At 46.4% G+C, this 53,367-nt stretch overlaps 2 protein-coding genes across 3 annotated transcripts; both read right to left on the minus strand.

Moving 5' to 3' along the window:
* Positions 1-381: 381 nt before the first annotated feature.
* Positions 382-32,778, minus strand: TADA2A (transcriptional adaptor 2A). 2 transcript variants are annotated; one of them, XM_035139679.3, is made up of 16 exons: positions 32,545-32,778; positions 29,846-29,949; positions 28,105-28,211; positions 27,242-27,301; positions 25,157-25,248; positions 24,872-25,029; positions 24,111-24,199; positions 22,268-22,340; positions 20,832-20,895; positions 15,924-15,967; positions 13,361-13,471; positions 9,251-9,322; positions 7,688-7,820; positions 6,316-6,359; positions 3,933-4,006; positions 382-814 (listed from the first exon to the last, which is right to left on the minus strand). In XM_035139679.3, the coding sequence occupies exons 2-16, from the start codon at positions 29,868-29,870 to the stop codon at positions 629-631; spliced, it is 1,332 nt and encodes a 443-aa protein (XP_034995570.2). In that variant the 5' UTR covers positions 29,871-29,949; positions 32,545-32,778; the 3' UTR covers positions 382-628. The 2 variants fall into 2 exon arrangements, with proteins under 2 accessions (XP_034995570.2, XP_088513716.1); XM_088657590.1 differs by having other exon boundaries at positions 28,105-28,219; positions 29,845-29,949.
* Positions 32,779-34,937: 2,159 nt separating this feature from the next.
* C14H17orf78 (chromosome 14 C17orf78 homolog) lies at positions 34,938-42,798 on the minus strand. The gene is made up of 7 exons (XM_088658204.1): positions 42,744-42,798; positions 41,855-41,938; positions 39,624-39,890; positions 38,122-38,235; positions 36,737-36,858; positions 35,389-35,503; positions 34,938-34,945 (listed from the first exon to the last, which is right to left on the minus strand). Exons 1-7 carry the CDS (start codon positions 42,796-42,798, stop codon positions 34,938-34,940), a joined length of 765 nt encoding a protein of 254 aa, XP_088514330.1.
* Between the last annotated feature and the right edge of the window lie 10,569 nt (positions 42,799-53,367).

A 53,367-nucleotide genomic window follows, 5' to 3' on the forward strand; every position in this document is an offset into this window, starting at 1 on the left:
ATTTTTGCACGCAAAACAAATCTGAATTCTTGATGCAGAATTTAGACACTTTCAAAACAGATGATGAATAACTCTTATTATGTTCCAAATGCCTTCCTAAATTGACATGCCTCCCTCTCCCTTTCTGAATGGTGTAATTTTAGAACGGTGCAACTTGGGCATGTGATGCAGCTTTTAGCTCCTCCGGCACGTGCCGAGCCTCTTGAAGCAAACAAGTTTTAAAAGGCAGGAGCCTTCGAGCTGGAAGGGGAGAGGCGAGCGGAGCTTCTCCCTTGCTTGGCTCTCCCACACAAAAGCTGAGCACAAGATGCGTTTGGGAGCCTCCGCTCAGTGCTTAAGCTCTTCCTGAGTGCCAAGGCAAAAACAACAAAGAACAACCCCTGCGCTTCCATCCTTTTTTTAATCACTGCAAGAGGTGTGAAGGCCCACTCCATACTTTAATAATAGCTTACACGTCCCACAGCTCTTCCCAAAAGTTCATCGCTGCAGAATGCCAACAAAACATTACATAGTACAGTTTAAAACAGGATGGAGAAGCCAGCCTCCGTAGAGAGCTCTTCACCATCCTATCCACCATTCAGCAAAACGGAGGGTCTTTGAGTCCCAGCAAAGGCTCCCGCTTCCCCCTTCAAGCTTTGGAGATGTATCCTTCCCGGATAAGGAAGTCGTAGATCTTTCTGGTTTTGTTCACGTCGATCTTGATGAGGGCTCGTGCCTGGGCAAGCCTCAGGCCCCCTTGCTTCTGGCACTCGTTGACTAAGGCCGCTTTGTACTCCAGGTAGGCTCCGGGGACCAAGCGAACTACCTGGCAGAGCTGGGAGAGAAGGTCAGAGGTCACACACACCCCCGTCAAACATTTCCCCACCCTGCCCATCAGCTTCCTCAAGGCTGCACTATCTCGGTAACCCTTCCAGGTAATAAAAATCCAGGGGGGGGGGGGAAGCAGCCACCCAAAAATAACATGTAGATTGATTCCAGCTGCAGAATGGGGAAATGGAGTGTGGGGAGATAGAACACTGGTAAGGGCCAAGGGCAAAAGGGCACAGAGCAATGAATGCGGATGTTGTATTTTGTGCAGCAGGCTTGTTTCTATGCACCTCTTGCCCACCCTCCATCCAGATAAGCAGAAAGCATTATTAGAATCCCTCATCCTGCTTCAGCCAGGCACAAACGCTCCACGGGGTTGCAAAGCAAAACCCGCAAGGGGTGGAGTCTGGGCTTGGAGGGTGTGGTTGATAAAGGGGAGTTGGGCTGTCTTTGGCCTCTGGGCTGTGGCTCCCTAATCCTCAACTACAGCGTTCTAGACACACCTTCCCAAGGCAGGTGCCTTTCAGCGAGTCATTACAAACGGAGCGCTCCCAAAGGCTTGATAGAAACCACACATGCCCTCCAATAATCCAAAAAGGCAACATGTTTATCATCCGCCGAAGGTGGGCAAAACCCAGCCTTCTACATCTCTGCCTGCGTTTGTGTGCATTGGCAGGGAGGGAGAAGAGCTTGCTCCTTCGCAGCACTAGGAAATATAACCAACCTGGGGCGAGGGGGCTAGCAGTGACTGACGGAGCCTGATGGGAGACATGCCAATAAGGACAGCTGTCTCTTAATCCCCCGCAGTCAGGCCAAGCCTGCTCCCTTTGATATCTTTTCACAAAATTGGCACTCGGCTCTGCCCAGCGGTAACAGAACCAGAAAAGTTATGCAGAGCAAGGCTCTGCATGCGGGAGTTCTTAAATCCTGGAAATTTATTACCAAGGCAAACCCCCAGCCTCTCCCGGAGACTGAAATGGGGCTTCTACAAAAGGCCCGCAGTCCAATTTAGCAAGGTGGCAACAGCAGCAGCAGCAGCTGGTCCCCCAAATCCAGCTCGCCTCTGATGTTCCCAGTGCTATATAATGACACCATTGGAGACACCAGCTGCTTATTTCCCCCGCTCCTCCTTCCTTTTAATAAGGAAACACTCTGCCAAAACCTCCGGCAGGAACGAGACGGCAAGAGCAGAATGTCTCGGGGAAACGCAGCTCCTTCTCGGTGCCGCAGACAAGGCGGCTTCACCTGTAACACAGGAAGGCACCCGAAATGCCAATTTAGTAGCTAACTGGTGGTCTGTTTTGTCGGGCTGGGAAAGCTTATGGGAAAAGGCTGCACACCTAAGATTTGCCTAGGAGGAGCAGAGCCCCAAAGGGAATTGGTGTTATCAAGTGGCCCCAGAGAAGGGCTGGAGAAGTATTGTTAAAGTCTCCTTAAAATAAATCCTGGCCCTTTTCTTCTGAACTTACCCTCAACTCTTCTTTTTGCACACACAACCCCCCCCCCCCACACACACACATGTAAGGCAACACAGACACATAGATTCACACTTGGGTACACAAGTCTTTTTTCAATTATTAGACTAGCTGAGCTGTGGTGGAGGTATTCAGACCCTGTTTGCAGATGCTGGAACAGAAAAAGGTGCCTTCCACAGAGTCAGGCCATTGGTCTGTTTAGCTCAGTGTTGTCTACGTTGAGTGACTGCCAGGGTTTCAGGAGCAGGGGTTTCTCCCCCTGACCTGCCTGGAGATGCTCGGACACTTGAACCTGGGACCTTCTGAGTGCAAATTAGACGCCCTGCCACTGAGCTAGAGCGCTTCCTTAAAGGGCTCTGGTAACTTACGAATGCAGCCCTCCTGGCTGAGATCGGACAGGCCCTGCCCCTGTTGAACTGCTGGTGGTGATGACTTAAGTGCCCATCTCTTCTATTTTACGGTTAATCTTAACCGATTTTATGCTGCGTCCCTTTTGTATCCCTCCTATGCAGTGGTACCTCGGGTTACAAACACTTCAGGTTACAAACGCTTCAGGTTACAGACTCCGCTAACACAGAAGTAGTACCTCGGGTTAAGAACTTTGCTTCAGGCTGAGAACAGAAATCGTGCTCTGGCGGCGCGGCGGCAGCAGGAGCCCCCATTAGCTAAAGTGGTGCTTCAGATTAAGAACAGTTTCAGGTTAAGAACGGAGCTCCGGAACGAATCAAGTTCTTAACCAGAGGTACCACTGTGTTCCTATGGCACACTGCTTAGAAATTGCAGTTTTAAACTGTACAGACATTGTGCAAATGAAGTAAGTGTGGGGCTAATGACATTCTCTTAAGAATGTCACTCAGCAATATAATCCTATACATAACTGACCCACAGACGCAGGCAAATCTAGTAGCACACTTGCGGTTTTGTAACGGTGGGCAACATTACAAAGAATCAAGTGAACCGGTAATTAGGGCAGCCTTGTAAACAAGCCCATGGAAGTTACTAGCCTGCTAGCAGGTGGTAGAGGGTTCAGGCACTCTGTCCCTTTTGCAGCAGCTCACTGACAACCTAGGCTGTGCACAGAGTAGGGGCTTTGCTCCCCTGCCAGCCTGCTTTGCTTCCATGCTGAGTGCAGCAGAGGGGAGAAGCACTCTGTGCCTCCTCGGCAAGGCTGCTGCCTCCCATGCGCAATTCTACACACTCGCCAGCATGCATCTCCTCACTGCCTGTGGCCACCAGGATAACTCTGAAGTACTAGAGCAAATGATCCCTTGCAATGTGTGCCTCAAACTCTCGTTGCAATAATTTCACGTCTTTCAGCCAGAGCAGGTTGTGGTGGGGAGGACTGTGGCTCAATGATAAGAGCATCTGCTTTGCCTGCCGAAGGTCCCAAGTTCATCCCCAGGTAGGCAGAACCGTACCCTTGCCTGAAACCCTGGAGAGCTGCTGCCAGTCAGTGTAGACAATACCAAGCTAAATGGGACCAATGGTCTGACTTGGTAAAAGGCACCTTCCTGGGCTCCTACGCATGCCCCGCAATTGGCTACCTGAGTTGTAACTGTTTTTGACTGGGCTTATGGTTTACTGTTGCCCGAGAGGCCAATGGCCCTTTAAAGCTGCAGTTCCCCCAGACAGCCTCTGTTCCCCATTTACCTCTTTTTCTTTCTCATTAAGTTTCTCTGTGCCTGGGAGACCAGTGAGGTTCAGTGGCGGTGCGCTCCGTCTACCTGCGGGGAGGTAATAAAAGCAGAATAAACATCCATCCACGGTTAACAAGGAGCTGGTGGCTCTGAAAATCAACCTTTGCTGTTCCTGAAAATGCTGCGGCAGTTGGAGGATGGGTGGGAAGTCAGGATAGTCAAAGTGGTGCCTGTAGAGAGCATCAACTATGGTTTCCAAAGTTGCTTTTTTTTAAAAAAAAAAAACTCCTTTGATGACTACAGTATCTACAGTCCTAGTGTGCTATTTTGAGAGCACCAAAAAGAAAAGAAAAAACCACCACATTAGCCTCTGATGCATGTGACATTATAGTACCAATGCAGGAAGAACAAAAAATAATGCTGTGGCCCTTCAGATGTTGCTAGATTGATTGATTGATAACAGGATGAAACTCCCATTGCCCCAGAGGACCTGTCATGTGGGCTGGGGCTGGTGGGAATTTCGAATCTGACAGCATCTTGAGGGCTGTAGGATCCCCACCCCGAAAGAGATGACGGTGGCGCGGAAAGGATTTGAGATAATACATAATATGCTGTTGTTTCTCCCCAAATCTGTTTTTGAGTTGTGTCAGAGGGTCGTCGTGGCTTCTCTAGAGTAAGTCCGCTTGAGTCCAGTTTGTCTTCAAAGACGTTTATTGTGCTAATTATTTACAGTGTAGAGACAGCCTAAAACATGACCTCTCATCCCGAATCAGAATCCGGCAATGGCGTACGTCCGTTCCTACGCCAGCAAAGTAGTCGGGGCACCCCAAAACCCCTCCCCGTCGCGTCGCACTCCTTACTTCTTGCGCCGGAAGGAGCGATGCCCTCTCAGTTTCCTCCCTGAGCTGTCGGTGCCCTGGCTCTGCAACATCCCTGAGCCTCTGTCTGCATCTCTCCGCCCACTGAGCTTTCCCCTCGTTCCTCACTCTGATTGCTCTCTCCCTCCAAGTCTCTCCCTCCCCCTCTGGCTGCTTCAGAGCCACTGCTGCTCCCTGTGCTTGGCGAGGTTGACGTCAGGATGATGGGGGCTGGCTCCCTGTAGGGAGTCACCCTTACAAGTTGTCTGTGCTTTTATGAGTTTGACACAGCTTCGACCTCCGTGTTTCGGCTAATAATATCTTTTAAAGTTCATGGGGGATGATCCACAGCTCAGGCTCAATCCCAGGTATCTCCAGTGATGAAGGGTTTCAGGTAGCTGAGTAGTGAGACACAGATGTCTGAGAACGGGAGAGAGCGGCTGCCAGTCAGAGCAGACAATACCGGCTGGATGGACCAGTAGTAAGTAAGACACTCAGTGTGCCTTGCACTTTGCATTGTTTATTTTTGGTCCCTGCAACAAGCCTAGGCACTGTACCTTCCTGGGGATGGGAAGTATAAGTCAGGTTTAGGCAAAAGCAGGTATAAATGGGAGTGGAGGAAGCCATTGGTGTGGGAAAGGTTGGAGGGTTGGAATGTTTGTGACTGGGAGCCTTCAATAAGGTGCCTGGGTTGCCACCAAGATGGCCGCCGGGCATGCGCAGAAGCGACTTCCGGTGCCACTCTGCCCGATTTCCGGTGCCCACACATGGGAAGAGCGGTACCCAAAATGGAGGCTCCCTGGCAGGTAAGAAATCTGGGGGATTTCTGTGATTTTTCTCCATTCGGGAGAACAGCGGAAAACCGATTAAAATCCGGGGGTTTCCCGCGAAAAACGGGATACTTGGCAGCTAAGCTTCTCACCCTCTCCAGATTATCCTCACAACAACATAGTTAAGGAGGTTTGGCTGAGATTGTGGTCACCTGGTCAGCTTCAAGCGGCTAAGTAGGGATTCGAACCCTGGTCTCCCGGGTCGTACTCTAACCAGCACATCATGCTGGCTGCCAAAGATTTGGGAACATAGGAAATTTGGAAGCCTTATACTGAACTCATTCTGAATTGCCTGAATCGATTGGCAGTGGCAATCCAGGGTTTCGGGCAGGGCTCCTTCCTACAACAGCTCTGCCTGGAGATGCTGGGGAATGTTGTTCTATAGACTGCGGCTTTTCCCATGAGTCAATAGACCTTCAAAGGACAGAGGTTTCCTATCCCAGGGGTAGCAACCTCCGAGAGGCCCCTGCTCTGCTGCGGTTGGACTGGTGGCTTTCCGATGCCTGTTTCCTGGTCAGCAAGGAGTCTGGGTGGGAGGAATCAGCAGTTGCCCAGCATGTGGCAACCTAGTCCTTCCTTTTAATAGTAGGGTGGTGTGGGATTAGTAGTGCATTAACTGCTAATGGGTATGGCTTGCTTTCCCCATTTCTAACAGCACTGAAACTGGTGCAAGGGCTGGAAATGTGGGCGGGGCCTGGAAAACACTCACCTGAATTTGAGGTCACCGGGATTGTGGGACTTAGGCCAGAATCTCTGAAAATGAAATTTTAAAAGAAAACGTATTACGAATAAGCCTCGTGTGGCACGAGAATGGGTCACGCACACATTTTTTCCACGTGCGAAAAAGCTCCCCCCCCCCCAATCTCAGCTGAGCTATTTTATACTCCCTGGGCCTGACTATCTCGTGCCCTCTCGGTAAGGTTGGTCGGCATTACAAGGAAAGCCCTTAAATGGGCAGACCTCTGGCCTATAGTCTAGCGCTGCAAACCCCCCCCCCCCCCGTGCAAGTGTATGGTCTGCCTGGACGAGCAAGCTCAAGACAAGCAGTGAGGCCCGGATGGCTGAGGGTGCCAGCCTTCAATGGCTCCAGAGTTGCCATCTTTGGGGTTTTTGGCTTGGGGCGGGTGCCTCAGGACTTTCTGGTTGCCTGCTTCAGCGTTACTGAAAGGCAGGATTGTGACAGGCAAAAGTGCAGGAAAGGGCCCGGAATATATGGTAGGGAAGACATGGGGATTTCATGAAAAGAAACAAGTTATACTGGAAAGCACGTGGGCAATGCCTGCTGAATGCTCAGAAGTCAGAGAATGGGCTAAATAATAATAATAATAATAATAATAATAATAATAATAATAATAATAATAATTTTGGCACAGAGTATACAGGGATGCGGGTGGCGCTGTGGGTTAAACCACAGAGCCTAGGGCTTGCTGATGAGAAGGTTGGCAGTTCGAATCCCTGTGACAGGGTGAGCTCCCATTGCTCGGTCCCAGCTCCTGCCAACCTAGCAGTTCGAAAGCACGTCAAAGTGCAAGTAGATAAATAGGTAGCGCTCTGGCGGGAAAGTAAACGGCGTTTCCGTGCGCTGCTCTGGTTTGCCAGAAGCGGCTTTGTCATGCTGGCCACATGACCTGGAAGCTGTATGCCGGCTCCCTCGGCCAATAATGCGAGATGAGCGCCGCAACCCCAGAGTCGGTCATGACTGGACCTAATGGTCAGGGGTCCCGTTACCTTTACACATGTTCCTGGTTGGCAAGGCTTATCCTGGGTTTTCCCAGAATAGGAGCTCCCACCTGGGTAGGAAACATGAATTCCTGCTTTACCAGATTTATGTTCTTAAAGTCACTTAGCTCCACCTTTCTTTCATTAACGAGAATATTGGGCCTAGGCAGATATTTCATGGCAAAACTGATACAGAAGGTCCTTAAAAGCAGATTCAACCACTTACTTTTTTGTAGTATGCCACACCCACACACCACCCTCATTTGCTTATTCTGGGTTTACGAAACAGCTGCTCCGTGCCAATTCTGCTCTGGTTTTACTAAAAACAACCACCTCCAAACCCTCCTTTTTGGTCGACCTACATGTCCGCTTGCCGGCTGAGCCACTGCTGACAGGCGCTGCTGTCCTGGATGTATTGGAGGACTTCGGAGAGCATCGTGCGCTTCAGGCATTCCTCCTCGCGGGTCTTTTTGAGCCGGTCATATGTTCTTGCACCTGTGCCAGGAAAACAGGCCTTGATACGGCTTGTCAGACAAGCGAACTGCCACAGGCCCATGCTAAGAAGGCAAAGCAGCTTTTCATTGGCAATTTTATTGGACCTAAGCAGCCAGGACCCATGCATTTCCTATGGCTCTGTCCCGAGAAGGGCTGATGTTGGATACAACGTTAGATGTCAAACGTGGTATATGTTGACATTCACCGGCAAGTCCTAACGCTGTCGTGCTGGGAAATCCTAGCATTTCCTAGTTCTAGCCGCAATAATTTATATGTGGAAACTTTTTCTGCCTGAGGGCCGCATCTCCTTCAGCACAGTCTTCTGGGGGCCACATGCCAATGGTGGGCGGGGCCAGAGGCAGCGTGGGTGGGGCAATGAATGTATTTGGAGCCTGGGAGTTGTACAGTAGGCTACGTTCCACACATATACATAACCCTCTCCTCCATCCAGGGAAACAAGGCATTATCAGAGTTCAAGGACACATTCCAGCCGGGCAAAAACACTCTAGGTGCAAAGCAGCCAAGAGGGGATGTAAGCTAAGGGGTGTCCCAAGGGCCAGATAAAAGAGGCTTTTGGGTGTGTGATTTACATAACCAGCTGCAAGAGCCAAGGGTCTCTCATCCTGCCAGTGAATTACTGACCTGTTTTCAATTTGAGATTGAAGTGAGCTCAGAGTTAGTTGCTCAGGGATAATTTGTCACGAAAACCAGCTTTGCTTAGGGGGGGGGGTCTCGAATACCCGAAGGCTTAGAACAGGCACCCCCAAACTTCAGCCCTCCAGATGTTTTGGACTACAATTCCCATCTTCCCTGACCACTGGTCCTGTTAGCTAGGGATCATGGGTGTTGTAGCCCAAAACATCTGGAGGGCCGCAGTTTGGGGATGCCTGGCTTAGAAACTCCTGATTCAAGAGACAGCTAGGCTAGGCTAGGCTTGTCCTGTCTTGTGAGCAAAATCAAAAAGCCCAAAGCAACCGCTCAGAAGCCATCTTGGCATGAAATGGTGTATAAATAAAACAAACAAATAAAATGATTATGATATGTGAGCTTGTTTGCTGACACAGCAGAGAGGTTTGTCTCTCTCCCTGCTCCCCCAAAGCAGGAAGCTAGACTCTAGATGACAAGGCAGGTAGATATTGCCTTCCCTCTGATGAAGGGCACTCCTGCATTCATGAGTCAAACAGGTAATTCCCCAACGCAGTCAGAACTGGTCACTGCTGCAGAATCCAGCCGTATGCCTTGTGGGGCATTCCCTAAATAATCAAGGGATTCAAACCAGTTCAAATTGCTGCTTGCCCCAACCCCCAAAAGTACAACGGGCTGACATGCAAATGAACATATTTCGGATGGAAATTACTTACGATACGTCCTGCTTTGAATTAAGTGCCACAGCAGCCCAGCCATAGCTAACTTATTCAGCAAGTACTTACTGCAGAAATTGGTGATCCCTGCTGTCCTGTACTCCTGAAGTCGTTTGATTTCCCTTCGCAGCTCAAACTCCACTGGGTAAAAATAACAGAGACATTTATAAAAAAAGGGAATAATAATAATTTATTATTTATACCCCGCCCATCTGGCTGGGTTTCCCCAGCCACTCTGGGCGGCTTCCAACAGAAACATTAAAATACACTAATTTCTTAAACATTAAAAGCCTCCCTAAACAGGGCTGCCTTCAGATGTCTTCTAAAAATCTGGTAGCTGTTTTTCTCTTTGACATCTGATGGGAGGGCGTTCCACAGGACAGGCGCCACCACCGAGAAGGCCCTCTGCCTGCCTGGTTCCCTGCAACTTGGCTTCTCGCAACGAGGGAACAGTCAGGTCACCCCCTGGGTGCCCTATCCACTACTACCGTATACAACCCTGGCTCTTTGTACGTAACATGGTAGCTGGAGTCGAGTCTGGATCCCTCAGAATTTCAGCCCTACCAAGTTTCTAGCTGTCTTTTGAAAAGGCATTTATTTATATTCATTATTTGTTGCAAATGTGGGGAACACGCCCCCCCTAATGTATACAGGATAAACATCTGTGAACAAAGGAACTCAGATCTACAATGCTTCCATTGGGTGAGAGCATCCGTGTAATGCAACAAGTCTCTCGAAAAGCTGGCATGGGAGCCAAGTGGCTGCAGACATGTTAATGAAAGTGACAAAGGGGAAACCAGGTCTCTGTGAGCCTGAGAAGAGAGATGGCAAAGCCAGGGAAGGTAGATCGGTGATGCCAGAAATGTGACCCAAGTCCGAGCTAGCCGTCTTGAAAGAGGATTAAGGCACCAGTGTTTGGAAGAGCAGCTTCTTGTAAAACCGCTTGAAAAAACTAATTTCAGAGGTGGGAAAGAGTTTTTCACCTGAGGGCTGCACCCCCTTCTAGGAACCATGTGCCAGTGGCGAGGCAGTGGGGACAGAGGCAAAAGTGGGTGCAGCAATGAATGTAAAATCTGCCTTCATACACCAGGCTAATTTCTACACACTTCTCTATCCTCCACTGGACAGAAGTGTTGTCAGAACTCAAGGGCGCATCTGTGGGGTGTGAACTAGGGACAGTGAGGGGTTTGGTCTGAGGGGAGTTTTGAGGGCCAGACAGAGAAGCCTTGGGGGGCACATTTGGCCCCCAGGGCTGAGGTTCCCCACCCCTGCGCTACACATTATAGAATATGGTATACCCTTATGAGTGACAGTGTGCAAAAGCTAAGAGGGCGAGTTGGAAATTCCCCGGTTTCTTTTTGGCAAGAAACTGAGCTGAGGTCCCAAGGCTAGCCTACCTCACAATATTGTAAGGATAATCTGGAGAGGGGGAAAGCCATGCATGTCACCTTGGAGGAAAGGTGAGATATAAATGTAATAAAAAAAATTAAAAATGGCTTTATTTGTAAACTGCTTGAAGGTTTTTGTTTTTTAAAAAATTGAAAGGCATATATAATTATTACATGTGTCTATGAAGCACACTGAGTTCTCTGAAGTGCTATATAAGTGCTATCTAGAAATTCTAAAATTATTATTATTACCCTTAATGTTTATTTGCTTCCAAGCAATTAATGGCAATGCCTCAGGGAAAGAGGGAAGAGGAGAGCCAACCGACCTACTGATTGCTGCATTTTCGGATACATGAGCAGCACCTGCACTTGAGTAACTAATTAGAAAAGTTTTAGATCTCAATAAAACCACAACTATGCAGAAACTGCCGCTCCCATTTCTGTGGAAAGTTCCTGGCGCGGAGCACAGAAACAGCTTTGAAGTTGTTGATGCTGGCTGGGAGTTCCATCAAACAGAAGTAAGAGGAAATGTAGAAGGGAATAATCGTTTACAACTGCCTCTGCTGGAATGCAGAGAGGCCAATTAAAGATTGTTAATTATGCAAACTAGATGACTGGTTAGATGATGGAAGAGTGAGGCACCTTTGAAAGGCAAAGCCACCGACAGGATGCCAAATCATGGGATCCCCCTGACTTGACACTTAGTGGCAGCCTTGTAAAAATCTTGCTGAAATTCTGCCAGCAAATGCTTTCTGGGTCAGATTTTCTAATAATAAAACAACTCATTGGAGGGCTGGAAAACTCCTGAAGTTCAGGAAAACTCTGAGTTCCTCATTTCTACAGCTGTTTCTGTCTCATCCCCACCAAAAAAGTGACATTCACATGCTTGGGGTGGTTATCTGCAAAACTGAATATTTGATTTCCGTGAGGGTAGAACTATTTCATATATCCTTTTGCAGCAGAGAACAGAGCACTGTTTCCTTCCGGGTAAAAGTGCAGAGACTTGGCTTCATTGTGGGTGGTTCCTTTGTGCTGATGCTATTCCTTATTCAAAGCCGAGAACAATTAGTAACTGTACTTGAATGAGGGCCAGCTTCTCTGCTCTGGACAACTGGGTTCATTTCACAACACCTTGCACAAGATGTTGTGTGTGTGTGTGTACATGTGTCAGCAACTACTGCCCAGAAACCTATTGCTTTGTTCCAGGGACATGAATCACAACTGCGTTATATACATGAGAGTTTTGCTTCAAGACATGAAAAAAAACAACAACACAGATATTTGCTGCATGCTAGCTTGGGCAAACAAAAAAGCAAATATAGCTGTCACAGTCGGAACAAACTTGTGAACTGCATCAAACCAGTTACTGGGGGCAAAGCAGAAGGTTTTGATCCCTTCCCTCAAGTATCTGTTCAACAATGACAGAACAGGTTGTGTGTGATCATTTCTCCCAATCCATTTTCTTTGCTGATCTCCTGTCCTAAAAGAAGGGGTGAGGAGCTTCTGTGGCCAGCATGGCCAATAGGGTCAGGGATGATGGGAGTTGGGAAGGCCTCCTCTACACACCGTAGTCTTCCTTACGAGATGCGCTTTTGGAAATAAACCTTAAAAAGCCCTCGGCAGACTTTGCAGCCATAAAACAGCCTGTAATAAAGCTATTTGTAATACCACTTTTGATCTTCTAACTGGAATAGCCAGACTGGTGAGTGTGCTTTATACTTAAGATGCTAAGGACCGGGCAGGACACGAACACACATCTGTCAGCTTCCAGATGTTGCTGGGCTTCATCTCCCATCATCCCTGACCATTGGCCAGGCTGGCTGGGACTAATGAGAGCCGGAGGCCAGCAACATCTGGTTGCCCACCACCATGCTAAAAGCTTGGTGAGCAGAATCCATCACTCAAGCAACGAAATGAAACCAAATCCCATGCACCAAATATTTTTTATGCATGCCTACATGCGTGCCCTTAGGTTGCTGGTTCATTTCCGGCTCGAAGGACCAGAAGGACCAAGGTGGCGCTGTGGGTTAAACCACAGAGTCTAGGGCTTGCTGATCAGAAGGTCGGCAGTTCGAATCCCTGCAACGGGGTGAGCTCCCGTTGCTCGGTCCTAGCTCCTGCCCACCTAGCAGTTTGAAAGCACGTCAAAGTGCAAGTAGATAAATAGGGACCACTCCGGCGGGAAGGTAAACGGCGTTTCCGTGCGCTGCTCTGGTTTGCCAGAAGCGGCTTTGTCATGCTGGCCACATGACCCGGAAGCTGTCTGCGGACAAACGCCGGCTCCCTCGGCCTATAGAGCGAGATGAGTGCCGTAACCCCAGAGTCGGACACGACTGGACCTGATGGTCAGGGGCCCCTTTACCTTTACCCCTTACATGCTTGCCTACACCCATCTGTCCTTCTTTTAAGGGCTTGGCACAGCTCCAAAGCTTGCATCCCCCTATGGCAGGAGTGGAGGACCTTAAGCTCTCCAGATGTTACCGAAATACAACTCCCATCAGCCCTAGCAGTCATGGCCAATGGCCAGGGATGATGGCAGTTGTCGTTTGGAAACATCTGGAGGGCCAAAGGTTCCCCGCACAGGGGCTGATTCAATAAAAAGGTTTCACAATTTCCTGCCCTTTTTTACTGTACCACAATTGCAGCAGAAACTGTATGTGCCAATGATATTTGGGGAGGGGGACTTTTGCAGCTTATATAAAGAGAGAGAGAATTCATGCGTGATCCCTAGCACTGCGCAACGTGAAAGAGGAACACAAGCATGAAAGACAGAAGACCAGGTGATGCCTACATGCGTGACTTTCTATGAATTTGTCGTGCTCCGTTGGCCCCAGGATCCTTGCAAAGCGCCTCATGGTCTCGTAAAGATCTTGAACCTCTTTTGGGTACCTTCTTTCCAGAACTGCAAGACAAGGGGAGGAGACACAGAAAGCTGCTTTCTTAGCAAAGGAGAAAAATGCAGATTCAAAGGACACAACATGAATGCGACGCGGCTTCTTCTCGGGTAGAGTCCGAATGAAGTATGTGCAGGTCAGATAGAAGTGATTGTGTGCTTAGCTGAAAATTCCCTATTCGTGGCTTTTTATTCTTAACCATTCTCCTTAAATGGGTTCTCTCCAGGGCTCTGGTCCATTTTCCAGTGGTGGCTGGTGCCCAAGGGACTGGTGGGGCAGAAGGCAGGGAAGCCACAGGTTAAGTGGAGCCAGAGCCAATGATAGGCCAATGACAAGGGGGACCGACTTATTCCAGTTTTGCCCTCCTCCTTCCTGCTGGTTTCTACAAGAGCAACCCTGAGACTAAGGAGGAGGAGAAAGCAGGCAGGCAGTGGTGGCACCCCCTGAACTGGCTGTGAGCAGGCTGGCAAGCAGGTGGGGGCTGGCTGGGGGGGGGGCTGAGTTGGTGGGGCAGTGTGCCATTTCCCCTAATGGATCAGCCTCCAGTGCTATTTTCAGTCACCGAAATGCGTTCCATGGTGCTAGCCTGCTTGTGTGTTCATGTATCTACCTGTAGAACCCCTCCTCTCAAGACTCTTAAAAATTTGCAGGTGTTCAGTTCAAGCAACACCAACACAACATCTGGTTGTGTGGGGCACAGATATTACAGCTTGCAAGCATGTAGATGTTGGGGCTGCGAGTTATCGGGAATGGATCCACATTTTTCTCCTTAGCAGAATCCATCCATTCTGGGCCAGTTAGTACCGAGATGAGAATCCCAGCAGGCCGAAGGTGTGGGTGACCATAGTATGTGGCTATTGGATGTTTTGTCTCCAGCTTAATAACAACAGTTACAAAAATACATGTGCATTTTAAGTAGCCTTTTTGAAAAAATGGATTAATATACTGCTATTGCATGGGCTTCTAGTGGCCTCCCATCCAAGAATCATAGAATTGGAAGAGACCACAAGGGCCATCCAGTCCAACCCCCTGCTAAGCAGGAAACACCATCAAAGCATTCTTGACAGGTGGCTGTCAAGCCTCCGCTTAAAGACCTCCAAAGAAGGAGACTCCACCACACTCCTTGGCAGCAAGTTCCACTGTCGAACAGCTCTTACTGTCAGGAAGTTCTTCCTAATGTTTAGGTGGAATCTTCTTTCTTGTAGCTTGAATCCATTGCTCCGTGTCCGCTTCTCTGGAGCAGCAGAGGCTGATAAGATCCCACCAATCCTATAGCCATATACTACCGGCGGAATCAGAGGCACTATCCTTCTGATACCAGTCACTGGGTGACTAAAGCAGGAGAGAGCTGTTTTTCACATGCTCTGCTTGCCCGCCTACCATAACTGCTTAAAGCCCTAAACAACTCAGGCCCCAAGTATCTGAAAGACTACCTCCATCTCTACACACCTTCTCAGCTGTTAAGCTCTGCAGAGGGGTTGGGTTAGCTCTCTTGGTTTTTCCGCCACCCTCAGAAGTCTGGGCAATGGCACCCCCTGGGGACTTTCTCTGACACAACCCCAAAATAGAGGCACACCCAGCACCCTCACTTTACAGCTTTTGTTGTGCAATGAAGCTGCACCTCTTTACCCTGGCCTTCAACAAAGTAATATTATTATTATTATTATTATTATTATTATTATTATTATTATTACCCCGCCCATCTGGCTGGCCTTCCCCAGCTACTCTGGGCAGCGTCCAACAGAAAAATAAAATACAATAATCTATTAAACATTAAAAGCCTCCCTAAACAGGGCTGCCTTTAGATGTCTTCTAAAAATCTGGTTTTCCTCTTTGACATCTGATGGGAGGGCGTTCCACAGGGTGGGTGCCACTACCGAGAAGGCCCTCTGCCTGGTTCCCTGTAACTTGGCTTCTTGCAACGAGGGAACCGCCAGAAGGCCCTCGGCGCTGGACCTCAGTGTCCGGGCAGAACGATGGGGGTGGACACGCTCCTTCAGGTATACTGGATCGAGGTATGTTTGTTTTGCAGGACCCACCTCTTCTGCCGAAATTTATATTGTTCTTATCTGTTTTTATAATTGTACATATATTGTTATAACCTATCCTGGGAGCTTATGGTGAAGGGCAGGCAAAAAACAATTATCATATATATATATATATATATATATATATATATATATATATATATATACCGTAAATGAATCAAATGAAATAAGCAGCTGGTTGGACACTGTGGGGAAGAAGATGTTGGACTAGTCAAGTTTTGGGTCTGATCCAGGGGAGCCCCAATGCTGCAGAGTCAGAACGTTCGCTGGAACCACTATTTGCCCCCAGAGGTAATTTCACAAACAGAAATAGCAACACCGAGGTATTTAAAGGGTGAATCAGGCAGCATACTTTCAGACTAATTTTAGCCAGGCAGCAACAACCATTAAGGCTGATAGCCAAGATACTCACTCTGGAACTTTCTGAGATTGATGAGCCCGTGGTCTCTTATAATTCTGTAATTGAAAAAGATACAGCCTGAATTAGGACCATTGCCCAACTATAAACAAGCAATCCCGCAGCAGAAAAGTTATCTAGGGAATTCCTAGAATCTCCTCGTTAATAGTATTTTCCAGGAAAGGCTAGGCAAAGCTTCTTTTAAGACTACAGTCGTACCTTGGAAGTCAAATGGAATCTGTTCCGGAAGTCCGTTTGACTTCCGAAACATCCAGAAACCAAGGCATGCAAGCTCCTGCAGCCAATTGGAAGCCACGGAACCTGTGTCGGATGTTCGGGTTCCAAAGAACGTTTGCAAACCGGAACACTCACTTCCGGGTTTGCGGCGTACGGGAGCCAAAATGTTCAAGTCGCAAGGCATTGGACAACCAAGGTACGACTGTACTTATGGACACTTCAGCTGTCTTCAGGGCATGGTGAGAGGGAGCCAGCGTGGTGTAGTGGTTAAGAGCAGTGGACTCGTAATCTGGGGAACCGGGTTCGCTTCCCCTCTCCTCCACATGCAGCTGCTGGGTGACCTTGGGCTAGTCACACTTCTTTGAAGTCTCTCAGCCCCACTCACCTCACAGAGTGTTTGTTGTGGGGGAGAAAGGAAAAGGAGATTGTTAGCCACTTTGAGACTCCTTAGGGTAGTGATAAAGCGGGATATCAAATCCAAACTCTTCTTCTTCTCTAAACAAGCATCAGAGTGAGGTGCTAGAATCCTGAGGTGGCAGCATGGAAAGGGCTGTAGCTTAGCGGTAGAGGGTCTGCCTTGCATGCAGAAGGTCCCAGGTTCAATCCCCAGCATCTCCAGGTGGGTCTGGGAAATGCTCCCTGCCTCAAACCTGAGGAACTGCTGCCAGTCAGTGTGGGCAATACTGAGCTAGATGGTCAAATGGTGAGGCAGCTCCCTACGTTCCCATGACCGCGACAGTTCAGTCTTCAAGGATGGAAAACACGATTTTTAAAGTTCTTACCCATGTTTTGTTTTGTTTTTAAACTGCATCCAGGTTTTTTTAAATAAAAAATAGTACCTCTACTGTTGTGCTAGATTTCTGCTTGCAGGGATTTTTTTTCACATGAGAGAGCATTCAAAAATGTGACACCTCCTTACATGCGTGCAATTCAAAGTGATATCGCACATTCCACTATCACATGCTACTGTGTGGATCAGGCTTCGGGGTCTAAGATGACACCAAGTCCATGAAAGCAGCATATATCTACAGGCTTGTAGGCAGCCACTCCCTTGGTTGACTATAGCAAACAAAACTGCTTCCACACGTGCTCCCACAACCGTAAAGGCACAGCAATGATAGCTCTGCCCCGTGTTTGCACAGAGCAGCACTATGACTGCCCATGGCATTTCTCTCTCTTGCTAGGAGAAGGCCCAGGTAAGGAGAGACTGGGGACCAAACCTGTTTTATTTATAATTCCCAAAACAGGCCAAAACTTCTTGTTAGTCTTTGCTTTTGTGCACACTTCTATGGAGATACGAAGAGCAATTGTAATGATATATAGTTATAGAAAGAGGTGCATGTTAAAGAGACACCCAACTGATAAGTAAGCAGAAAGGCAGGCTTTGGAAGCAGTTTTGATTTGCAACGCCAAGAGGGCAGTGGGAAGGTATTTATAAAGCTTTTATGTAGCTTGCAGCTTTCTATAAATAGAGGCAACGTGATAGCACGGAAAAGGCGCAAACGTTTTTAAAAGCACCAATTTGGGGACATCCTTTAGCAGGAGCTGCTAATTAATTCCTACCCTACATCATATTCTACTGCATGACTTAGCCTCGGAAATAGATTCCAGGCCTGAGGGCCTGGCATTTCCTTACTCTGTGTTTAAACCGTACAGAATTACCAGTGTTATGACACTTGTAAGTGCACATGACGTTTTCTTACCTCTTTATTCCTGACTGGATAAGCTTCTGGAATGTTTTAATTCAAGTTTGATTTTAACATTTTAACCGAATTTTATTTTTATTGTGGTATTGTGGTATTTGTAGACTGCTAAGAGTCTATAGTAGTAGGGTGGTACAATAAATTGTATAAATAGATTTTTTAAAAAACCCAACTATTTGGGCAGTTGTGTCCTGCGTGGGACGCCCTGTTCCTTGCCTTCCTTCTACTCCGGGCTCTCTCAAACCTGATGGGACTGTGCCATGCTTGTGGATCTAGTGATGACTTTTTCTTTTTCTCAAAATTTTTTTCCTATGGCACAAATGGGTGAACTTTTGCCTATTAATGACTAAAATGGGGTATATTCCGTTGAAATATTAAAAAAGGTCACACACAAACCGTTTTAAATTGTTTTTGCATGCCGTTTTACCATTTCATAAAATTGTATTAACAATTCTATATATATATCGTATCAAATTTGGACACGACACCACATTCCACAATGGGGAGTGTTCTTAGCAACATAGGGTATACAAATGTCACACCTGTGCAAGGTAAAAGTCCCTTTTTTGGGACCTCAAAACTCAGCCAGCAGACACTGCCGGACATGCTGGGAAAAGAACCTACAGGAGAGGTAGCAAAACATCGTCCTTTATACTGTTACCGCAGCTGAAAAAAGCCTCCTTGTGTGTTTGATGACCCTATATAATGTTGTATATATGTGACTCTAAAGCTTGGGTTCAATTTTATATCTGCTTACAGTGACTTCAAAAATGGTCAAAAAACTGATAAATAAAAATTTTAAAATCATTTTGTGTGTGAGGTTTTTTTTATCAAATCTCTTTGAAAGTAAGCTCATCAAATTATGATACAGGGAAATGAGGTTGTAAAAAAGTCATCACCCTAATACCCACCTCTCTAAACCTAGAAACTTCACTGGACGTCCCTGCCTGCGTTTTACACCCCCTTGTGCGGCGTTTCCTCACCCAGGTCCAAGTTGCATTACTCCTATTGGCAAAGCTCAGGGGTAGAGCATCCTGCCACGCATGCCGGAAGTCTCATGGTTTGCTCCCTAGCACCTCTTCAGAACACTGAAGAGCTACTGCCTGTCAATGCAGACAGTACTGAGCTAGATGGATGGGAGCTTCCTATGTTCCTCCCTGCTCCCTCCACCCAACTACCTACATCCCTGGTAGCACGTTCAGCCTGCCAAGGTGGGATTTACTCTCGCCTTCTCTGCTGGGTAGCCCAGTGTGTGGCAGCTGCGAAAATGGCGAATACCAAACCAAGGATCAGAAATGACTTGGGACCCAAATATCTGAGACCTCCTCCTTCCCTACAAGACCTCCTTGGGTGTTAAGATCAGCGAAGGTAGTTCTGCCACCCTAAGAAGTTCAGGGTTGGTGGCATTCTCTGTTGTGGAATTCCCTCCCCACAGATATGCACCTCACATCTGTATTATATAGCTTTTGGCAAATGCTGAAAATGCCTTTTTTTTCACCCCTGGCCTTTGGCACCTGAGATGTGTGCTTTTGGGACCCACCCTATTCCTGTAACTTGATTTGATTGTAGTGAATTGTTTCACCTGCGCAGGGATCTGCTGGTGGAGGGCAGATTATACTAACAATCCCGCATATACCCTAATGGCAGGATACAAATCTATGATGCGAACACACTTGGAACTGTCCACAGTTTGGGTTGCCTGACCTCAGAAAGCAACTGGAGCAGCTCCCCAATGAGGAAAAGGTACAAGTTCATTTAGAGAAAAGGCGAAATAAGAGGCGACATGATAAAATTATGCAGAGAGTAGAGGAAGTGGATAGCCAAAGGTTCTTTCTTCACTCTCATAGCACAAGACCTCGGGAACATCCTGCCCTAAAGCATCACGGGAAAACCTAGCATTTGCCCAGACTTGAACAAGAGCAGTAAATGGCCCTTCCATTATATTGGGATTCTTGTCATTTTAATTTGGCAAGTGAGTCTCCTCCAGCCACAAACTGACTTTAAATTATCTGCTGAAAAGGGCATTTTAAATTTAACTGGGGGGGGGGGAATGCACTAGACTTCCATCGAGTTAACTACTTTTTAATAACGCACCTCGACTTGAACTACACGTTTGAAAAAAAATATTGAAATGTTGGGAGTGTCACTAAATAATTCTACAGAGAGTCAGGTAATTGGCTAAGCTGCTGACACAGAATGTTTTAATTAGCCAACTCATCGGGCACATGCCTCAAGCTGGAAGTCCACAGCAGCAAAGTCTGTGGTGTCAATTATCTGCGGGTTGCGGTAATTAGAGGATGGAGTTAAAAGTACCGGTGTCTTTATACCAGGATAGGCGTCACGTGTATAGCTGGAGAGTGGATAGCTTGCCACTTGCTGGATATGTCTATGTTTGAGGTTTTCAGGTGGAGGTATGACTCCTTCCAGCAACATCTGAAGCCAAGCTGGTGCCAAACGTATTGCTCTGCTTTCCTTTGGACCACATCAGTGAGGTTGAGAGCGGGGTCATCTTCTGGGCAGCTCAGAACCTCCAGACACACTCCCCAGGCTTGTGTCGCAAGGAGGTCACTTCAGTGCTGCTTCACCCTCACAGGCGCACTCCATTGCTAATGCGGTTTTTATTATCGTATTTTTTTTTACTGTGATTGTTAGTTTGCTTTGGGACTTTCTTAGCGGGAAGCAATGTGCAAATTGAATAAACCTAAACCTTGGTTATTGGGGGAGGGATGCGGAGGCAAAAAGCAAAGCAAAAAGTTTGGAACTCCTTGTCCGTGATGGTCCTACCTTCAGATAATAACTTTATATCCAAGGGGAAAAGGTGTAAATATCTGCCACACAACCCCACCTTCTTCATATTCTCTCCCCATGGCCTGCTGATGTTCAAATTCGACACCCAGCCCAGAATAGCTATTCTGCAAAATATATGTCACAGAACTCAGCAAGCACACTTAGATTTGAAAGAATGAAAAAGCCAGGAACTCACTTTTTCCTTCGTTGCCTTTCCTTTAACCTCGAGTGATAGATATCTACAACTGCAATCTTCAAAGCTGTGTAAATTCCAGGAGAGAGGGGAGCAAAGAGATGAAAAGAATAAATCCTTCACACTTATAGATAAATATATAGGGAATTAGCACAGAGCTTATCTCCCAAATCCCCAAAACAACAACCTGTTTTCATCACAGCATGAAAAATGACACAGGCCTCAGCAGGGAAGAGACTAGCCAAATCTGGTTTTTGAGATGTTACAAGAGAGAAACCGTCCCAAGGCACAGCAGTGGAAGCAGTTCGAAAGTCTGTATATGAACTGCCGCTCTTTTGAGTCTTATTTTTAGCTGCTTTGATTTGATACATGACATATTTGCATTCCATTATTGAAGGGAGAAGGCGTCTGAATGCCACTCGCTAGGAATCACAAGCAGTTGCATTTAGATGTTGCACCCGGGGTCTTGCCTGTGGGCGTTCCATAGGGGCATCTTGCCAGCCACTGTGAGAAGAGAATCCTTACACATGACCTTGCAAGCTCTTTCTATGAACTGTGTGTGTGTGGTGATCCTTATTGTTTTAGGGTAAAACGTGTGATGAATTTATAGTTGGGAGCTGCCTTAGGAGGGCTTGCTCTGAGAGGTGGCACAAAAATGCTAAAATGTACAATGTGCCCATGTGGTGTGGGACCTTGCCCCACTGAGGTGGCTCCCGCGCTGCAGGATGTGCATGTGAAGAAGGGCTTGCTAAAAGCCAGATAGCACATAAAACACCAATGTTTCAGGGATGGCTGATCCAAACATGGCTCCCCCCAAAAATCAAGAATTGTAACTGAGGTTGAAATTTTGCAGTAGCAAACAGTGTGGTTCTGGGGCGCCGGTGGTGCTCCCCTGACCTCCTGACAGCTGAGCCACTACTGCTTATCAGGAGGGAGAGGGGTGAGGCGGCAGGAAGAGGGGGAAAGTGCAAACACTTCAGCAGAGCCAAACCAGAGCCCCTGCTGCTGCATTTGCACCATGCTGGCCTCACTGCTGCTTCACCCACTCTTTCCTGGTAAATGACAGGCACTCAGTTCCCGGGACATCAAGGGAGTGATGCCCCCTGCAAAGCTACTCTGTGTGTGTGTGTGTATGTGTGATATATGTGTGTGTGGGGGGGGGTATTCAGCAACTCAACACAGTAAAAAAAAATTACCATGTAGAATCATAGAATTGTAGAGTTGGAAGGGACCCCGAGAGTCAGCGGAATCTCAACAAATTGTTCCCCGTCCAATTTGAAACCACACTGGACCCTGCTTAGCTTTGCAAATGTGCTCGCAGTTTTATTGCTGCACCACTAAAGCAACTGGAGGACCACTAAACCATCCCTTGTTGCTTCCAATGTCTGAGTGGAGATAGCCACACATTTCCTCTTATAGCTTCACAACACAAAACACACCGTGTAAAAGCTCCGAGTCATCCTCCACAAAGTCGATATCCCTTAAATCCCATTCAGCATAGTTGTCAAATTCCTGTGGGAGGAAAAACAACAACAACTATTGACACAGATGCTGGCAGAAGCCAGGATTTCCACTGTCCAACAACAGAAAGCATAACAGAACTTGAACATTTCCCTGTGGTATAAAAACTTACGGAATTTGATCGCTACGGGGGGAAATAAACACTTAAATTACAGGTTTCCGAGGGAAAGGAGGGCCCTGAACACTTCTATGCAGTTTAGTGGGAATTTATTTCGTATGTTTCAGATTTGGACAGGCAGCAATCTCTCCCTGCGCCACCCAGAGAAATATGGATGTCAGGATTTAAGATTGGGTGTTGCTACTTTATTTGCCCTGCCTTGTTTTAGATATCTTTAAGTTGATATTTTGCTGTGGCTTGCATTTAATACTCTGAAAATAAACAAAATAAAAACAAACAAATAAACAAAATAAACAAACAAACAAAAGGTTGTTTTTTTAAAAAAAAGAAATTTGTGGGTTTTTTTAAGGTCTCAAGAACCATCAATTTAATGCAAAGGCAGAGATAGTAAAAATGACAAAAGAGCTTTGCAACAAGCCCTTCATTACCAAGGCAGCAAATGGACCACACCACCAGCAGTTCTTCTCACAATTCCTGGGGCTGTCCTTGGCGATTTGGGTCAGTTTGCTGCCTTGAAGACCTGGAACCAGACGCCTGCACAGCTGTGGGTTTTGGTTTGGTGTAGGAGGGTAGGGAATAAAATAAGAGGAAGCCCAAAGTGTTGCTTGTTGATACGCCCACTTCCAGATCCTGATATGAATTTAGCAGGAACTTGATGCCAATTCATCAGCTTCTAACAATAACAATGATAGCAGCAGATAATTTGCAGCGACTCATCTCCAGTTGTGAGCATCTCTGCTGCATCGACTGTGCATTTAGTCAATCTTGCTGCTCCCCCAGCGGGTTCCAAGCGGTATTGCATCCTTTGCTTGTTTATTAAGTGCCCAAGGCTAAATAACCAAGCCAAGCCTCTAAACCAGGGGTGGGGAATATCAGACCCAGGGGCAAAGTGTGGCCCTCCATGCCTATCTGGCCCTTGGAACTCTCCACAAGCCACACTCCTTATCCCCCGATTCACACCTCTCACTGCTCCAATTTCCACCCGGAGTGTATTTGCCTGACTGGGATGCGCCTTGAACTCTGATCATGCCTCCTGCTTGTCCTAGAGAGGGGAGGGTGAGTAGAAACTAGCCCACTGCACAGTTTTTTTTTAAAAAAAATTGTATTCCTTGCTCTGCCCAACTTTGCCTCAGGCAACCTTTGCCCACTATGTGGCCCTTGGGAGGTTTGTCAGAAAAGAATGTGGCCCTTGGTTCCCCAACCCTGCTCTGAATCACCACCACCACGAGATGAAAATCCCACTATAAGCTCCAAAATATGACATGAGAAATACATTGCAAGTGGTACTGAGAAGTATCACATGCAGGGACGAGAAGGCTTTCATTTCATTCATTCATCCCTGCTCCCCTCTGCCCCAATTTCATGAATTCGTTTTTGAACAATCACCCTTCAGTATGGCTCTCAGCGTGCTTTACGAAAACAATCAGGAATCAGGAAAATAACAAACAGAATTGTAGCGTTGGAAAGGGACCACAAGTGCCATCTAATCCCACCTCCTGCAATGCAGGAAACTTTTGCTCAACGTGGGACTCAAAACCAGCACCCTCTCATGCTGTACCAACTGAGCTATCCCAGCCAGAACAACATTCATCCTATTTGTTTCCGGCAGGAAAGGCAAAGAGCCACGCCAAATGAGTTCCTACCTCAATGAAGTCTGCCCTTGCTGGCATGTATCCTGCCATATCCCTGGAGAGCAAGGAATCAAAGGTAGGTCGTGGAGGATCCTCAGCAGCTGGGAGGGGGTGGAAAGCATGTTTTAGTAGTTGGGCCAATTTTTTTTAAATAAACCATTTGCACCTCCCCTCCTCTCAAAGCAACGGAGGAAAAAATGGTTTGAATAGCATGCAGGGGGAAGGAAGTGCATTTGTTAGCTTAATTTTTTTAAAAAAGTTCCTAAGTTAATAACTTGCTATTAATTTCTGTAGTGCCAACTGTACTTGTCACTGATTCATGTCCCTGAAGGCCCAACTCTAGACACAGAATAAGGCATGGGTAGCTAACACAGCGGTCACTGGCCTGCATCTCCAATCGTCTCTGACTACAGTCATACCTCGGAAGTCGAACAGAATCCGTTCCGGAAGTCTGTTCGACTTCCGAAACGTTCCAAGGTGCGGCTTCTGATTGGATGCAGGAAGCTCCTGCAGCCAATCGAAAGTCACGGAAGCCCCGTTGGACGTTCGGCATCCACAAGAACGTTCGCAAACTGGAACACTCACTCCCAGTTTTCGATTGTTTGGGAGCCGGAATGTTTGACTCCCAAGGTGTTCGGGAGCCGAGATACGACTGTACTGGTTGTGCTAGCTAGGGCTGATGGGAGTTGTAGTCCTAACAGCCTCTGAAGGGCACCACACTGGCTACCCTAGGAATGCGAAATGCTGCCTCTGTCCCTGCCATGGATTCTTACGATAAAACGGGATGGCTGTGTCACTGTGTTGATTCTCTTCCGCTTGCTTCAGATTTAATAGCGTGGAGGCAAAGAGGGGGTTGTTGATGAAATGCTTCATGTAATGTTTTTCACACTCCTCTTTCGTCTTTGTGTTCATCTGATTTGCTACATCCTGCCTATAAGAGAGAGAGAGGAGGGGGAATAGTTCTGGTTATGCATCGATCAGGAGGAGGATTGCTCTGTTTTGCATTACCCACCAAAGCAGGACGGATCTCAATGTTTAATCAGGCATAAAACTCTCACCAGTTTCCAAAGCCACAATCCATCACCGCTTCTAAGAGGGCCATTTCTTCTTGAGCTGTCCAAGTCGGATCAAGGACGGGGAAGTTGGATGTCTGGCGATGTGGGGAAACAAGGAACGGAATCAATTTTGGCTGCGATTCTGAGCATGGCGTTCAGCAGCTTAAATCCCACCGATCACAGCCTTTAGTGGCATTTTGAACTTGCCTCGTCACCAAAAAATCAAAACGAGGGACAACACGTTAAAGCACATATATATGAACGGCACTCTGATCTGTGTTGACATCATTATCAGAATATAACCACAACATACTCTTATTAATACAGATCACATGCATAAGATACATTTAAAGCACATGGCCTTCCCCAAACAATCCCAGGAGCTGTAGTTTGTTAAGGATGCTAAAAAATGTAGCTTGGCCTGATCCAGCAGGCTATCTTATGTTCTTAAATGGTGTCCCTAACTCAGTGACTTCCTCCAGATGCTGCATGTCAAATCTGGTATGCGAGACTGCAAATGTCCATTGCTGAGTGGTACATTTCCTTAGGTCTACATGTATGAAAACAAATTATTCCAGTAGCTGGGGAACAAGATATCAGACTGCTGCTTTTGAAATGACAGTTTAAAAGCTCCAGAAGCATGCCACAGGAATTTCAAATTATTATCACGTAATGTAAATATCTCACGAGCTATAATTACTGTTAGCTCCTGAAAGCGGTATTACAGAACACAACGAAGACCTCTTCATTTACTTATCTGTGGCTGTAATTCCAGAAGTAACATGGGCATGACAGATTGAAACACAAACAAAACACACCACATTACCCCCCAGAAAAACAACCACTGTTCAATGGGAAACCTGTTTTAGGAGTTTCAATGGAACAGAAAACGTAACTGTTCTTTGTGACATAACAATTTAACTGGTTCTCTGGTTAATTCAGTACATGGGGAATAACATTATTGTTCTATAAAGTAATATCTAGGGTAAAGGTAAAGGTACCCCTGACCGTTAGGTCCAGTCGCGGACGACTCTGGGGTTGTGGCGCTCATCTCGCTCTATAGGCTGAGGGAGCCGGTGTTTGTCCGCAGACAGCTTCTGGGTCATGTGGCCAGCATGACTAAGCCGCTTCTGGCGAACTAGAGCAGCACACGGAAACGGCGTTTACCTTCCCACTGGAATGGTACCTATTTATCTACTTGCACTTTGACGTGCTTTCGAACTGCTAGGTGGGCAGGTGCTGGGACCGAGCAACGGGAGCTCGCCCCATTGCAGGGATTCGAACCGCCGACCTTCAGATCAGCAAGCCCTAGTCTCAGTGGTTTAGACCACAGCGCCACCCGCATCCCCCAATATCTAGGTTAGAGGTAGCCAATGAAGTGCCCTCCCCCCCCCCTTGCTAGACTACAATTCCCACCATCCCTGACCATTTGGCATGCTGGCTGAAGGGAATTGGGAGTTGTTGTTCACAGACAGTATAAAGAGAGAGCACCACACTGGCTACCCCTGATCTAATGAATCTTCTAATGCAAAGTGGCTAAAACCTGGTCTAGGCGGGACTAGATTGGGCCTTCCAAGCACATTTTTCTGCTCTCCATCCCCAAGACCCCACTCATTTTGGAAACGTCTTCTTCTTCTTCTTTTAAGTAGACACAGTGCTGGGGTGGGCAGAGTCATTTAAGGCGAGGGGGATGGAAATTGCCCCCTCCCTGGTTGCCAGTGATCATTAGTGACCATGAGCAGCGAGTAGGCAATATCCTAGGGCTGATCTGCAAGCATTGGCTGAGAAGGGGGGGCTGTGCATCCTATGTGCTTGTGTGCACAAGTCTGGCATCACCACAACTACCATTGGCTTCTGACCTCAAATCCCCATTCTAGCAAAGATCAGGCATCCCCAACCTGTGGCCCTCCAGATGTTTTGGCCTACAACTCCCATGGTCCCTAGCTAACAGGACCAGTGGTCAGGGGTGATGGGAATTGTAGTCCAAAACATCTGGAGGGCTGAAGGTTGGGGATGCCTGATCAAGGTGTATCTCCCACAGATTGTCAACGCGAAGAAAAAGCAAGGTAATCAGAAAGGTGTATTTACCACTATTTCATAGGTGTGGTCACTCTGGTGTTTCTTGTACTCAAATCCTATTGTGAAGCACTGCAAAACAAAGGAGTTTGCCACTAGGTTACTTTTCTTCCTTTTTTTCTGTAGATGGGAAACAGGGACTTTATACTGACCATAAAGAGGTAAAGGGAAAAGGACGCTGGGATGCCTCGATCACAAACAATACATCCCTTTCCCTATAGTTATTTCCTGGAACCTTTCTAAGAAACAGTTTCCTTTTATTGGTGCTGTGCAATAAATAAACTGTTAAGTGGAAATAACACACTGGACAAAGGCGCTGACTCCGGCATATAACACCGTTGACTATAATTCAGAGTCTCAGGTTGGCAAGAAGACTGCTTTACAACAAAAAAACAGCAAGCTGTTTGCAGGTGACTTCCGACAAGACTTTGGGCCCAGCTTGGAGTTGTCAGCCCAGGGAGTCAGCAGCCATTTTAGGCTAGTAGGCAGATTTGTAATTACGAGAGAGCCCCATGGGAGACGGTCAGAAAATGGCTGCTGTGGAGGCATGCTAAAATAGCTTCAGCGTAGGAGAGGCTGAGCCAGTACGAACAGGGAATGAGCAGGAAGCACAAACAGTTTCTCAGGTATTGTTGATTTCTGAAGACCTTCGGAGACCTTTCACAGCACCGCAGGAGATAATGGCAGGCACACTGGTGCCAGCTATACAAAAGAAAAAGAAAAAGCGGCGGCAAGAGCTGGGAGCTCTTGTCTATTGACATGCCCTAGTCTGCTTCCTGGTGATCTGGCTACTTGGCTTTCAGCATCCTGGGAGAACACAACTGGCTTGGTAACTCAACCCTCCTTCCTTTCTCTCCGTGTAAATGTAAGTTTACCTGCAAGCACAGCAAGAAGGGAGGTGGGCCGCACTCTGCACACTTTATGTAAGGTTCCGCAAGGTAAGAGGAGCACCCTCGGCACGGCGGCTTGTCAAAAGGGTCATCTGTAAAGCCAACAAGACCAATACGTAATAAAGCTTGGGCGCCATTTTGCAAAGCTAACTCCTTCACTTGTTGTCGGCGAAGAAACTGACACAGCAATACATCTACATGTTAAGATAAATAGGACACGGTGGGGAAAGTTTGTGGAATATTTGAAAAACCCTAGCATGCAACCCAGTACATTAGTAGGGCTAACTTAAATCAAGCAGTTAAAATTATTATCAAGAGAAATGGAAGAATAACTTTAAAATGGAAAATGCAGTGTTAAAAATTGAAATCAGAAAAGAAACCACAAAAGGGGGGAGGGAAGTCAAATATGTAATTGTACCAGATGTATTTGTTTGAAAGGTGTGTAATTGATTTATTTATTGAGGGGAAAAAAGAAAAAGATAGATAAGAAACTGCCCTATACTGAATCAGGCCATTGGTCCATCTAGCTCAATTTCAGATCAGAACATTTCCCCAGCCCTTCCTGGCGATGCTGTGTTTTGAATCTGGGACCTTCTGTGTGGGTCAGCGTGTTTTTGTGCCAACAGACACTAGTTGGGTGGACACTGAAACTACTACATGTCCCTAGTGACACTAGCCATCAAAACTCAAGCTGGTTCATATCTGTTCAGCCCCATTCTACGCAGGTGCAGGAAACCTTTGGCTGCCCAGACACTGCTGAACTACAACTCCCATCACCCCCAGCAAGCACAGCCAGTGGCATGGGGTGATGGGAGTAGAGTAGTAGTTTAATAATATCTGGAGGGACAAAAGTTCCCCTTGCCTGCACTAGTTGAGATGGAATGCCAGGAAATGGATTTTATATATCAATAGGCGGAATCTGTAACAAAAGGTTGCAGTTCATAGAATCATAGAGTTGGAAGAGACCACAAGGGCCATCCAGTCCAACCCCCTGCCAAGCAGGAAACACTATCAAAGCATTCTTGACATATGCCTGTTAAGCCGCTGCTTAAAGACCTCCAAAGAAGGAGACTCCACCATACTCCTTGGTAGCAAATTCCACTGCCGAACAGCTCTTACTGTCAGGAAGTTCTTCCTAATGTTTAGGTGGAATCTTCTTTCTTGTAGTTTGAATCCATTGCTCCGTGTCTGCGTCTCTGGAGCAGCAGAAAGCAACCTTTCTCCCTCCTCCATATGACATCCTTTTATATATTTGAACATAGCTATCATATCACCCCTTAACTTTCTCTTCTCCAGGCTAAACATACCCAGCTCCCTAAGCCGTTCCTCATAAGGCATTGTTTCCAGGGCCTTCTTTCAAGATACTCCATTCCATTACCCTTCCCACCTGGATTTCTGTTCCTGCACACTCCTAAACAGTCAGAATTATGTGGCCACTGAGCAGGCTGGTTTTCTGGGTTTCCTCTGTAAACCTTGGGGTTTCCCAAGGCTGCTACTACCTCCCCTTTGAATGTGGGTGGGGCCATTTTGGCTACAATAAGGAACAGCACCCTCTGAACATGAGAAACAGAAGGAAGTTGCATAGCCACATATCATTCCACATTCACTTATGATCTCACCAGATCAGGGGGTATCTTTCACCTGGCACTATTTCACCTACCTATTTACGAAAGTTGGGGATTTACATTGCAAGCACCATCAGCAACCTTTGAGTGACTCTACTTACTGCTGAACGATGTCAGACGCTCCATGTTCCTCCCTTGGGCAGCTGAACTTCACTTAAAGACTACAATCTCTCATCGAATGAAACTTTCCAGTGTCGCTCAACCCCTGTAAAAAGAAAAAGAAAGATGTGTGCCCGTTTGTAGGCCCCTAGAATAAAAATATAGGAATACAGGAAGATGCCTTATACTGAGTCAGACCACTGGGCCATCTAGCTCAGTACTGTCCGCACTGACTGGCAGCAGCTCTCCAGACAGGAGACATTCCCAGCTTTCCAAGGTTTCAGGAAGGGGACGCTCCCAGCTCTGCCTGGAAATGCCGTCAATAAGAAATAGCATCATTGGTCCAGTATTGTGGAAGACTCTGCAGACAGAGATTCAGCAGTTGCCTTCTGTTTCAACTTGTGCCCACCTGACCACTTCAATTGGCGGAACTGATACTTTTACATAATACCCACACCGCTTCTGTAAGAACATGATTGTCTAGTGTGGCAGCATCGACACTTTGGAACTCCCTGCCTATTGTTATCAAACAGGCTCTTTCACCCATCCTTTTCTATGGCTGCTGAAGATATTCTCATTTAGATTGTGTAGAACTGTAGAAGTTTTAATTTATTTATGTCTATAACATTGCAGTTTAAACCTTATCTATGTTTTAAATGATGGCTGTAAATATTCAGTAGTAATTTTATTTTATCCTTTTTGTAAACCGCTTTGAAGTTTTTCTACAATCAAGCAGTATATAAATTTTATAAAGTACAGTAGATAAAATGAAATGAACCTCCAAAAGCCTGTTGAAATCTTTTCTATTCCGCCAGGACCATGCAATTAAGAATACATCTTTCCACAATAATCGATGTCTGATTTTAACTTTTTAAATTGCTTTTACCGTAGTTTTATGTTCTGTTGTTGTAAACCGGAGGGTCCGGTTGGGCCCTCATACCTCCAACATGCTTAGTACTAACACAGGAGCACGACAGAGATGTGTGCTTAGCCCACTCCTTTACACTCTCTATATGTGTGATTGTGTTTCTGCCCACCCTAATAATAGGATTGTTAAATTTGCAGATGACATGACTGTGATCAGGCTCATCTATGATAAAAAGGGTGAGATGAGGTGGAGCAGTTGATAAAGTGGTACAGAACCAACAATTTGCTGATAAATACAAAGAAAACAAAGGAGCTCGTGGTGGACTTTAGGAAGCAGAAAATCGATGTCCAGCCTCTGTTGATTGATGGAACTTGTGTGGAGAAGGTGACAACGTTCAGATTTCTGGGCATTGAGTTACAGGAGGATCTGTTCTGGAGTGACAAGAAGGCACAATACAGACTGTATTTTTTGAGAATTTAAAGGAAAAATCATCTTCCGCAAAAGTTGCTGCTTGCATTCTATCGCTGTGCCATTGAGAGCGTGCTCACTTATGGTTTATGTGTGTGGTATGGAAGCTGTACTTCTCGGGAAAGGATAGTGTTGTGCAGAATTATTAAAATAGCAGAGAGTATCATTGGTTGTTCACTCTCTACCTTAGAACATATCTTATACCATCAGGTGCCACAGAAAGGCATTAGATATAAAGAGACCCATTGCATCCTGGGCATCGTTTCTTTGAGCTCCTGCTATCGGGACGGAGATATAGAGTAATGCGAGAATGAGCCATCTCAAGAACAGTTTCTTTCCTAGAGCAATTTTGGCCTTACATGGAAACTCTGGGCTCTGAAGTCATCTTATTTATCTGTTATATTGTTCTGTATTGTATTGCGTTTATCAGTATTTTATGTGGAGTGTCCTATTTGAGTTGATATAGCAACCGAGAAATTTCGTTGTTCCTGCAAGGGGACAATGACAATAAAGATCTATTCTATTCTATTCTTTATCTATGTTTTTTATAAATACAGTACGGTAATAGATAAGGCATCTGGAGGGTCACAGGTGTTAACACTGAACATAAGATGGGACAAAAATCAAATTTGATTTTAACAGCAGTTCTATCAGTGAGCAGCTGAAGCATGTGGCAAGTGGGGAGGGGAGGCAGCAGGGTCTAAGGCAGGCTTCCTCAACCTGCTCCAGATGTTTTTGGCCTACAACTCCCATGATCCCTAGCTAGCAGGACCAGTGGTCAGGGACGATAGGAATTGTAGTCTCAAAACATCTGGAGGGCCGAGGTTGAGCAAGCCTTGTCTAAGGTGTACACTGTGGGGGGAAAATAAATCAAGAACAACAAAAGGTGTGTCTGTGTGATTATTGGGGGGGGGAGATTTCCCCCCTTCCATCAACGGACTCCACCAAGACACAGATCTTGACAGGCCCTTCAAAATCAACCTTCCCTTCCTACTCCCCCCACAACCTTTTATAGTCCCTCCTCCCCGCCTGACGCCTTAACGTCACAGCAACCACGCGCTCCCTCGTCCCCCCCCCCTTGGCCAATGAGGTGAAGCAGGGGGCAGCGCACGCGAGAGCGAGTTCCATCCGGGCTCCGCCTCAAACAGCGAGAGCGCACGCGCTGACCAGGGGCGCGCCTGGAGTTCGTTCCATTTCCCCCTCCCCTCCTGAATGTGTCGTTCCTTTCATTCCCTTCCCCCCCCCCCGCCCCAACACACAAGCCACCCGGTTACTTCCGCTCTTCCGACACAGCCGCCCCGCCCCTTTTCTCTCCCTCTCCCCCCCCCCCGCGAAGCACACCGCGCAGCCCCGCCCCTTCATTACCTGCCTCGCTTTTGCTCGTCTTTCGCTTGCTTTGCCGACTCGACCCGGCTTTAAATTACGTGCGTTCCACGCAGAACGGGGCGGCACAGGCGGCCCCTCCCTCTCCCTCTCCCCCTCGCAGCCGTCCGTTGCGCTCACGCTCTTTCTCTCTCTCTGGAACGTGCTCGGGCCCGACGGGTGGCTGTGCACGTGGGCTGTCGAGGCCGCGTGCGCGTGCGCGCGCTCCTGCTCCCCTCCCCCTCCCGTCTCCCTCCTCACCTCAGAATATACAGTATACTACTGTACTGTATATATATTCTCACCTCACCTTATATGCACATAAGTAGAACGAAGAAGGCTCAGGGTAGCCGTAGAATATATTCGTAATGTGCCAAGATTACTTGGGAGTAAACACCTTTTTTAAAAAATAATAATGCTGGTTTTCAAGTAAAATGAATAATAATAAACCAATAGCAAGGGAAAACGGATTACACAGCTGTGGGGCACGACAGACAGAAATGACAATACATTGCTGAGGAAAAATTAAGCACGTGTAGAATACCCTGTAAAGAAATATAAGTTGAGAAAGCTCTATGCATGCCATATATTTAAAGCATATTTAAAGCACATTGGTAACAGATTTATTCCCACCCCCCACCCCAAATACTGGGAACTCTCGTTTAGGCATAGCTGTCACGTTTTCCCTTTTCTCGTGAGGAAGCCTATTCAGCATAAGGGAATTTCCCTTTAAAAAAAGGGAGAATTTGACAGCTATGCGTTTAGGCTAAGGTTACAGGAATTCTTTACAATGAATCCGGGGACACATTTCAATGGATTTTGTATGGAGACCAATTGTAAATCCGGGGACTGTCCCTGGGAAACAGGGACATCTGGTAACCTTAGTTTATTAGGTGGTGGAGATTGATAGCTCTGGGAGGGGTATACTACCTTTGGGTAACTGGGAGAACTTTGGGTAATAATAATAATAATAATAATAATAATAATAATAATAATAATAATAATAATATAATGGTCCCTACAAGGAAGCTCCTCAGAAGGGTATTGACATGTCTAGGATTCTGCTTAAACAAAATCTGAAGTGGTGGCTTAAGATGTTGCACTACAATTTAAATGTTTGGTCAACTTGTACCAATAATTCAAATAAAATGAAGGAAATGTTGATGGCACCAAGTAAAGCATTTCAGCAGTATTAAAATAAACATCCACTTGACACCTGGCCCAGTTGAGACACAAGTATTTTTTAGAATAAAATATTTTGAATATAAATAGGGGAGGGATAATGATTTTTGCCAACACCTGGCACGTATAAAAATGGAAAAATGACCAACCACCTCTAGGTTTTTATGCGCATGAAACATGTATAGGATGGTGTTTATGGTAGTATGGACAATAAGTTGTGTCAGGTGTGTGTGTAAAGGCTTTGTGTAAGTGATTAAATATTTGGACAACAAACGTATGCATACAACAAATAAAAAACACATAAATGAACAATAACTCAGACAAACGAAAACACTGCCCCATTTAAGCCCAAATAAAGACAATTTTTAAAAAAGGAATTCTGAGTACATAAGGGGGAAGATGTAGCTTGAATTTGCTATTTCTGAGATCACGTTGAGAATTTTAAACGCACACATACACATGACCCAGCAAATGATAAAACACATTTTATTTCACTTATTTCCGAAGTGATGCCTAAACATGCCTGAATTAAGATGTTTTGGGGGTGTTGGGACTTGATGTTAAACTTCTACCTGGAAAACAATTGAAAAATCTGTTTTATAATATAACAAATCAAACTTTTGCATATTAAACAGTACTGTTAACATGTGGATGGATTTTGTCAGTTCAGTGCAGGACTGGAAAAACAATTTCAAATCTTTTACTTCCACATGCAATAATCAACATGTTTTTTTTCTTTTTTCAAAGATGGTCACCAACTTGAATGGCTTTGAAAGGGGGGGGGGTTTACACAAACTGGGTACTAGTGGCTGGGAATCGCAAGTGGGGAATGGGCTGTCAGTGTCACACTCAGGCCCAGCTTGTGGGCTTCCCGTGGGTATTTATTTGGTTCATCACTGTAGGACAGAAAGAAGGGAGGCCAACAGTAGATGGAGCCAGAGTCCATAACAGGGAGAGACAGAGCCAATTAATTTTGTCTCCATCCTTCTCTCATTTGAGTCCTAACAAGGGCAACCCTGAGACAAAGGAGAATAAAAAAATTCCTTCAGTAGCACCTTAAAGACCAACTAAGTTTTTATTTTGGTATGAGCTTTCGTGTGCATGCACACTTCTTCAGATACCTTCTTCAGCTCATACCAAAATAAAAACTTAGTTGGTCTTTAAGGTGCTACTGAAGGAATTTTTTTATTTTACTTCGACCCAGACCAACACGGCTACCTACCTGTAACAAAGGAGAATGAAAGCTGGCAGCAAATGCCACCTTCTTGACTGGTTGTGAGTGCAGATGTACTACTGGCCTGGTTTAAGAAGACTTTTCGTAAGTTCTTATGGCTAGATTGGTCTTATGTGTGATCTGGCAGGGTTCTACTTATTCCAGAACCATGGAGTATATGGCTTTTGATGGCTACTAGCCACAATGGCTATGTTCTACCTCCACAATGGCTATGTTCTACCTCCACCAGTTACTAGGCATCACAAGTGGGGAGAGGGGCTGCCGCCCTCAAGCCCGAGTTGTGGGCTTCCTTTCGGAGGACCTGGTTCACCATTATGAGAGCAGGATGCTTGACTAGATAAGCCTGATCACGCACAGGGCTCTCTTCCTACGCCCAGGGAAGTCTCATCTAGCTGAATGAAATAAGCATGGCTGAACTGTTAAAAACAAACAGACCATGGTGGGGATTCCGTCTGCTGCAGCATTTGTGGCTTCCGTCGTTTTCTTCTCTTTTGCTTCATGTTTTTGCGTAGGGAAGAGACATTGCATCCAACAAGGAAGGGAACACTGAGTGAAGAAGAAGCTTATCAGCATGGCTAGGCTGGTCTAACTCTGTCACAAAGCCCCGCCTAAGCCCGTGTCTTCAAGACAGCCTTCACCAACCTGGTGCCCTCCAGATGTTTTGGCAGTCAATGCTACCCTCTATATTGGTCATAAATAAGGTATGGCAGGTGGGGGCTGGGTGAGGGCAGGCTGAGGTGTTTGGGGCAGGGCCTTATTTGTCCTAGGGGACTAGCCTCCTTTGCATTGCAATGCTGTGAAGCATGTTTCGTCAGCCTCCTGCCTGCCATGCCAGCCCCAGACTCCATTGGCTCCTAATCTCTAGTACTAGGCTCAAAACCAGGTACTGGTATGTTTCCAGGTGGCCTGTTTAGTGACCGTTCATCCTGAGTGCCCCTGGTCCACTTCCTCTGGTTTAGTGTCCTAGTCTGCTGCACTCTGGGATCGTGACAGGTATTGAGGCCACATTTTAGAAGACCCTCCCAAGAGAAGACTGCCTTGTCTACCCCTATCAATTTCCTTGGGACTTGGGTGAATCTGTCACTTTTGGTTTCAGTTTCTCATTTTTCCAGTCTTAAGTTCAGTTCTCCACATTTCCACATCAATTTGTGTTTGTTCTTTGAAAAATTCTAATGAAAATCAATTAGCATTTCATTGCACATTTCTCCCAATATACGCATACTTGTATGCAGCTTTGCCTATTATACACATTTTTGCAAAGCAATTTCCCCAGTGTGTTTATTATTACTAATATATGCATTTTATGCTCACCTTATGCATTTTTGTACATTTTACGTGACTGTATAACTATTGCAAAATTCAGAGAAGTGCAACTTTCAAAAGGAGGGCTGTGTTTTGGTTTGCTTATTGTTTAGAAAAGTGCAAATTAGGTAGGTTCATCTTTAAATGCAATGAATGAATTGAATTTCTCCCCCAATCCTAGCCAGTACATGAAATTCCACCACTACTTGCTCCACAGTGAATCCTCCGCAAATATGGGTAAGGAGCCTAGTTCAATGGTAAAGCACCCGCATTGCATGCAAAAGGTCCTAGGTCCAATCCTTGCTACTGTATCTCCAGGAAGGGCCAGGAGAGAACCCCGCCTGAAACTCTGGAGAGCTGCTGCCAGTCAGTGTAGACAACACTGAGCTAGATGGACCAAGAGTCTGACACAATATAAAGCAGCTTACTATGTCCTTATTTTAAATTCTCGCAATGACTCGGCACAAGCAAACTTACAGGACAAGGGACTTCGCATACACCAAATACCATAAAGAAGAATATCAGGGGCACCATGACACACAAGATGGCTATTTTCAGGAAGACACCTATCTTTTTCCTGTCCTTCATCTCATCTGTTTCTGGGGATAGAACGAGAAATGTGAAGCATAAAATAGGTGAGGTAATGTAATAATGAAAGATAGGAGCTGTGTTGTAGGGTATGTTCGCATTTGCAGCTTTAAAAGGCAGCACAGTCGTTCCCTCTGTTGCGTTTCAAGACACATTTGCAGAATCTTGCTCACATCAGAGAGGGGGTGGGGATGTTTTCACCCAATATGCATGACCTTTTTGTCTTCCTTGCCCCTGCAACCCCCCCCCAAAACACCTACTCATAAAGCATATGCTAGGGTTGCCATGGGACCCAGGTGGCGCTGTGGTTAAACCACTGAGCCTAGGGCTTGCTGATCAGAAGGTCGGCGGTTCGAATCCCTGTGACGGGGTGAGCTCCCGTTGCTTGGTCCCAGCTCCTGCCAACCTAGCAGTTCGAAAGCACGTCAAAATACAAGTAGATAAATAGCAACCGCTACAGCGGGAAGGTAAACGGCGTTTCCATGTGCTGCTCTGGTTTGCCAGAAGCGGCTTTGTCATGCATGTGGTCATGCTGGCCACATGACCTGGAAGCTATACACCGGCTCCCTCGGCCAATAATGTGAGATGAGCGCGCAACCCCAGAGTCGGTCACGACTGGACCTAATGGTCAGGGGTCCCTTTACCTTTACCTTTAGGGTTGCCATATTTCAGAAGAACTTTCTGACTGTAAGAGCTGATGGTGAAACAGACTCTCCATACCGTGAGAGTCTGCTTCCTTTGAGGTTTTTAAACAGAGGTTTGGTGGCCATCTGCCATGTATGATCTAGACCAGGCACCCCCAAACTTCGGCCCTCCAGATGTTTTGGACTACAATTCCCATCTTCCCCAACCACTGGTCCTGTTAGCTAGGGATCATGGGAGTTGTAGGCCAAAACATCTGGAGGGCCGCAGTTTGGGGATGCCTGATCTAGACGAGATTCCTGTATTGCAGGGGGTTGTACTAGATGACCCTCGGGGTCCCTTCCAACTCTCTGATTCTATGATCCACACTAACTTGTGCTGTTGCTTGTTAATTTCACTACGACTGTCAGCTACTATGAGATGGGATTCCTTCAATCCACAGAAAGAACTCCTTGGTGAATTGTGCACCTCAAGTCACGCAAAAAAGGTGGGATCTAAGCTTTAAAAAAAAATCATATTACAATTTAAGCCTCCCCTGACTTCTGTTCCTGCAATATAGCACAGTATGTAGTATTTCTTTCGGCTAATTATCCTTCTTACTCATGCAGAACTGGGGGGGGGGAATTAGTTACCTTCACGTGTTGCATTGATTCTGAGTTCATTTGCCTTTTCCAAACTTCTTGCAAAATTTTCATTATTAGTTTGATTGCTGATGATGAAACAATCCGAAACCCCTGGCAGAAGCACTGTGAACAGAAATTGTATCTGGGGTGTGTTTATCTGCCAGGGAGTTAAATTAGAAAAGTTGAAAAAAGAATGCTTGCATCTTGCAATGTCCCCGATGTCTGCACCCCCCCCCCCAGCATTATACATATGTTAAAAAACCTGGGGGCCATTTTTCCGGCCCAAGGGCCACATTCTCTTTTGAACAACCATCTGAGGGCCACATGCAGAGTCAGAGGCAAAAAGGAACATTTACCTTTCGACAGTAGGCTAGTTTATACACACACTCACACACCCTTCTCTGCCCTCTCTCCTGACAAGCAAGAGGCATTATTATCCAAGGGCACATTCCAGCTAGGCACACAACCCTCAGGCTGCAGTGCAAGACCAGTGAGGGGCGTGGCATGGGGGGAGTTCCAAGGGCCAGATACAGAGCTCCAAAGGGCCACATTCAGCTCCCAGGCCTGAAGTTTGCCACTCGTGTCAGGGACGAGTCTTATAGTAGAGGGTAAGATGGCAAATGAGGGTGAAAGAGGAGAGTGCAAAATATGGTCTGAAGCTCAACATCAAAAAAACCAAGATCATGGCCACTGGTCCCATCACCTCCTGGCAAATAGAAGGGGAAGAAATGGAGGCAGTGAGAGATTTTACTTTCTTGGGCTACTGGCAGATAGTGACAGCAGTCATGAAATTAAAGGACGCCTGCTTCTTGGGAGAAAAGCAATGACAAACCTAGACAGCATCTTAAAAAGCAGAGACATCACCTTGCCAACAAAGGTCTGTATAGTTAAAGCTATGGTTTTCCCAGTAGTGATGTATGGAAGTGAGAGCTGGACCATAAAGAAGGCTGATCACCGAAGAATTGATGCTTTTGAATTCTGGTGCTGGAGGAGACTCTTGGGAGTCCCATGGACTGCAATAAGATCAAACCTATCCATTCTGAAGGAAATCAGCCCTGAGTGCTCACTGGAAGGAAAGATCCTGAAGCTGAGGCTCCAATACTTTGGCCACCTCATGAGAAGAGAAGACTCCCTGGAAAAGACCCTGATGTTGGGAAAGATGGAGGGCACAAGGAGAAGGGGATGACAGAGGACGAGATGGTTGGACAGTGTTCTCGAAGCTACGAACATGAGTTTGACCAAACTGCGGGAGGCAGTGGAAGACAGGAGTGCCTGGCGTGCTCTGGTCCATGGGGTCAGGAAGAGTCGGGCACGACTAAACAACTCAACAACAACAACAAGATGGCAAAATTGGGCAATGGGTTTTAGCCAACTAACTTCTACTCAGAGTAGGCCCACTGAAATTAACAGGCCGATGTCCATTAAGTTCAGTGGGTCTATTCTGAATTGGACTGATGTGGAATACAACCCAATGCATGGCCCCCAAGCTCTCCTTCCCTTCCTTTCCTTACCTTTCCCCATAATGCTAGCTTCTGCCTGGCTCTGGAGGCTCTTTCTGTGATCAGCCGATATCAAGCAACATTTAGCAGCACAGCCTCTCTCATCAGGATCCGCTATATGTTTCAGGCCATAGAAGAGATGCATGGCTTTTAGTTTCCCTCTGTACATCTTTTCGGAAACAATGAAGTGTACTTGCATGGTGCCTTGAGGTCCAGAACATTGCAAAGCAGCCACGGTGTGATTTCTGGTCAGCTCCTCTCTAGATGCGTTTTCACTTTCTGTGGAGAGACAAAGTACCAGTAAAAACAACAACCCAAAGTTTTTATGCAGAAGTTAAAGGGTAAAGGGACCCCTGACCATTAGGTCCAGTCGTGACTGACTCTGCGGTTGCGGTGCTCATCTCGCGTTATTGGCTGAGGGAGCCAGCGTACAACTTCCATGTCATGTGGCCAGCATGACAAAGCCACTTCTGGCAAACCACAGCAGCACACGGAAACGCCGTTTACCTTCCCGTTGTAGCGGTACCTATTTATTTACTTGCACTTTGATGTGCTTTCGAACTGCTAGGTTGGGAGGAGCTGGGACCGAGCAACGGGAGCTCACCCCGTTGCAGGGATTCGAACCGCCAACCTTCTGATTGGCAAGCCCTAGGCTCTGTGTTTTAACCCACAGCGCCACCTGCGTCCCATCTTAAGTTTCTACTTCAGATGAAGGAATTTAATAAGTTGGTCTTAGAATTCAGCTACATTGCCAAGAAAAAGTGTTTATATGTGTTGTATATGCATTATAACATTATGACAGCAGATGGCGCTGTGGAGTTCTGTTTTTTCCAACCCGATTTCTCATACAAAGTTTACAACGCGCTTAACTGAAATGCTTCTTTGGTGTGTCTAGATCCAGCCTCAGACCATTGCAGCCTATGCCTTGCCACCTCCGAAATATCACCTTCTTTGCATTCCAGCTTGTTTGTGCCCTTCTCACCTTCCTTTCTCCCTCCTCCTCCTCCTCCTCCTCCTCCTCCTCCTCCTCCTCCTCCTCCCTTCTTTGCATACTTGCTTAAAAGGAGAGGCAGATTCACATGTGAGCTCACTCTCTGCGGAAAGGGTGGGGAATCGTTGGGCCCCAGACCCAGTTAGGTCCAGTGTGCCTTGCTGTGGCATGGCCGCACTTGGAATACTGTCTGCATTTCTGCTCACTGCACCTCAAAAAGGATATTGTGGAGCTGAAGAAGGTTCAGAAAAAAACTGAAATGATCAAGGGGATGAAGCAACTCCCCTATATAGGAAAGGTTGCAGCATTTGGGTCTTTTTAGTTTAGAGAAAAGACAAGAGAATCGTAGAGTTGGAAGGGACCACAAGGGTCATCTAGTTCAACCCCCTGCAATGCACGGGGCTCAAACCCATGACCCTGAGATTAAGAGTCTCACATTCTAACCGACTGAGCTAACAAGAGGCGACTTGATAAAATTATGCATGGTGTGTAGGAGAAATGGATAGAGGGCTTTCTGCATCTCTCATAGCAGTGGAACTCAGGGACACCGAAAGAAGCTGAATGTTGGAAGATTCAGGAGAGGCAAAAGAATGTACTTCTACTCACAGCAGCGTATCCTTAACCCGTGGAACTCGCTGCCACAGGAGGCACTAATAGCCACCAAATTGTGTGGCTTTCAAAGAGAATTTAGACAAATTCATGGAGGATTATCAAGGAGTACTAGCCGTGGCGGCTATGTTCTGCCTCCAGTAGCTGGCTGGAAACAGCAGGAGGGAAGAGCGCTGTTGCACTCAGGTCCTACTTGCAGGCTTCCTGTCGGCACCTGGGTGGCCGTTGGGAGAGCAGAATGCTGATAATGCCTCTTGCCTAGATGATGTACGTAGTAGAATGCAAAGCAATGAATGTTCAATAAACAGATGATGTTATACATGTTCACTGCAAAATTTGCGCAAGCAAATTATGAATGCTCAATAACCAGGTCATCAGGAAGCAACCTGAATTAACCTCTTTTTGAAGCCAAAGTGAGGGACCTGTGGCTTCCCACAGATGATGTTGCTGGACCATGACTCTCGCCATCCCACTCTGCTTGCCAGACACACTGGCTGCAAGGGCTAATGGGAGCTGGGAGTCCCACAACACCTGGAAGGCTGTATGTGCTCCCCATCCCTACTTTAAACAGAGGGTTCCTTGAGAAATCTCAGTGGTTTTGGCTGCCTCCACAGAGGAGAAGGCATTCCTGAAGCTCTCCTACCTTTCAGTATGATGGATATTCTTTTTGTGCTTTTAGGAAGGAGTTCGGAGAATCTTTGCACGCAACAGTGATAGTTCTGGAGTCCTGAAAGGGAATGGGCAGAATGGATGAACAGCCTTATATAGATGGACATTCCTCTCCAATTTCTTTCTTCCTAGCTGAGAAAGGTCTCCCCATTGCTGCAATGTCTATAATGGTCTTTTGCGCTTCCAAACTAGGTTTCTTTTTCCTGAAGTTGGCCTCCTTATAGGGAAAAACAGAGCTGGGAAGGGAGAGGTAGAGTGTACTTAACTTTCCTCCTGGGGCTCTTTTGGTGTGTGCCTGCAACTTGCACCTGGAACCCTGCAGTGGGAAAGTCTTATGGGAGAGAAGGTGCTTTTCAGTGAAAAAGCATCAGCTAAGGGTTCTCTGCTCCTGCAGCTGCTTTTTCCTTTGGCCCTCCAGATGTTGCTGAACTACAATTCCTGTCAGCACCAGCAAGCATTGCTAAAAGGCTAGGGATGATAGGAGTTGTAGTTTAGCATTATATGGAGGTCCAAAGGTCCCCCAAACGTACTCTAGAAGAAGCAACCACCACATGTGTTTTACTCATGTTTCTATGAACATGTTGTGAGCTGTGTGTGTGTGTGTGTGTGTGTGTTAGGCTGTATGGTCTTAGTCTAAGCAGCTCCGCACTGGTTGTAATTCTGGACACACAACCTTCGGGAAAGTCCCATTTTGCCCAGTGGAACTTTCTTATGAGTTAAAATGCATTTTGCATGTTTCATCGAGAAACTCAACCCACTTTATATATATTTTTTCTTGTACAATTTGTTTGGATTCCTTCCTTTACCTTTTGTATTGGAATATAGATTAATCCTTTTTTTAACAGAAAGAATAATCTGCTTACCTTGCTGACTAAAATCTTGCATCAGCGATAAACTAAACAACAGGATAATATCCATAATGTTGGAATGAGAATTAGGTCATGATTTACAGTCCAATTCCTTGTTTTCTTTTCTTCTATATGCACATGCCAGTTTGAGGTGGAAGTTGCTTCTTAAAAGGGACTGTAAAATTGCTAGGTAGAGTTGGGGGGAAATTAATATTGTTCCCCCAAAAGATCACGATTGCCCCGATTTATCAGAAAATGCAAACTAATTCATCTGACAGTGTTGACTGTTTCCTCCTTTATTTTAGCAGTTTATTCCATTTTAAGATCTTTTATTGCCACAAGAAGATGTGCTCTAGGTAATAATTTCCATTATAAGCATAGTGTCCACAAGTTTCTCTTAAGCATTAAATGAAAGATTAACAGGAGGAACTCAGTCCTCTAGAGATCGCAGCCTGTATATATATACTGACAAAAAAACCTCATCTATGCCTATGCCCGAAATTCTGTTCTCTTCCATTGTGCTGTAACCAGTTCTAGAATAGATAGGTTATACTACTTCTGTTGTGTGGCCTTCTAGAATTTGGGACACTTCCAGAGAACCTGTTTATTGAGCATCCATCCTGATTTGCTTGCAGGACATAAGTCAATGGCATACCTTCCAAGGAGCGTCTCCACCCCCATCGTTCTGCCCGGACACTGAGGTCCAGTACCGATGGCCTTCTGGTGGTTCCCTCGTTGCGAGAAGCCAAGTTGCAGGGAACCAGGCAGAGGGCCTTCTCGGTGGTGGCGCCCGCCCTGTGGAACGCCCTCCCATCAGATGTCAAAGAGAAAAACAGCTACCAGATTTCTAGAAGACATCTGAAGGCAGCCCTGTTTAGGGAGGCTTTTAATGTTTAATAGATTGTTTTGTTTCATTTTTCTGTTGGAAGCCGCCCAGAGTGGCTGGGGAAGCCCAGCCAGATGGACGGGGTATAAATAAAATTATTATTATTATTATTATTATTATTATTATTATTATTATTATTATTTTCCAGGGACAGTCCCAGAATTATGAAAGCCATCTTGGCTTCTGATTTGATCCCAGAAGGTCCCTATTTTCCCTGCTAGCCCCACTGCTGCCAAGCTCAGGGAGGAGGATGAACCAGCTCTTGTGCTGAGCGGCTGCTACAGCTGTGAGGGAGCATTCCCATGGCCTCTCCATGGCCACCACTGCCAGCCTCCTCCCTTGGGCAGCTTGTAGCATCTGCTGGAGAACAGGAGAGGAGAAGGAGAGACTGCTACCACCAAGGCCCAGCCTTGCATGATGTGCTGGCTCTGAGGGGCAGGCAGAGCAGGGCAGCGCCACCCTGGGTGGGAAGGAAGGGAGAGGAATGAAAGGGGGATTACCAGGTTTTCTCAGAACGGTGGAGTGGTGTACTGGTGATGGGATTTCCCCCTTCTTTTGGACACTGAGGTCCAGCACCGAGGGCCTCCTGTCGGTTCCCTCCCTGCAAGAAGTGCAGTTACAGGGAACCAGGCAGAGGGCCTTCTTGGTGGTGGCGCCCGCCCTGTGGAACGCCCTCCCATCAGATGTCAAGGAAATAAACAACAACCCGACTTTTAGAAGACTTTTAGAAGACCTCTGAAGGCAGCCCTGTTTAGGGAAGTTTTTAATGTTTAAAGTTTTACAGTATTCTGTTTTTTAATTACAGGTAGGTAGCCGTGTTGGTCTGAGTCGAAGCAAAATAAAAAAATTCCTTCAGTAGCACTCTTCTGTTTCAAGTGTATCTGAAGAAGTGTGCATGCACACGAAAGCTCATACCAAAATAAAAACTTAGTTGGTCTTTAAGGTGCTACTGAAGGAATTTTTTGTGTGCTGTTTTTTAATGTTCTTTTGAAAGCTGCCCAGAGTGGCTGGGGAAACCGAGCCAGATGAGCAGGCTAGAAATCCATCCATCCATCCATCAATAAGTTGTTGTTGTTGTTGGAAATGCTCTGCGGAGGGGAATTGGAAGTCCAGCATCCTGTTCTCACAGTGGCAAACCAGACGCCTCTTCCGGGAAGCCCGCAAGCAGGACCTGAATGTGACAGCACTCTCCCTACTTGTGATTCCCAGCAATTTGTATTCAGTGGCATACTGCCTTGGACAGCAAAGATGGATTGCAGCTGTCATGGCTAGTTGTCATTGATAGCTCTGCCCTCCTTGGTTTTTTTTTTTTGGTCTAATCCTGTTATGAAGCCATCCATGTTGGATCAGCCGTAAGACCAGTCTAGCCGTAAGAAAGTAAGAAAAACCCAGCTGGATCAGGGCCAGTCTAGTCCGCCCAGCTATTCTCAAGTTGGCCCAGTGGGAAGCCTAAAAGCTCCCAGAAGCCTGGCCTTCAGAGGCACAATGCCTCCCAACTGTGGAGGGAGAACATAGCCACCGTAGCTAGAAACTATTGTCAGCCTTTTCTTCCAATGTTTGCATTTTACTTTTTGTTTTTAAGACTGCCTCGGGGCCTTTCTAACTTCGTTTTGCAAAGAAATCACACTTCAGAGTAGATTCACCACTGCACATATTTAAAACATATTCAGTGCACCTTTAAAGCACGCCCTCACAGCGGTACAATTCCCATTACCAAGGCTGGCCCACCCATGAAGCAGGGTGAAATAGCTACCTCAGGTGGTGGAAGAGCCCCCAAGGCAGTGCAGCCACGGGTATCCTGCCCACCTTGCCGCTACAGGCACTGGCGAAGTGGGGTGGCGGGAGAGGCGGCAGGGCAAAGATGGACATGCTGCCCAGCATCCATAGCAAAATACGATTCCCAGAATTCTTTGGGGGAAGCCATATGCTTTTAATGTCTAATGAATGTGCTTCAAATGTATGGTGCGTGTCTGCATTTCCATCTATTTTAGAATCATAGAATCGTAGAGTTGGAAGAGACCACAAGGGCCATCCAGTCCAACCCCCCTGCCAAGCAGAAAACACCATCAAAGCATTCTTGACATATGTCTGTCAAGCTTCTGCTTAAAGACCTCCAAAGAAGGAGACTCCACCACACTCCTTGGTAGCAAATTCTACTGCCGAACAGCTCTTACTGTCAGGAAGTTCTTCCTAATGTTTAGGTGGAATCTTCTTTCTTGTAGTTTGAATCCATTGCTCCGTGTCCACTTCTCTGGAGCAGCAGAAAACAACCTTTCTCCCTTCTCTATATGACATCCTTTTATATATTTGAACATGGCTATCATATCACCCCTTGATCTTCTCTTCTCCAGGCTAAACATACCCAGCTCCCTAAGCCATTCCTCATAAGGCATCGTTTCCAGGCCTTTGACCATTTTCGTTGCCCTCTTCTGGACACGTTCCAGCTTGTCAGAATCCTTCTTGAACTGTGGTGCCCAGAACTGGACACAGTACTCCAGGTGAGGTCTGACCAGAGCAGAATACAGTGGTACTATTACTTCCCTTGATCTAGATGCTATACTCCTATTGATGCTGCCCAGAATTGCATTGGCTTTTTTAGCTGCTGCATCACACTGCTGACTCATGTGGTCTACTATTTTGCAGCCCTTGGTTTGAAAGTCATCTGTTCAAAGGATGTGTGAAGGGTTCTTTCTTCTTCCCGTTGTCAACACAAGGTGGTGATAGAGGTTGGCTTTGCAACTTAGCTTTCTTTAACCTGTAAACAGCTGTGGTAACTGCGTTGCTGCTCTATCATAATGCCTTTGTGAAAACTCAGTTTGGCAGAATGGACCATTACAGGATTAGGGATTGAGCTGGATGACTGTTTGGAGGTGGTGAATTTGACTGATGCTGAAGCCTTGTTGGCTACTCCTGAAGAACATGCACACTCTACCTCTAAAGCATATTAGAACATTTAGATTCAGCTTGTTTCGACTGGATCTGACTTCTACTCGGATTCTTTAGAAAAGTGAAGTGTGTTCATATGAGCTTTATTTCTGTGTGTGATGGTGGGGGCCTGATTTGAGAGAGCAAGGAGAGAAGGGATCAGAGGAGTTGTGATCATGATGCTCGCTCAAAAATCCAAATGTGCCCACAGGCTTTCAAAGGTTGTGAATCTCTGACCTTAAGTCTCACTGTGCAGTGACCAAATTCAAAGGAAGCCAAAACCCTGGGGAAACGCTTGCACCCCTGGACAGAGATGTAATCTGTGATGTTGTCTTGCTTTGTTCGCTTTCCGCAAATTATTGAGCCCATCCCACTTTGCAGCTCTTTCTCTTTCATAATTCTGATGCTCCTTCGTAGGATTTTGAAATTGCTTTCAAAACGTGTTTCACAACATGAATTCCAGCCTTGTAACCAATCAACATGTTTGGTTTATGTAATTTGACACAATTTGACACAATTTTACTACAGACACGCAATATATGTTTATGTGGAAAGGAGATTACTTGCGTAAAGTGATGCTAACATAAAAAGACATCTTGCTACAAAAAAGCCCCCCCCCCATGAAAATAATGTAGTCCAGGATATTGTTGTTGTTTAGTCATTTAGTCGTGTCCGACTCTTCGTGACCCCATGGACCATAGCACGCCAGGCACTCCTGTCTTCCACTGCCTCCCGCAGTTTGGTCAGACTCATGTTCGTAGCTTCGAGAACACTGTCCAACCATCTCGTCCTCTGTCATCCCCTTCTCCTAGTGCCCTCCATCTTTCCCAACATCAGGGTCTTTTCCAGGGAGTCTTCTCTTCTCATGAAGTGGCCAAAGTATTGGAGCCTCAGCTTCACGATCTGTCCTTCCAGTGAGCACTCAGGGCTGATTTCCTTCAGAATGGATAGGTTTGATCTTCTTGCAGTCCATGGGACTCTCAAGAGTCTCCTCCAGCACCAGAATTCAAAAGCATCAATTCTTCGGCGATCAGCCTTCTTTATGGTCCAGGATATTGTAGTCTCACGTAATCTTGTGGAATCTTACTCAATCTATACTCACTTTGATGAGGCCATGAAATAGTGAATTGTGTTATATTTTGAAAGCCATTCTGAAAAATGAAAACATTGTTCACCCTTCTACCTCTGGAATTCTAGCTAATGGCTACTGTTCATATGAGAGAGAGAGATTGAGAAATTACACACATGTATCAGAGGTAGTGGTAGTGGAAGAGGAAAATATCACCTGTGTCGAAGCAATGATTCTTCAACATCAACTTCATTGGAGTGGCCATGTCAGTGATGGGCAACCTTTTGAACTTGGTGTGTCAAAATTCGCCAAAAAACAGGGCATAACTTGGGTGGTGTGCCACTTCAAAAACACACACCATAATTTTGTGATATTTATAGTTTAAATAACAAAAATGTATAATTGTAATATATAACTGTATTTAATAAACCAAAAACTAATTATTTAACCAAACCAAACCAAAAACCCCTTATTTATCACAAAGTGCCCAGAGTTGTTGAGCTTTTTGGGGGGAGCTACTGACCATAGTTTTGGAGGTTTTTTTGGAGGGTGCAAAAGTTGCTTTGCTTTTTTTGGGGGGGTGCCCCAAAGCTGCTGCGCTTTTTTGGGGAAAAGAACAGAAATAAATGACGAATAATACCTTCGCTGGAACTAACACGCAGCACCGACATAGTCTGCCAAAGCGCCAAAAAAACCCAGCACAGAACGGGTTAAAAAAGAACACTGTTACACCCAATCATAGTCTGCCAAAGCGCCAGAAAAAACAGCACAGAAAGGGTTAAAAAACAATCTCTGGCTACCAGCAACACCACCAACAAAAAAGGACCCGGTTTTAACAGCGGAGACAAGCTGTAGCGAGAACAAAGGAGGGGGGGACAGCAACAGCGCAAATGGGCCGGTGGGGCACGTGCCAGCAGTGAGGGCTCTGTGTGTCACGTCTGACACGCGTGTCATAGGTTCGCCATCACTGGGCCATGTTGTTCGGATGCCTGATGATTGTCTTCCAAAGCAACTACTCTATTCCAAACTTAAAAATGGAAAGCATAATGCTGGTGGTCAACAAAAGAGGTTTAAAAACTCTCTCAAGGCAAATCTTTAAAAATGTAGTTATAAACACTGACAATTGGGAAACACTGGCCTGCGAGCGCTCCAGTTGGAGAACAGCCTTTACCAAAGATGTCATGGACTTTGAAGACGCTCGAACTCAGGACAAAAGAGAGAAATGAACTAAGAGGAAGGCACGTTTGGCAAACCCTCACCATGACCAACTCCCACCTGGAAACCTATGACCCCACTGTGGAAGGATGTGTGGACCCAGAATTGGCCTCCACTGTCACCTCTGGACACCACTAAGACTGTGTTCATGGAAAACAATCTTACTCGGCTAAGAGTGATCCCCAAAGAAGAAAGACCAGCTTTTCAAAGTCTGGCGGTCTTTGAAAAGCCCCTTTGCCTCTTAGCACCCCACTAGGTAATCCTGTTTCTCCCCAGAGGGCAGTACTGCCCACTTTGGGAACCACTGATCTACCTGAATATATAAGCTGTTAAGAGAGCCTGGCCGTCCTTGGAAATCCAGTTGTTCGCATCAGTCACCAGAACTAAACCCACAATAAGCTATTTTAAGCAGCTTAAGGATTGCACCAAATTGCTGCATAAGGATAAATCTTTTCTTTGCCCCAACACTGCTTGGCAAAAAAAAAAGTGCCTTGCCATTGGGAGTTTCATAACAGGCTATCTGGAAAAGAGCTTCACAAAGGAAAAGGCTTGTAGGTTAGTGATAAAACACCCGCTTGAATGCAGACCACTTCCAGGATCAATCCTTCACATCTCCAGAAAGTGCTAAGATAGACTCCTTCCAGAAATCCTGGAGAGCTGCTGCCAGTCAGTGTATACAATACTGAACTAGATGGATCAATAGTATGACTCAGCTCCCAATGTTCCTAAAAGCTGATGCTCTATCTTGAAAAAGACCAAATATTTTTCCAAGTCTCGTCATGGCACCTTGCAGACAAAGCTAAGCTTTCTTGGACTCATGATAGCTCTTTATGCATCTGATGAAGTGGATTGTGGTTCGCAACCATAATATATTAGTTTTTAAAGTGCTGCTGCACTCTGGGCAGTTTTTCCTGCAACAGACTAACATGGCTACCCCTCTGGAAATTATTTGTCTTTGTCACATTCTCTAGTCCATGACATTTACACCATAAGAAGGCTGCACGCATACCGTACATTTAAAACACGTGTCCCCACAAAAAAAAAAAATTCTGGGAATTGTTGTTTGCCAAGGACACTGGGAACTGTATCTCTTTAAAGGGTAAACTATAGTTCCCATGATTCTTTGTGGGGAGCCACATGCATTAAATGTACTTCAAATGTGTGGGGTGTGTATGCAGCCTAAATCTATGAGTCTTTTGGGTGTCACAAGACTCTTTGCTGTTTGTCTTCTTCTTCTTCTTCTTCTTCTTCTTCTTCTTCTTCTTCTTCTTCTTCTTCTTCTTCTTCTTCTTCTTCTTCTTCTTCTGTCGTTTAGTCGTGTCCGACTCTTCGTGACCCCATGGACCAGAGCACGGCAGGCACTCCTGTCTTGCACTGCCTCCCGCAGTTTGGTCAAACTCATGTTCGTAGCTTCGAGAACACTGTCCAACCACCTCATCCTCTGTCGTCCCCTTCTCCTTGTGCCCTCCATCTTTCCCAGCATCAGGGTCTTTTCCAGGGAGTCTTCTCTTCTCATGAGGTGGCCAAAATATTGGAGCCCTCAGCTTCAGGATCTGTCCTTCCGGTGAGCACTCGGGGCTGATTTCCTTCAGAATGGATAGGTTTGATCTTCTTGCAGTCCATGGGACTCTCGAGAGTCTCCCCCAGCACCATAATTCAAAACATTAATCTAACACAACCATCCCTTGTGTGGGGGGGGAACCCCAAAGAAGCAAGCAGGTATCTTTCTGTTGAAATAAGGCAGAGCTCACTGGTATAGAACACGTTTTGAATGGTGTATGCTCCCAAGTTCACAGCCTGGTATGTCTGGTTCAAGGCTGTAAGGGGAGCCTGCCTGCCTGCCTGCCTGGAGAATACCTTTGCCTGAGACCTTGGGGAGAGCTGCTGTCAGCCGGGAGCAGCTGGTATGTGGCAAGATGATCACGCTCTTGTCACGGCCACAGAAGGAAATTGGGCGTGCACAGCTGATCCCATCCATAGGCACAGCATACCAGCCAGCAGGACTGGCAAGGATCCAGTGTTGGATGGTTGAAGTCCTTGGATGTGGAAATCAAATGTGCTTCATGGTCGGTCTCATTTCTGGAAAGATTCCCTTTGAAAGGAATGGGAATTTTAAATAAAAATTGTAGTGAGAATCTGATTCGGGGCTGCAGCAGGGTGGGGTGAAGCTAAGGACAAAAGCTCCCTAATAGCCAACATGTGCCCACATGACTGCTTTGATTGGTGGAATTGGCATTACTACAGGTGCCACATAATACCTGTATAATATCCATAATACCCATTCTGCTTTCATAAGAACTTGGTGGTTCAGCATGGCAGCACCTGCACTTTGGAACTCCCTGCCTATTGAGATCCAGCAGGCACTTTTAAAATTTGGTTTTATGAATTAGAAAACGAATAAAAAAATAATTGCCCCCCCCCAAAGAGAGAGATCCAGCAGGCACTTTCACTTTTACTATTTTCGGTGCCTGCTAAAAACATTCTTATTTAGGGTACCCAGATGCTTAGAAAGTTGAGCTAATTTAAATCAGTTCCCGCATTATAAATTTTGTATGTTTTAAAGTGGAGTTGTAAATTTCCCTTGATTCTCTTGTTTTATCTTCTTGTAAACTGCTTTGAGGTCCCCCCCCAATCAAGCAGTATATAGAAATAAATGAAAGTTCTCCCCGTGCTACATTAACGATACAGTGCTCCCTGCCCTCACTTGATCACATCCACAACAAACATTTAAAGCACATGGCTTCGCCCAAACATCCTGGGAACTGTAGTTTGTTAAGGGTGCTGGGAACTGTAGCTGTGTGAGGGGGTAAACTACAGTTCCAAGGTTTCTTTGTGGGAAGCTATGGTTGTTAAACTGCTTTAAAGGTGCTTTAAATTTTATGGTGTGGATGGGAATGAACCTTAAATTCATCATAAACTGGCTTATGGTAGGGTCATAGCCTAGGGGTAGACTGTAGAGCATTTGGGAAGACCCAGTTCTCTGAGTGCATGTTCTGGAAGTTGGGCAATAGAGGCAGTACAGGATTCCTTTTGGTGTACCGACCTCCCCGCTGCACCAAGGATTCCCTGCCCGAGCTGCTTCAGGTCGTGTCGGATGTGCTCCTGGAGACACCTAGCTTGGTTGTCTTAGGGGATTTTAACATCCATGCCGACATGACCTTACAAGGAGCCGCTCGGGACTTCGTGGAAAGCATGGCCACCATGGGGCTGTCCCTGAATAAGTCTGGCCCAACTCATAGCCGCGGACATGCCTTGGACTTGGTGTTTACCTCTATGGATGTTGGTGATCTGACATTAAGTAAAAGCGAAACAAAAGAAGTGCCATGGTCAGATCACTTTCTGGTGCAACTGGACTTCTCCGCAACCCTTCCCCTCTGCAGGGAGGTGGGACCGATTCGGATGGTCCGCCCCCGCTACTTAATGGATCCAATTGGCTTCCAAAGAGTGGTAGGGGATGTTTTATCCCATGTCGATGGCCTTTCAGCTGATTCCCTGGTGGCCCGCTGGAATGCGGAGTTAACCAGCGCTATTGACTGTCTGGCTCCGAAGCGCCCTCTCAGATTGCATGGAGCCCGGACAGCCCCGTGGTTTTCCCCGGCGCTGAGGGCAATGAAACAGTCGTTGAGACGGCTAGAGCGCCGGTGGCGGAAAACTCATTTTGAATCAGACCGGACACGGGCTAGAGCTCAACTTCGAGCCTACCAAGTGGCAATGGCGACGGCGAAGAGGACCTTCTTCACCGTCTCCATCGCATCTGCAGAAAACAGCAGCAGGAGACTCTTCCAGGTGGTTCGCAGTTTAGCGGAACCACCTGCTCCATCCGGGCCCAGTACGGGCCACATGATCTCCTGCAATGATTTTGCAAAGTTTTTTGCAGATAAAGTCGCTCAGATTCGGGAAGAGGTAGACTCCACCGTGGGAGCAGGGCCGGGGCGGGGGAGTGCTAGAGTCCTGTCTAGTCAAGTTTTGTGGGATCAATTTCAATCTGTTACCTCCGAGGATGTGGACAGGCTGCTTAGACGAATGAAACCAACCACCTGTCTCCTTGATCCTTGCCCATCCTGGCTTATAAAAGCTAGCCAGGAAGGGCTGGGCGATGGGCTTCGCGGGTTGGTAAATGCTTCTCTCCATGAGGGAGCCTTCCCAGACCCGCTGAAAGAGGCAGTTATTAAACCGCTTCTTAAAAAACCATCTTTAGATCCGGCCAATATGGCCAACTATCGCCCAGTCTCAAATCTTCCATTCTTGGGCAAGGTGATTGAGCGAGTGGTTGCGGAACAACTCCAGGCACGCCTGGAAGAAGCGGACCATTTGGATCCCTTCCAGTCAGGATTCAGGCCTCATCATGGGACTGAAACTGCCTTGGTCGCACTGGTCGATGATCTCCGGCGGGCTAGGGACAAAGGTAAGAGCTGTTTCCTTGTTCTGCTGGATCTCTCAGCGGCTTTTGACACCATCGACCATAACATCCTTCTGGACCGTCTAGAGGGCTTGGGAGCTGGGGGCACTGTCATGCAGTGGTTCCGCTCCTTCCTCCTGGGCCG

Source organism: Zootoca vivipara, chromosome 14 (genome assembly GCF_965207765.1).
Source record: "Zootoca vivipara chromosome 14, rZooViv2.hap1.1, whole genome shotgun sequence".
Lineage (NCBI taxonomy): Eukaryota > Metazoa > Chordata > Lepidosauria > Squamata > Lacertidae > Zootoca > Zootoca vivipara.

Coding starts and splice junctions, on each gene's coding strand:
- TADA2A (XM_088657590.1), bottom strand. CDS start 29,870: ATGGAGCGTCTGACATCGTTCAGCAG. Junction 28,220..29,844: donor CGTCTGACATCGTTCAGCAG/TAAGTAGAGTCA, acceptor TGGTCTTGTTGG/CTTTACAGATGACCCTTTTG. Junction 7,821..9,250: donor AGGGATCACCAATTTCTGCA/GTAAGTACTTGC, acceptor TTCCTGGCACAG/GTGCAAGAACATATGACCGG.
- C14H17orf78 (XM_088658204.1), bottom strand. CDS start 42,798: ATGGATATTATCCTGTTGTTTAGTTTATCGCTGATGCAAGATTTTAGT. Junction 39,891..41,854: donor AATATCCATCATACTGAAAG/GTAGGAGAGCTT, acceptor GTCTCTCCACAG/AAAGTGAAAACGCATCTAGA. Junction 38,236..39,623: donor AGCTAGCATTATGGGGAAAG/GTAAGGAAAGGA, acceptor TTCTGTTCACAG/TGCTTCTGCCAGGGGTTTCG.